Genomic DNA, 72,089 nt, shown 5'->3' on the forward strand with positions numbered 1-72,089 from the left:
TATGGTCATTATGAGTTTTTGGTTATGTCCTTTGATTTGACTAATGCCCATATGACATTTTTGGATCATATGAATTGGGTATTTAAGGGGTTCCTGGACTTGTTCATCATTATGTTCATTAATGATATTTTGGTGTATTTAAAGAGTGAGGAGGACCAGTTCAATCACCTCCATATAGTGTTGCAAGCTCTTAAGGATCAATTATTTGTATACTAAGTTATCGAAGTGTGAGTTTTAGTTTGAATGATATTACTTTTCAATGTCATGTTGTTTCTAGTGAGGGGATCTTGGTGGATCCATAGAAAGTAGCAGTGGTTAAGAAGTGGCCTAGATCCACAAATCCATCCGATAGTTGAAACTTCTTGGGTTTAATCGGGTATTATAGGAGGTTTGTGGAGAGTTTCTCTTTGATTTCTTCCCCATTGACTATGTTGACTTAGAAGAAAGTGAATTTTTTGTGGTCCGTTGCTTGTTAGAGTACTTTTGAGAAGTTAAAGGATAAGTTGACTTCCTCTCTTATTTTTATCCTACCCGAGGGCAATGATGGTTTCATTGTTTATTGTGATGCGCTCAGTATGAGACTGGGTTGTATTTTGATGCAATATGGAAAGGTTGTGGTGTATGTTTCTACGAAGATTAAGGTGCATGAGAAGAACTATCCCACTAATGATTTGGAACTTTTGGCTGTAGTTTTTGCTTTGAATCTTTGGCTCCATTACTTGTATGAAGCTTATGTTGACATATTTTCATACCATAAGATCTAGCAGTATGTGTTCACCAAGAAAGAGTTGAATCTAAGGAAAATGAGATGGCTTGAGTTGCTTAAGGACTATGAAATGAGTCTCCATTATCATCCAAGTAAAGCTAATGTGGTTGCTAATACTCTTAGAAGGTTTTCCATGGGAAGCTTGATGAGTGGTGAATTAACCATTCATTCGCACTCAACATTCATGCACATTACTATGTTTTGAATGAATAAGTGAGACATATTTGTTATTAAATGCACTAATATCCTCTTTTAGCAAGAATATAGGTAATGAGATGAAAATATATGGATAGGAGCTGAAAAACATCAAAGGAAGAAAAAGAGTGTAATTTGAAGACCTGGAGAAGAACACAACCTGAGTTACCGCAATCGTTGTCAGTCAAGAAGGTCAACATACCACAATCGCGTGGTCTGACCACGTTTGCAGTAGCCGCGATCGTGGACAAATTCCCACAATCGTAGCCTAGAGAAAAAATAGCCCAAGGAAAAATTTGTAAATGCACACAGTTGAATATCAAAGTCCCTTAAGAGGCTAAAACACTATCCAATATGGGAGATTCGACTTTTGTGGAATTTTTCCATCATCTAGTTTCTAATTTTGAGAAGAAAATAATTGTATTAATTTTAGGTGTAGAATAAATTGGAGTAACTTCCAAGTGAATGATTAGAAAACTCCCATTGAAGATTTTTTGAAGTCCAAAGTTTTTAGTAACATTCACTTAGTCTTTTATAAATCAAGATAATGGTAATTTTAGGTATATCCTTGCCTATTTATCTTATGATTAGCTAGTTCTTTCTTTTGGGTTTGTTAGAATAAGGTGAAAGTGTGTGTGGGTTGTATTTGTTAGCTTTAATTATTAGCTCATATTGATGGGTTTTACAAATGCTTGATTGTACCATGGAATTTTTTTATGAAAGCCTCAAATCTCCTAATACCCACATTATCCTTGACAAAGGGATGTGGGTAACGTTGATCCTTCAACTATTCTTGAAAGAGGAGTTGTAGGTGACATGAGCCTTTGTGAACAATAACTTAGATACTAGCTAGTCTCTCTTTGTTGTCTTAAAAATAAGCATAGGTAGTAGAATTGCTAGGTCTTAGGCATCATCCTATATATAGGGATGCCAAATTAAGGCTTTGTGATATTTAGTTGACCACAGCCATGAGGTATTCGAAGGAATCCGTGGGTGATAGTTTGGTACTTTGTCGAAAGTTTAGTATCGAAATCTCGAACCAAGCTTACCCTCATATGTTCAAGCTAAAAATTGAAGTTGATTGTCTTGTACCCACTTACTAGCTTGCCTTAGTAATACATAACCCTAAGATCCATGATTAATTGATTGTACTCTAATTATTCGTAGCCTCGAATTAGTTCTTTAAAAGTACATAAATAAACATTAGTATTGATACTCTCTCAAACCCCCCAATTTTTACATATTTGTATTTTAGGTTTTATTTTAGAAAGTTTCATCTATTTTGAGCTAATTCAATTTCCACTCACATTGTTCATCGTGGATTCGACCATAACTCAAAGTTGGGTAAATATATTGATGGAAATTACCTTGCACTTAAGTTAACACATAATTTGAGCATTATCAAAGCTTATCTCATGTGGATGAGGAGTAGTGAGGTTTGGTGAAGGACATACACCAGTTGGCTAATATTGGAGTTCATCTTTTGGATTCCAATGATGGAGATGTGATTGTTCAAGAGGTTGGGAAATCATATCTTGGGGCTGAGGGGAAGGAGAAACAAGTTTTAGATCCTATCTTGATGTACATTAAAGAGGATGTGGGTCAGCAGAAATTGATGGATTTAAATATTGGTGGTGATGGTATCTTAAGGTACCAAGGTAGATTGTGTGTTCTTGATGTTGATGGGTTGTGAGAAATAATTTGGGTTGAGACTTAAGAGTCGCAGTATATGATCCATCCTGGTTCGATGAAGATGTTCCATGACTTGAAGAAAATTTACTGGCAAAATAACATGAAGTGGGATATGGCCTATTTTGTGGTTAAGTGCATGGTATGTCAGTAAGTGAGGGTGGATCACTTAAGACTTGGTAGGTTTTTCTAAGAAATTGAGTTTCTTTTATGGAAATGGGAGGAGATTAATATGGATTTCATTATCGATCTTTCACAATCTCGAAATTAGCTTGACTCAATTTTAGTCATCGTGGATAAGATGACTAAGTCCACTTATTTCTTGCCTGTGAGGACTAAGTATTATAGGGCGGACTATGCAAAAAATTTTATTCAGGAGATGGAGAAGTTGTATGGCACTCTAATTTCCATTATATTTGATTCAGGTACTTAGTTCTCGTCTTATTTTTTGCATTCTTTGCAGAGAGCTTTTAGAACTAAGGATAACCTTAGCACCGCTTTCCACCCTCAAGTGGATGGACAAGCGGAGAAGACCATTTAGACATTGAAGGATATGCTAAGGTCCTGCGTGATCGACTTTGGTGGTAGTTGGGTTGATCATTTTCCTCTCATATAGTTTGCATATAATAATAGCTATCACTCTAGTATTGGGATGGCTTTTTTTAAGGCTTTGAATGGTAGATGGTGTAGGTCTCCTATTGGGTGGTTCAAAGTCAGTGAGGCTATATTTTTTTTCCCAAATTTGGTTCACCGAGAAATAGAAAAAGTGAGGGTGGTTAGGGATAGGCTTAAGACCGCCAAAGTCACAAAAAGTCCTATGTAGATGTGAGGCGAAGGGAGTTAGAGTTTAAGGTTGGTGATTGAGTGTTCTTAAAGGTATATCTTATAAACAGAGTGATGAGATTTGGAGAAAAGGGAAAGCTCAGTCCCCAGTATGTAGGCTCGTATGTAATTTTGAGGAGAGTAGGTATATGGATTATGAGTTGGATCTGCCTTCAAGTTTGGGTTCCATCCACTCGGTCTTTCATATTTCAATAATGAGAAAGTGTGTGGGTGACCCTTCCTTGATTGTCCTCTTGCAAAGTGTGGGTATTTCGGATTCCTCGTCTTATGAGGAGTCCTGGTTAAAATTTTTGATAAGAAAGTTTGTTATTTAAGGACTAGGGATGTGGCTTCGGTGAAGGTTCTATGGATGAACCAAAAGTTTGAAGAAGCTACTTGGGATGCCGAAGAGGACATGTAGTCCAAGTGTCCATTCTTGTTCCCCAACTTGTATAATCATGCTTAAAGAATGCATATTCCTTAATATCTTTGTTTTCTGTCTTTGTTAAAGGAAACTGTGGTTATGTTATGTGTTAAATCATGCTAAGGGATGCCTTGACTTATTATTCGAGGAAGAATAATCCTAAGCGGGGATAATAGAACACCTTAAATTTTAGTCCCTGAAAACTTCTTGACCTTTGATCTCACTACCAGACTACGACTCATGATACAAGTCATAGGGTGTCATTATGGGTCATAGGACCCTAATTAAAGCATGACCAGTGTGTTTGGATAAGCCTCTGTGTTGGTCACAATTGGCACCCAATGAGTCATCAAGACTCATTACGAGTCACATAGTTGTTCTTGTAGCCTAACCAGTAAAAGTATCCAATGTTTCTGTCTTGCTTACGATTTGACATAATGACTCGTAAGGTCTGAATTCAATTCATAGGGCATGACTCGTAGTTAGACCAGTGTTGGTACACATGGATACTGTCAAGCCTATGACTAAATATCATGGGACATAAGGTGACCCTATGTGTCGTAAGGTCACCCGTAATGACTAGAAAATATTTTTTCAATTTTCTATTAAGGGCAATTTGGACATTATCATCCTTCCCCACTTAGACCCCATGTCCATAAAACACCGGGGGGGGGGGTATTTTCAACACTTTAACATATCAAACACTCCTTTTATTCTCTCAAATTCCACATTCAAAGACAAGGCTAGGGTTTCAATAAATTGGTCATCTAGGCTCTAAGGGTGATTTGTTATTCGAATTTCTTGGTGATTAAGGCATGTATATCTCTACCAAAACATGTGATTTAATATTGGAATGAATTGATTTATTTTTGTACATGGTTTTGATCATGGGTTTTAAATGATGGGTTGAGGGTTTTTGGATTTAAATTGTTTAAATATTTTTCCTATGACTATTATGGATTCATTATACTTAAATTATTGATTTATATAGGCATTGGGGTGCATGGAAATGGTGAATAAAATTAGGGGTACAAGGATTCTCTAAATTTGAAAACAATGAAAATAGGGGTACACGGATTCACCCAAACTTTTGAACACTGAAACTAAGGGTATAAGGATTCCCCAAATAATTGTATTTTAGTATTGAAATTGATTAGAACCCCAACCCACTTGCATAATTGGTTTTAGAATGTGATTAATCAATTGGCTTGGTCTACTTCTTTAAAACTAATGCATTGCATAATTGGCTAATGGATAAGAATTATCTTGAAAACCTTGTGCGGTATAAGGAATCCCCTTATTTTCTTTTAATAAGAGAGTCTAGGATACAAGGATTCCCTAAGTATTAGCTTAATGACATTCTCTTGCAATTTATATTCGGTATGACGATACCACTTAATGATGCCTTAACGTTTGAATCCTTGAATTAATAGTTGGGTCATGTGCTAAATATTTTAGTTGGGATTAAAGGGGGTTGTGTAGCTAGTGGTGAAGGTAGAAGTCCCAAAGGACTAATACTAAAAACTCACATTTACTGCCATGGGGGTTGGTCTAGATGACCATGAGCTTATGTTACACTACATATATATATATGAACATGTGCCTATGTCACACTACATGTATATATTCGTATCTTGGATGGTGTAGGGTTTAAGGATTTCTCAGCCTTTTATAATATCTCTGGTTTGTCTGGTTAACATGCAATGGGGCCCAACCAAGGGGTGATATCTGGACCCATATAGCCCGTGTGTTGGTTTAAGAATGGTCAAGCTACACAATCCAAGCTAAGGTTTTAAAGCTAATTCTATATCTTGTTCCCAATCCTGGCACACGATATATATATGCATTTGCATATGATGGTTTGCATTTATTTTGAATGGTTTTGAACTGTAGATCATGGCATTATTTTACCCGTTATCCATGAGTTACACGGTAGCGCTCAACCCATTAACCTTCTCTGGATGTTGTATCCCCAAGCAATGCAAGGTATGAAGGCACTCTTAATTTTCCTACGCAGTGATAGGATTTTTGGGTTGTCAGTAGTTATCTTGAAGTGGTGAGCCTCCTTATCCTGAAAGGCCATTGCTTCTTGGTTTATCTATCATCATAGACTTTTATTTGGACTTATTTTTGGCTATCAATTGGGGCATGCCCCGGCTTAGATTGATCTGGTTTTGTTAGAGGGTTTGTGGATTACTGTTGACTGGGTATTGGTTGGTAATGTATCCTAGGCTTCTTGAGCTTATCTTTATCTATATTGTTATATGTTCAAAATTCTACCACTGTTATAGTATTGTGTGCTTTTTGACTAGGCAAAGGGCGTGGTCTCCGGTCCATGGTAGACTTGAGATACCCATCACAACTCATTCGTATTAGGTCACATTAAGAACCATTCCCCTTTATCGAACGCAAACCGGTGTTCATATCCTCAATATCTTAACCAATAGCTGGACTCGAACATATATATATATATATATATATATATATATATATATATATCATGAATGTCATAATCAAATGCCAGAATCGAACCAGTAAATTTATCATTAACATCATCATCAATAGCCGGACTTGAACCAGTATTCATATCACTAATATTATAACTACCGATTATTACCATAATTAGCATCAACTCCAAATATCAACCAATCATGACTATTGAGTATCTAGCCTCATCAAAACTCATAATAATCATCTAAAAATGTATGAAGAGCGTTTAATGGTCTACTAAAACTAGTTCAAGTTTTGGCATGTGGCGGGCTGAAGGGGGCCCACTTCTAATCCCTGAAATCCTTTATAATGAAACTTTACCCAGGACTAGGATAAGGTGTCTAAATTCACTTTTAGATGTTAAGAAAACCATAATTAGCTCTAAGGTAGAAGTCCTACTAAGTAACCAAGCAACAAAACTAACTATGCCCAAATTATGATTTTTGAATAGCCTAAATAGTCCAACTAACCCAAGTAATGTCATTAGTAACATCAATTCCTAAAACCCATCCCAAATTTAATGTAATATCATAAACATACTATGAAATAGCTCCATCTATGAAGAGGAAAAAACCTAGCCTACCTAGACGCCGAAGAAAGCTCGAAGAATCTACTAAATCATAGGTTTTCCCTTTTGTGAAGCTTCCGCAAGGTGACACGCTATCAAAATCACAATTTATTCATCAAACCAAGAATAATGATACCCATATTATAATATTGTGCTTCGGGTCCAAAATCACGCAAAATTCCCATGTGGGGCCCGTTTACAAAAATCGTATTTTTGAAACCAAGTCAACATCCCTATATGCTCAAGAAGTAATTATCCTAAAAAATGGATGAATTCCGAGCTATATTGGTGCTAAAATCAAGTCACCAAGTTTTAGAGATTTTAGAGAAGAAAAGGGGAAATCAACCATGGAAACAATGAAATCTTACCTCAAATTTTAAAGACAATCAAATAATTAATCTTTATCCAAGTTCCCAAAAGCATCCAAAATGCTATTCCAAGGCTATCCCACTCAATAGAGTTTAAGAATTTTGAGAAAAGATGAGAAATAGGAAAAAAAAGGGGGCTGAATAGGGTGTATTTATACACTTTCCAGGCATCTGGGTATCACATATGCAACCCACCAGTCTCGTTCGTGACACTCACCGATTGACCACCCTATCGCTTTTTGATACCCATCAGTTGCGTTCGTGACTATCTCATCACAGTTGAGGGTGTCACATTTGCAGCAAGGTTATCTCTTTTGTGACACTCCTTGGTGCCTACCATTGGTATACACGATCCTTGTCCTACAATCAATGGTACACCAGCATCAACTGAGACTTGGAAATTTCCAAGTTTCTGCGAACTCCTTAGGATGCATCAAAAATCCTGTACACATAAATGAGATATGCTACCCTATAAAATTTGATGTGTTGGACTCAATGGCATAGTCAAAATCTCTATTAGAGGTTGTTTCAATGAAAAGTGGGTCCCACAACCAACTTTCTATTTTCCTATCTTTCGATCAATAGGTCAAAATGTGCCTAGGTATCTCGAGACCTTAACTAAAGGTCCAAGTACAATAAAATTGACATTCCAGAGCTATTGGAACCATCAGAATCGACATACGAGGTCATTTGACTGAAGTTTTTTCCCAGTATTCAATTTGAACTAGAGAGGACTTCAAATTAGGAAATTGGCTCTTAAATCCAAAAAAACTATCCGATAACCAAACTATCAGTCCCAGCAAGTCATAAGTGACTTGGGGAAGTTATGGAAAAACTCTAATGGCGAGCATAAGTGGAAATAGGGAAAATGAACTAAAGGGTCATTACAATATCCACTACTAAAAGGATTTTTGTCCACAAAAGTAAAGGGTTAGGATGTACCTGTAGTCTCGAACATGTGAGGATACTGTATTCACATCTTGATCTTGATCTGCCAAGTAGCCTTATTCACTGGGCGGTGCCTCCATTGAACCTTAACTACAAAAATCTCCCTAGTGCGCAATCACCTAACATTACTAGGAAAAATAAGCATAAGCTCCTCCCCGAAGGTCAACCGCTCATCCAACTAGACTAATTCCCAGCAAAGAACATAAGATGGGTCAGGAATATATTGCTGCAACCCAAAAAAATGGAAAACTAGATCGACCATGGAAAAACCTAAGGGTAAGGCTAACGCATAAGCTAACTCCCCTAATGTGCAAAGAGTCTCGAAAGGTCCAATATATCTGGGGATGAGCTTTCCCTTCCTACCAAACCTTATAATGCCCTTCATGGGTGATACCCGGAGAAATACTCAACCACCAACTCAAAATCTTAAAGCACGAAGCCTATAGTATGTATAAGGCTTCTGCCCACTCTGTGCCACTCTCAACTTGTCCTAAATCATTCTAACTCTAATCAATGACTCCCAAAGTAAATCAGTACCATGAGGTCTACCAACAAAAGTCTCAAACCATCCAATTGAGGAACAACATTCCTACCATACAAGGCCTTAAAAGGAACCAGCTCAATACTCGAATGATAACTGTTATTATATACAGACTTTGGCATGGCTAAATGCTACTCCCATTGACCTCCAAAATCCATAACGTAGGCTCAGAGCATATCCTCAAGAACCCAAATAATTTGTTCTGACTGGCCATAAGTCTGCGAATGAAAGGTTGTATAAAGGTCCATCTAAATACAAAAATCCTCCTGGATAAATCTCCAAAAACTACAAGTGAACACAGAACCCTAATTTGAAATGATAGATATAGGCTCACCATGTAACTGGATTATCTCATGCATATAGATATGGGCTAACCTCTCAGCATTGAAGGACATCTTAATATGGATGAAATATTCCTACTAGGTCAACCTATACACAATAACCTAAATACCATCAGAGCCATGGGAAGTGCGAGGCAAACCACTAAAAAAGTCCATGGTAATCTGCTCCTATTTCCACTCGACAATGGGTAATCTCTAAGTAAATCCACCATGTCGCTGATGCTCAGCCTACACCTACGGATAACATAGAAAACAAGATACAAAGTCCACCATATCTCTTTTTATTCTGCTCCAGCAATAATGTTGTCTTAAGTCTCTATACATGTAATGCCTCAATTTTTCTAAATCAGAATGCTACACGGTGCTTATGACCCCGAGGGACCATAAGCTAACCCATGACTGATATCTGTACTTATACACTGCGTATATAATGTAATAATATGGAAAACATAAATATGTAGGCCATAAGGTTCAACTGAATAAAGAATCTATAAAACATAATATCCATATGGGTGAAAGATACCTAAAACAACTGAAAACTGAATCAAATTTGAACATAAGTCTGAATACTGAATCTTAAAGCCTCTAAGTACTGTCCGAATAAGGATTTGAAGGACCATGTCTCCAACTAACTCCGTAAACTGATAACGGACTAAAATAATAATGAATAAATCAAATCATATTTTCCTTGAATAAAGAGGGCTCACTAAATCTCTTCGACTGGAAATGCTACTGCTACTGCTGATTTGGAGCTCATGTCTCTGAACTTATGGTGTAACATAAAAAGAAAGCACCATAGTGCAAATGCATCAGTACGAGGGAATGTACTAAGTATACGAGTGATGTAGGCTAAATATAAACAGGGTTTACATGCATGAACAGTGCTAACTGTCTGACTGATATAAACATAAGAGTAGAAAAATGCATACATAGTAACTGAAATCATGGGTACATGATAGCTAGTCCTGTATGCTAATACATAGTTTACTGATGGCTAACATGACTGATACTAAAATTCTAATAACATAGGCGTCTGTATTTGACAATCCCGAATCTGATGGAACTATTTGAGTTCCGTACTGTAATAGAGTCTGACTGTATCTGACAGTCTTGATATAATAAAATATGAAGACTTATCTAAGTTCTTTTACTGAGACTAATTCTGAAACTATGGGAGGTAGTTGTTTAATCGACATACCCTAAAAATGCATATAGCTAAGTTAGGGTCCAGTCTCTGCCCCAACTGGAAGGGTGTCAATACAGTGCCACTAGTAAGGACAGTTGTGGGTGACCCTTAGCTGGCAGGTATTTAAAAGGAGAACAGTGGGAACCTTAAACTGACAGGTTAAGCCACCTCATCAATTCTAATCTGATAGGATAAGATGTCTCAACCTACACTGGCTACGTAGTTCTGAGACACAAGAATAACTGCTAAGAATCACATCCTAAACTGATAGGTAAGTCCCCATCCTTGAGTTCACTCGGTGCTAACTTCTACTCCCATCCGAAGAGACTAAACATGATTCAACTGACTGTACATAGACAGATTAACTGACTTCCGTTGACTGATGGAGTAGTACTATTATCTGAGAGTTAACTGAGATTATGAGATTTCTAAGGTTTCCCGAGTCACATGACTGACTGAGTTCTATAGATTATAGCTTGACTGAGATTATCGTGACAACATGACATAGCTCTAGGCATACAGATATGTTTTTTGGGTACGAATACCCCCAGGAATCAATAGAAAGAACTGACACACATGACATGATTTGATCACAAGATTTGAGTCCACAATTCATAATATCATAAGTAAGGGATATCATATTTCATATAGTAATTCAACATCTTAAACATTGTAGGGAATGCATGGATATAATTCCTATACATATTGTATATCTCCATTATCTTACATGCTTCATACCACCACAATAGCAACACATGAAAAACATGGGATTCATATTGAAGTATATAGCTAACATGGACTTGTCATTTAGACATCATAGAACCATACAAACATGAATTTCTAGCATCCTAAGCATTTTATCAAATACTTTGCATGCATTCTTTAAGGCATAGGTGAGTTTCATACTTGCACCATATTAAACCACCTAAAGTTCATGGTTTTCAATTTACAAACATATATATTCCATGCAAACACCTTTAGACATCACATTGAAACGTAAACAACAATCGTCAAAATGTACATACTCATATCACCATAAAAAGTTTACAAAGTAATATTTAAAACACAGTTCTTGAGCTCTATGAACGGGTTGGATCCATAGATGAACACTGCGCATACCTTCGAAAGGAAACCTTGATGATTTGCTGGAGAGTTCTTGGATTGGAAACTTAATTCTCAATTATCTTGGAAAAAGGCTTGAATCTTGCTTTTGAGAGATGAGTTTGACGGAAACCCTAATCTTGTGGTTTAGAGAATAAGACAGGGTTTTTGAGTTGCTTAACTAAAAAAAATAGGGAAAATTACTCCTATTTAGGGTTATAAGTCATGGAAGGTGAAAAAAATGAGCAAAATACCCTTATGAAATAAATTCCCAGTTGCTGAAAATCATAGCTGACGACATTTGTGACAAGGCGTAAAAAATGTGATAGGTCGTCAAAAATGTCGTCACACAGAAGCTGGATTTTACCTCTGGCTGATGACCTTCGTGATAGGGCATCACAAGTGTGGTAAGCTACCACGAATGTGGTCACTTAGGAGCTGGTTTCTGCCTAAGGCTGACGACCTTCGTGATAGGGCGTCACAAATGTGGTAAGCTACCACGAATGTCGTCACTTAGGAGCTTGTTTCGGCCTAAGGCTGATGACCTTTGTGATAGGGCATCAAAAATATGGTAATCTACCACGAATGTCGTCACATAGGAGCTGGTTTCTGCCTAAGGCTGACGACCTTCATGATAGGGCATCACAAGTGTGGTAAGCTACCACGAATATCGTCACTTAAGAGCTGGTTTCTACCTAAGGCTGACGACCTTTGTGATAGGGAATCACAAGTGTGGTAAGCTACCATGAATGTCATCACTTAGGAGCTGGTTTCTGCCTAAGGCTAACGACCTTTGTGATAGGGTGTCACAAATGTGGTAAGCTACCGCGAATGTTGTCACACTGTTTCCAGCCTAACATGCTAGAGTAAAATAGGAATAACTCTTTGCTCCGATATCGTATTTAGGCCAAATCAGTATCGTTGGAAATCTAATTCAATTATATATCTGTTGATAGGTCATGAGCTAAAAAATTCCAAGTATAATGAGAGATATGCTTATTGCAAGTTGACTATACCAATATCCTTCTCAAGAATTCAATCGGTAAGGAATGTTTTGATTCGTCTGATAGCTGGGAGTTATTTGAAGCCTTAATATACATATAACCTACTCATAAAACTATAAAAGAAACATGATGTACTATGCATGAGCTTGGTACATGGATCTAATATTGGTTTGGATTTTTTGGGTATTACAATACATCTTAGTTGTACTCGATTGTATAAAATACCTAAAACTATAAGCCTTCTGCAAAATCAACCAAATAAAGTCATCAACCCTTATAAAAAAATGCGACTACCAAACCTTAAGACACCCTTAGAATCTATGGTAGCCCTCTTGGACTCACCACTAAACACCTGATCATAAAGGATGCAAGTCTCGTATCCTCAAACTAGTGATCCCAAATCTGCTCAAATAGTAAGGACCTCGCCTTGATGTTAGCAAGAATTCTTCTAGGGTCTAAAATATCTAGTCGCACCATAAATTTGGGTAATGATTGAATATCCTACGGCCCTCAAGAAACTAAAATACAAGCCAAGCTACCCACTCTCACTGCCTTTTGACTCAAGGCATCTGCTACCACATTTTCCTTGCCTGAATGATACGTGATAGAAATATCATAATCCTTAAGCAACTCTATCCATTTATGCTTCCTAGAATTAATCTCTTTCTGGGTCATAAGATGCTAAAATCTATGATGGTCTGTGAAAAACTCATAATACACATAATAGAGATAATTTCTCTAAATCCTAAGCACAAAAACTACCGCCGCCAACTCCAAGTCATGAGTAGGGTATTTGTACACATGCACCTTAAGCTGCCCAAAATCATAAGCAATAAAATAAACCTCCTACATCAATACATAACCCAAACCAACACCAGAAGCATCACAATACATGGTGAATCCCTCACCCTTACAGGAAAAGCCAAATTAGGAGCTAAAGTAAGGAACTCCTTGAGCTTCTTGAAGCTTGACTCATACTTCTCAGACCATTAAAAAAGAACCACCTTCCAAATCGATCTGGTTAATTTGGTCATAGGTTCTAAAATGGTAGTAAGACCCTCAATGAAAACTAGACAAGCCAATAAAACTATGATCCTTAGTCGGAGATATAGGATTGGACAAATCCCGAATAGCCTCAATCATTACTGGGTATACCATAAACCATCCTTAGACACCACATGCCCAAGAAATATCAGCGACTCAAGTGAAAAATCACACTTGGAGAAATTAGCAAAAAGCACATGATCTCTAAAAGTCTGGAGAACAATCCTCAAATGCTATATACTCTTTCTTACTTCTTGAATACACAATGATATTACCAATGAACACAATTATGAAGGAATCCAAATAAGGCCTGGACACTCATTTCATCAAATTCATGAATGTGGATGGGGCATTAGTTAACCCAAAAGACATCACTAGGAACTCATAATGACTATAACGGGTCCAAAAGGATGTCTTCTAGATATCCTCAACCCAAACCCTCAACTAATGGTAACCATACCTCAAATCAATCTCAGAAAACACCACTGTACCCTAAATCTAGTCAAACAAGTCATCAATAAGCGGCAAAAGATAAGATTATTCACCGTCACCTTATTCAGCTGCTATAATCAATGTACATACTTATAGAGCCATCATTCTTCTCCACAAATAACATAGGAGCTCCTCAAGGGGACATACTTGGTCTAATAAAACCCTTTCCAAGAAGATCTTAAAATTGAAAATTTAGCTCATTAAGATCGACAGGAGCCATATGGTAAATGGCTATAGAAATAGGTCGGGTGCCAGGGTCAAGATGAATAACAAACTCAATCTAACAGGCAGGATGTATGCTAGGCAGATTGGTAGACAAAATCTCAAGAAACTCATGGACTATAGGAACAAAGTCAATTGACGAACACTCCATACTTACATCATGAATATAAGCGAGATAAGACTCACAATTCATTGAGATAAGTCTCCTAGCACAAACATAAGAAATAATCCCCATCGGCTCACGACTAATATCTTCCTACCACACGATTGAGGGTATGCTGGGCATGTCTAAGGTAATGCTCTTGGCAAAACAATCCATGACTCATGATAGTAAGATAACTAGTCCATGCCTAGAATTACATCAAAATGAACCAATTCTAATATAATGAGATCAGCATAAGTGTCAACATCTCTAACAGTCACAACACATGATGTAAAAACCTGATCCACTACTAAAGAATCACCCACAGGAGTAGACACACATAAAGGAACAAATAAAAAATCCCAAGATAACTCTAACTAAGGGGAATAATAAGTAGACACATAAAAGAACGTGGATCCAGAATCAAATAAAGCAAATTTTAATTGATGGTACACCAAAATAGTACTTGTGCTTATAGCATTCAAAGACTCAGCCTAGGGACTAATAGGTATTGCATACAACTGAGCTCACCTGCTACCTAGCTGGACTCCTGACTGATCTCCTACCCTATCTACCTGAGAACCTCTATGAGCACCCTTGGGATCTTTCTTACAACTATGCATACCACCTCTAGCTGAGGGATAAACTACTCTAATAAGGGAATACGCAGACCTGTAGACTAAAACACTCTCTTGAGTAATGACTGAAAACTCCATAAACATAATATACCTCATAAGCTGAACCAGAACAAGAAGATCTGACTAACCCAAAATAACCACCATAACTTTAATAACCATAAGATGAACCCCTTAAAGAATGACCGCCACCCTAACTATGGTGATCACTAATAGAAGACTGACTTCTATCAACAATCTGGAGCGCTAATAGAATGGGTCTACTCGGCTGACTCTAAAGCTGATACTGCGGCCACAGAGGGTATCTACCATGAGTACTGCAACCTCTGACTTGGGAGCTACTATGCTCTCACTATAACTGCCCTGATACTAAGGTCTCTTATATCTTCCCTCTTGGTCCTCACAATGTGTCTCCTTCATTACCTGAGCATGGTTAAATACCTCAAGAAAAGACCTACCTTTAATAACCAAACTCTAAGTGGACATGTAAAGAGAAAGTTTCATTCCTCGAACAAAGAAACAGACCCTCTCATACTCAATAGTTAAAATACAAGTAGTATGCCTAGCCAACTAATGCAAATAATCCTCATACTCCACAATATCATATAGACCTTCTCCAACCTCAAGAATTAATCCATAAGATAAACCTTAAGACTGTGAGACATGTACTTCTCCAAAAAAATCTAGGAGAACTAAGTCCATGTCAAAGAAAAAGATCTAGCTGCCTTTGAATCAAAATGATCTCTCCACTAATGTCGAGCTGCTAAATCCAACTGAAAAGTAGTATATTACACACCACCAGTCTCAACTGTTCCTAAATTATAGAGCCTATCTTCAAAAGCAATTAGAAACTCATATGCATCCTCACCCAATGCAGTAGAAAACCTAGGCAGACCTAATCTTAAGAATTTTCCCAACATCTTTTACTTCTTAACTAATATACCAGGATGAGCAACCACTAGCCGAGCAACTACTAGCTAAGTAACGACTGACACAAAATGGACCACAACTCTGAGAGCTGCAGCTACAGGCTATACCCTAACTTTCATACTACTCTGATCTATAGACCGCGTACTATCAGACATCGCATTGCCAATAAATCCTAAAATTTGAACCAAAGCATCCCTAAGAACTAAAGAAGAAATAAATCCAAATAGATCCTAGGCAGGTCCCTATCCTACCACTAGCTAGGGAGAAATAATATCTAGATCAGGAGCAGGAATAGGGTCTAGAGAAAGCCCCTTATCTTGGACCTTAGCTGGGGATGTATCTCAAGACTTTCCATGACCTCTAGGTCATCCACGAACAATTATAGGATCCCTAGGATCGATCTTAAGACCCTCATCTGATATAGCGGTAGCACATGTCCTAGCCATGTACAAAAATGGGAAACCTAGGAAATGCTTTAGAAGCCAACTTAGACATTTAGCATAAAATGAGTGAAAGAAGCAAAGAACTTATAAGAATGTCCTATATCCTCCCAACTATAAGAAACAGATATCATCATTTCAATCTATGAGACTTTATTAGACACTTGCTCTAATACACACAATATCAGTGAAACCGAGGCTCTGATACAAATTTGACAGGACTTGATATATGCGTCATGGTGGCTCCTACTAAAATACGCTAGTAGGTAAGACAAACTATATTCTACAGCTAATTGCAATGGGATCACTTAGTGGAAAATATCCCAAAAGAATGACGTAGACAATAAAACTCAAAAATAAGCAAGGAAATAGAAAAGACTGAAAGATATACATAATATAAAAGGCCATCCCATGACCTTTTAGAGTTATTACAATAGTTACTGCAGATACACCAAAAGTTCTACAAAGTCAGTACAAACTGTCTTGATACAAAAAACTAGACATATATAAATAGAAGAAAAGAATGGTAACTCCGACTCTAAGAGCTCACCCTACCTCTAAAATCTACCACAATTTGATGCCCAAATCAATGATAGCAATAAGTACTCAAATATTCACCAAAATGGTAAACAATTATAGTATGAGTACCAAAACCACGAGTGTATAGTAGGCATTATCGGCCGACTAAGCTAAATCGTGATATAAATACAATAAGATATAAGATAACATAACTATGTCAAGAAAAAGGCAAATCTAGAAGTAACTCCAATATCACCGTACAAAATTAAATAGATAAACTAGAATAGTGACCTAATAAACATGCAATTATAACTAAAAGATTGGACCCCATAAACTAATAAGTGCAGAAAAGTAAATAACCCAATGCAGACCCCCATAAGCCTGGATGGTATAATAAGGATACTATAACCGAACAACCATTACTTACTAAACTTCATTCTATCATTTATAAGTCATCCTTATTATGTCATACCTCATACATATTATGTCACATTAAGAACCACTCCCTTTTACTAGACTCGAACTGGTGTAAATATCCTCACTATCATTACCAATAACTGGACTCAAATTGGTATATGTATTTATATCATTAATATCATAATCAATTGATAGACTTAAACCGATACATTTATATTTAATATCAACATCAATAGCTAAACTTGAATTGGTATTCATATCATCAATATCATAACTATCAGGTTTTACCATAATTAGCATCAACACCCAATATCAACCCATTATGACTATTGAGTATCTAGCCTCATCATACCTTGTAATAAGCATCTTAAAAGTATACAAACAGAGAATAAAGGTCTATCAAAAGTAGTTCAAGTCTTGTCCTAAGACGGGCAGAAGGAGGCCTACTTCTAATCCTCAAAATCCATTATGAGGCAACTCTACCCCAAATTAGGATAAGGTATCTAAATCTAATTTTAGATGTTAAAAACCCTTAATTATCCCAAATATATAAATCCTACTAGAATAAATAAAATAAATTACCTCTTGCCAGAATATATCCACCTCATTTGAATTAGGCCTCCAAGATATGCCTCTTCTACAAGGGGCATTGGAAGATGCTCCATCACCATAAAAAATCCACATGGAAAGTCTTCTCTTACTTAATAGTGATGATAGGAATATTCTGATCTATTCTATCCAAGCTACTTTCCAATAACTTTTCCAAACATAAATATTTATAGAACAAACTTATCTTTATGATTAGTTTCCATATTATCTCATAAAGGTGGATAAATGCAATAGAAATCAAGGTTTCCATGAGAACGTGACAATCATGGATTTTCATACCAATCAACTTTTATTCTTCCATATCTTGTCCTTTTTCAAAATTTGAAGCATAGCCCTTGGGCATCTATAAATTCTTAACCCACACACATATTTCCCATTTCTCATCTAATGTGAAGAAAAAATTGGCCTTGGTCTTAAACAATTTACTATTTTCTTTTTCATTCAACAATAATTCCTTTCTCTTGCAATATTCCTTTATGTCCATTCTAACTTTTGAATTGTCTTTTGTATTACCCTTAACATCCATGATTGTGTTGAATAAATTATCAAAACAATTTATTTACAATTTCCATTGAATCAAGATTATGTCTTAGTTTATTTCCCCCAATATGGCAACTCTCAAAATATGCTTTATTTGGTCCAATTATGTTCAGCTCCATATCGGAGATGTCTAGAAGGTGGATCATCTATAACTTTAGGAAAATTACATACTCTCTTCCAAATATGATGTCCTGATAGTAATGGAGGTGGTGGATCATTCTCAATCTTTTTCTTTTCAAATGCATTTTTCATCCTTCTAAACTTGTAGTCAATTGGTAAGAATCGGTAGTGACAATCAAACCAATAATTTTTTTCGGCCATGATTTAAAGTGGATGCTTTACTATTTTTCATGCATCATGCTATAATGGTAGTAACTTATCTATCAATGGATGGACATATATATCAATCAAACTTCTTAGATTATGGGATATGGAATAATACAACTTTGAAATATGTAGGGACTTGTCATGCACATTGCAGGCGAAAGATTATATGGAGTAATAAATACGACTAACAAGAATAAGGTGTACCAAAATTAGAGAATTGTGTGAAACCATATACACATAACCCCAAACTAAAATTTCTTGGTTCATTTGTAAAATCAGGATAAGTTCTATCGAAATGCTTTAAATCTTCTCCATTTGATGGATGAGACAAGACACTTGTGGTCTTTTATTTTTCAGGGTGCCATTTTATGTGTGGGGAAAAACTCATCAAAGCATACAACCTATTTAGCCTATGTATAATAGGTAAATAATACATCGTTGTAATCAAAACCATCTTTCCATCGAGAGTTCGCTTGCAACAGGTATGTCCATAAAACTTACAGTTTTCTAATTCAACATCATTCTTATAGAACACTATACAACTATTTATACAACAATGGATTCTATTGTATGTCAATCCAAACTTAGAAACCAATTTATTTGCTTGATAAAAAATTTGTGATATGTTCAACTCCGAATTTACTAGTTCACCCAAAACACCAACCGTAGAGTCCATAGCAACTTGAGCAATATACTAGTAGGATTTAATACTTATTATTCTAACTGCAATAGATAAAGTAGAATACAAACTCCCCTCACAAGATAGGTGAGTAGCCTCTTCTAATTGTTGATAGAAAGGTCTTGCTTCTTCATTGGGAAAATCTTCTAAATTTGTTTCAGGTTCCATTCTGTCCCCAATTTCAAAGGCATCATTGATCATTTCATGAAACCTATCATGTTGAAATCTAGCATGTTGAATCCTAGCATGTCGACCATGTACAAACATGTCATATTCATCCATAATAAGTAAATTATAAAATATACCACTCAAACTAGATCTTTCTTTGTAGTCGACCCACATAAAGTATCTCGGTTTAAATCTATTATGACAGAGATGAGTCGTAACTATATCTAGTTGAAATAACTTCAAGCACCTACATGAAATATAAGGACACCTAACCACTCAACTTTTTGAAATATGTATAGTGTCATTGTATGATCGATAAAACCTACAACACCATTAAGATATTGGAGTTTTAAACCACTAGCATTTTCATAATACATATCATAAATCCACAAACAATGATCCATCTACAAAAATATAGATATTCAATGATAAATTAGTTACCACTAGTTCATAATTTAATAATAAATGTCAAAAAACTAGTTAACATTTTCCAGTAACTACTTAAGATTTTCCACAATCACTAGGACACAAATTTAATTCTCTAAACACTTCACTATTATCACAAAACCTATGGATTTCAAAGACTTCTATATCAAATAATCACACCATAACACCATATTTAAAGACTTTAATATAAGAAAATCAAGTCGCTGGTTCATAATTCTTAACACTTCACTGAATTAGAATCATGCTGGTTTATCTTATAGAACTATGGCATCACATATCCCTCTCACATCATATAATCATCACAGAACCTATGGCTTTTAAAGCCTTATACAAAAAATAATTCCACCATTACACTACATTTAAAGACTTCGACACAAGTCTAAAATTTGAAGTAATTATACTTAACCATTTTCAAGTGATTAGTTCACATTTTAAGTGACTACACTTAAGTATTTTCTAGTCACAAGTACATATTTCAAGTGACTACACTTAACCATTTTAAGTCATTAGTACATATTTCAAGTGACTACACTTAATCATTTTGAAGTCACGAGTACACATTTCATGCCACTACACTTAGCCATTTTCAGATAACTAATTAACATTTCAAGTCATTATACTTTACTATTTTCAAGTAAATAATTCACATTTCAAGTATCTACACTTAATCATTTTCAAGTCACTAGTACACATTTCAAGTCACTACACATAACCATTTTCAAATCAATAGTACACATTTCAAGTCACTAGCTACACTTAACAATTTTCAAGTCATAAGTTTAGAATTTTAAGTCACCACATTTAACCATTTTCTGATTGCAAGTTAACATTCTCAATTGTAATATAAGTCAAATAACTCAATAAATTTAATAAAGAAAATAAGTAGAGATGTTTCATGTCCCTCTCACACCATATAATCATCATAAAATCTATGACTTTCAAAGCTTTCTACAATAAATAATCCCACCATTTCACTACATTCAAAGACTTTATTATAAAAAAATAGAGAAAAATCAACTTACCTTTGCTTGGCGTAAGTTGAAGAGAAAGAGACAAGAGACGACGAAAAATAGCAAAGCAACCCTTTCTCTCAAGTTTAGTTTTTTCTTTTTCAAAAAGCAACACCAAATCACTTACTACTTCACATCAAACAATAACACCAACCTCTTCAGAAAAGCAAGTAACTACAATTAACTTTAACTATTAATAAAGTAAAATTTTACTTCATATGTAATTTTCCAATGTAAAGCACTTTAGAATATTTTATTTATTTAGAAAGATATTGAAACATCCTTTTTTGTCGAATATTATATTTAGAATAGGTCACTTATAATTTTTTAAAATATTATATTATTTTTTCAAAAATCTTCATTTTACACATAATGAATCAAGAGAACATTTTATTTTATTTATTTCATAAATGACCCATAAATATTAATTCCTCCTATAATTTTATATTTCTTACCAATTATTAATGAACTTCATTAAAATACTATTTGGAAATCAAGGTTTTCATCTTCAATTAAAATTATTAATTATCTTTACTAAAATACTATTTGCAAATTCACCTTCGAGCATTCACCAAAACAATAATCAAAGAATTGCACATTCTCTAAAGAGCAGAGACAAGATCTTGCTAAATTTCATCTTCTCTATGTAATTCCAACATTCTTTGAAAGGGAAAAAGAAGCTAAAACGAAAGCACAATAGAAAATACAAAAATAAAAAATTTAGTTTATTTTCTATGCTCTAACTCTAAGAGGTTGTATTACCTATTAGTTGGATAAAAGACCACTAGAATACTAAGTATTTATTTTGAACTTATTTGGTAGATTAGATAGATACAAAGTTTTAGAGACTAGATAGATATAAAGTATTAGAGACTAGAGAATTGAGACACTATTTAAGACCATTACTCACATGTATGAATTTTTGACTGAAAAATTCAAGTAATCTCAACCCTATGCATTAGTTATACCACATGTGAAATATCAAATCATTAATATCACAAGGAAGGTATGATTAGATCTCATCAATTTCTTAGATCTCATATAATTTCACCCTCTGGATGCAACACTAAGAAATGCACTCTAAGAGGTTGTATTACCTATAAGAAAGAGAAAGCACAACCAAACCTTTGAACAAAGTTTGACCGAATGAGAAATTAAAAATGGCACAACAGCAGAAAGAGATATAATTGTGTAGGAACGAGAGTAGAGCAACGACGACGGTGAGAGGAGAGAGCAACGACAGTGGGAAGAGAAAGAAATAGAGAGAGAGGAACAACACAAAGAGAAAAGAGGAGAAATGAAAAAAGAAAATTGGGGTGGTTCTTTAATAAGGTATGTGAATAAAAAAGCAACGGATAAAATCGATGTTGTTCGTCACTTTTTTTAAAATTTATAAATACAATATAATATTTTAAAATATAAAAATTATTTATTTGTTAATAAATTAAAAACATCAAATATCAATAGACAATGTCCTTTTTGTAAAATTAATTTTTATTTATTTTAACAAAACCAACACTAGTTGTCTCTTTTAGGAAAAAATTAAAAATAATTAAAAATTATGATGGACAGCGTTTCTTTTATAAAATTAATTTTTTTCTTAAAAACAAAATTATAGGGACATTGTCCATTGATTTTAATAAAAATAAATAAAAATTAAATTAAAAAAGAAATGGACAACGTTGTTTTTTTTAAAATTAATATTTATTTTTAAAATATAGCGACAAAGTTTGTTGCATTTATTAAAAAGAATTTGATAAATTATTTATTAGTAAGTTGGCATAATAATCTACAGAACAAGCGACAGACGTTAAGACACTGTCTATCGATTTAAATAAACAATAAATATAAATTAAAAATAAATTTAAAAAGCGATAGATAGTGTCACTTTTCCATCGATTTTTAGGAGTGCGACGTTGTCCATTTCTTTTTTATCAGACCTTTCTTTTAACTTTTTTTAGTAGTGAGAGTTGGTAATTTGGTTATATTGCTTGATTCTAAGTTTGAGATTCTATGACTGATCTTCTGATTTGCTGAGATTTTTGCATTATTATCCTTCTCTATAGCTCATTTATGAGGTTGATAAATATGAGACTTGTTATTCTAATTTGGCTAGTTCATTGCCCAATAATATTCTTGATGTTGATGTTAGAAGGTCTATGGCTTGCCTTTCTGGTTGTTGGGTTCATTTTTGGTAATAACTTCGATCTTGGTATTGGGGTGGAGTTAGATACTCCATTCTCTTCATGATGTAGTTCTTCGTTTAGTCAAGTTAAAGTTGGTGTAATTGGATGATCCTTTCCTATAACCACTCCTTAAGATGGGTAAATGGGAATTCATTATCTTGATCTGCCTATTTTATTTTCTGATAGTGGTCTTTACCTTTGCATTGATATTGATATTAATACTCTATTCTTCGGTGAAGCTTTATGTTTTAATTGTGTTATGGTTGTTTTACATTGGTGAATTTATGAAATCCTAATTACGGTATTTGATTCATTCTAATAATACATGGTGGATTTATTCTCCTTTGTGATATGTGCCAATGGGTACTCGTTGCTAAGATGGAGTATTGGATTGACCAATTTTAGGCTAAGGTTGCATTTCTCCAAGTTGCTAGAGTTTTGGCTATCACATGTACTATTTGTAGACTTGGTGAGTTCTTAGGTATGCTTTAATGATTTATATCCTCCAACAAATATAGAGTTTATTGCTTATGCTTTCAGCCTATGTTTATCCTCCGTTGTGATTTTGTTATGCTGCTATATTTTGATTTTCACTCTAGCAAGAACCAGTGGGGATATACCTGATTTCTTTTAGTGAGGGTGAGTAGGGTATTTACCCTTTGTTTAGACTTGTTGTCTCTAGTTTGGAATCTTGACTCTTTTGAATGGCCAATTGAGGGTTATGATAGATTTAGAATTTAGATGCTTACTCGTCTATAGGATTGGTTGAGATAGTTGAAATCGAGTGGTCCAGCTTTAGTGTTGTGGGATTAGCTTTGAGTTGTAGAGCTTGGTTGCAGCCTCCATTTCAAGATTTATTCCAGTTAAGCATTTTTTATAGGCTGGCTAAGCCTATTTTTTATCTTCTGATGTAACCCAAATTACACCTCTTAAGAAGTATAACAACGGTCTCTTATGGAATATACAACCTAACAAAGGTTGGGGTGGAATCCACATGGAATAGGATGAATCTCTATCAAGAACTTGTCGATGCAGTCAGAAAGTTCAGAAAGTAAATGGGGGTTTAGTAAGAAGAGTAGTAGTAACAAATCTCAGAAAATTTAGGTTGTTTTCAATATAAGATGATAACTAGAATTGTGTTCCCCCTAACTAACTAACTCTGCACACTTATCGTTCTCATCAAACTATCTAGGTGTCTTGCATATAGAATCTAACAAGTTATATATCACCAACAATATCTCGACCCTCTTTGGTGAATTTCACTCATCTTCTCTCGGTCTCAAAGTGTCACTTTACTAATCCTTGTCCTGGATTCCAGGTTAACTATCTCCTTTCAGTCTTAAGTTAATTAGATGAAGGTTGGTGCTTTAAATTACTGTTATGATCATTTTTCCTAATCTCAACCATTCTCTCTAGTTAGAATCGAACTCAACCATTCTCTCTAGTTAGAATCGAATACATAAAGGTTCTTAATGTCTGTAGTCGTCAAAATAAATCAATGCGAAGAAAACCACAATACATTCAAGAACACCAATCATGAAAGACTTTCTACTTCCTCTACTTTGTTATTCCATTCGGGTTACCACAACCCTAGTTATGGGGTTAAGCTACTCATGATTGCAAGAACACATATAGAATTCATAATTGAAAGCATATGAATAATCTCACAAATAATTAAGAATAAAAACTAAAATATCAAATTAATATCAAACCATAAAATTTAAGAACAAGAATTCCAAGATCAAAAATGAATCTTAAAACTCTATATAATATTATATGTATGAAAATAAGGTCGGCATCTACATACAAACCTACTTATGGGCCGTAAGTACTACCTACAGGTCCTAGGTGGGTTCATAGGTCTGAGAGAAGTGAGCATCTTTTAGAACCCCAACCTACGAGGGGTACCTAAGGGGTTGTAGGTAGCACCTACGCCTTATAGGTTGTCCTTCGTAGGTCTCAGACCAAAAATCAAATTTGAAAATCTCACATCTGCAACATACGGACCCAACCTATGGGATCGTATGTGCTAACTATGTCCCATAAGTGTGTCTCGTAGGTATCTTCCATCTACACTTCATTATTTTTCTCCTTCTCTGCTCCAAACCCTATTTTCCTATAAAATCAACATAAAAATACATCACATCTAACAAAAAGACCTAAGTACTTTCATAGTTTCCTTGTTTTAAGCATCGAAAGTGCCATGAAACCATGGAACATCAATAACCTCAACTTAGAAAGTTTGAATGTCCTTAGGAAAATAACACTTAACAACAAAACACGATGCTTAACTAAGTGAAACCTAAGGCATCTATGACAGTTAACTTAATTCAGCTCAAAGATCTGTAAATCCTCGTATTTATGACTTTCAAAACCACTATATGGATCCATGAATCACCACACTATTACATAAATAAATCAAGTAATGACATTATGTTAACAACAAATAATTAAGAGTATATGCAATTTACACTACCCAAACAAATAATCAGTTTATAATACAACCCATGTACTGTCATAACAAAGAAGTCCCAACTCTTATGGTAGAATAATGCATGTTAATGTAAGGAAGTGTATCAAGACACTCACACTCAGAAAAGCAGTTCTAATCAATGTGCAAAAAATACCATATGCTTGCTCTTATTTTCCATACCTTAGTTTTTCGGATAGTTGGGCTAGGATCACTATAGGACTTTACTCGGCTTGTAATATAGGCTAGAGGGCAGGTATGGTACATTTGGGATATAGTGACTCACCCTTCTCACACTATATTTATACTTTAGGCTCCACTTCTCAACCATTTTTATTTTATTTCTCTATTTTTCTCCTTTATTATTTTTTGGATTGGGTGTGGTTTTCATTTGTTCACATCTCTATCTTTTTCTTTTCCACTTTTTCATTTTTCTCTTTTTGTTTTTTCTTCTTTTTTATTTCTACCAGACCCAACCTTACTTTATTTTTCTTTTACATTAAACACCCTTCTATATACACATTTTAACTGTGTACACCTATGATAGCCACCCACAGCTTGCCTGAGTTGAGGTGCATAGTGTCCAAGGAGGGACCAAGTCTAAAACAGGTTTATAGTAATCAATTAGAAAGGTAAAAACAAGAAAATAGGCCAATGTATGCTCAAATCACGGAGCAAGGGATACTTATTAACATTTAGACGATCATCTAGGCTAAGTGGACTTATTCAAGAATATTCTATGATCTTTTCCAAACCAACTATCCTACAACCTAGGAAAGACTAACTAGGCATGTTCTAGATCAAATACACAAATATAACTAGGTAAATGCATCACACACAAAAGGTACAAGGTTATATCACCAACTACTACCTATCAGATTTATATAATGCTAAGCTTTGATTAGATTATCCCCAATAATAATGTGATAACATGATTCAAACAATGGTTACACATATATTTACATCACTCAGTTTACAAAAATTTTGGAGGGGTATTATTTTTCCAAACACTTAAAACACAAAATATGTTAATTGCGCTTAGGTTCCTTGTTTTTTTCCTAATTAACTACAAACAAAACATAACACATAAAAAAACACAAACCTAAATATGTCGGTTCTACTAAGATAATGCAGCCAATAAGAAAAGAAACTTGACAACAAAAAACCTTGGTTGTGGTACACCTCTACCTCCAACTGAATGTTGATGCACTGTCCCCAGGGCATGCTAGAAAACAAACAAAATGGGGGTATAGTGATATACTTGGGACACTCTAGGTATTTAAAGATTATTCTCTAATGATTGGTAATTTTACCACTCATACTCACGCAATATTCGTGCACATTATCATATTTTGGATTAATAAATGAGACATAATTCTGATTAAACGTACTAATATCCATATTTCATAGGAACATAGTTGATGGGATAGAAAGATATGTAATGGAGCTTAAAATAATCAAAACTAGGAAAGAAAGTGCAGTTGAAGACCTGGTGCAGAACTAGCCTTAGTCATCACGGTCGCAATTTGAGAACCCCAATCGCGGTTAAGTCAAAAAGGTCATTTTACCATTGTCGCATGAGTTAATTGCGGTCGCAGCCAGACCTGTACGATTTCTGCATAATGGAGAATTTCAGCCTAAGGGCAGAATTATAAATGAACGTGGCTGATCCTAAATTTGAAAAAAGAGGACTCAAACCCTACGCATCTCATATATTCATAATATTCCATCTTCCCTAATAGTGAGTTATTTTTGGTTTCGGAGTTCATAGTCTCTAATCTTGGAGAAGACAATATTGTATAAATTTTGGGTGAAGAATACATTAGAGACCTTCCATGTGGAGGAATAACTCACTTCCATTGGAGATATGTGAGAGTCCAACGTTTGAAGTAGCATTCACTTAAGCTTCAATAAATCATTTCAATGGATATTATGGGTATATATTTGCTTATTTATCTAATGTGTAGGAAGATCTCCCTCTTGGGGTTATGTGTGAATAGGGATTAAAGTGTGTGTGCTTTGTTATTGCTAGCTTATATTTGGTAGTTTATGTTGATGGGTTTTATCATTGCTTGACCAATTTAGTTGGGATTTATAGTTGAAAGCCCCAAATACTTATATGAGTTTTATGGGTGAAAACTCGAAACTCTAGAAAGTTCAAACCCATCTTCGAAAGAAGGGTTTTGGGTAAACTTTAGGAATCCATAATATCCCTGAAAAACGGTGTAGAGACCACAATGGTAGACAATTCTATGTGTAGTTTGCTAATCTATCACTATCTTAGACATAAAAGAGGTTGTGAAGTTGACTATGTCATGGGTATTATCCTAGAAGTATGGATGCCTAAATTAAGGTTTGGTTACCAATTGTTGAACACACCCATTAGGTATTCGAAAGAATAAATGGGTGAAAGTTTGGTGTTTTGTTGAAAGACTAGCATCAAAACCTAAAATCGAACCAACCCGCACTTGATATACTAATATTGAAGTTAATCATTATCATCTACATATCACTTCCCTTAGTAATACGTAATCCCAAGATTCGTGCTTAATTGTTTGAATACTCTAATTATTCATAGCCCAAAATTTATACTAGAAAAACCCAAAATGAAACATTAGTGTAGACTCATATCTCCCCTATTTTTATTTGTTTGTATAAGTTTTTGGAATTTAACTTATATCTATTATTTTTAATTAACTTGATTGCCACTTACATTGTTCCTTGTGGATTAGACCCCGACTCCAAAGTTGGGTAAATCTATTAAGAGTTACCACCTTACACTTAGATTTATATGTAAATTGAGCATTATTACTCTCTTCTATCTCGCATATCACATGGCTCATCTAGAGAAGGAGGTGGTAGGGCGTGATTATAAGAGGTACTGCCTACCGTCTAGGAATGCCTATCCTCATCCACCACAGGTTAAACTCTTTACTCTATGGAGTCCCTTTTCAAGGCCTACTGATAACCTATCCTAGGGTCCTGTAACTCCTTCTCATGTCCTTTTTTGGACCCAATAATCAAGGCCTTATCAACATCCACAAATAAGTCAAAAACCATTGGTGATGGCCTGGGCAGTGGTTTTGTGAAAGTAGGAATAACCATAGGGACAACAAAATACGGCTCTTAGGTAATGATCGCACCTTTGATCGTAATATGGACATCTCCTCGCATATGACAAGTAAATCAGGAAACTGGACCTCGTAAAGTCATACACCTATCTGGGTCTCAAAACTATTTATGAGGACCTGATGCTCTCTTGTGAAACCCTTCATGGACATCACCATCTTTCCCTCAACACTATCTTCAAAAGCCTCTAATATTGTTTTGACCCATGGTCAGATTTTACCAAATAGTATTGCCAAATAGTTCTGTATTCAGGTGACGCGATTAGTCAAATCATGTTTTCACTTAACCATCTACTACAAAAACTATTAAGGCACACTTACAAAACTAGGAATTATCGGGAAAGGGGGCAAAGTGGAGGCCGCAACTGGTGCTAAAGTAGAAGCTAATGCTGTGCTGATGGGCCCGTGGCGCCACTTACTACCTGTAGTAGTAGTGGAATCATATCGTTGACTACCCATATCAATGTTAACGCTAGCACTTAACCTCTCAATAATCTCAATCAAAATAGAAGGACCATCAAAATAGTTTGTACCAAAAGAAACAGGTGTTTGTGCTCGATGTAGCACAATCAGTTTGGCAGCATTCTTAATCATTCCAATATTTGCCAGGTAGGCCACCTAAATCCTCTGATACATTTCTAAAATAGGCAGCACTCCAGCCACATCATGTAAATTTTGCACCAAACTGGAAAGATAAGTGTGGTTAACTAGTTAAACTCTCTCTCGTGGATGTCAATCCAGATCCACCTAGAGAAATTTATATCATAACTAGCTATCAAGATGGAAATCAAAACTGCTCTATACCAAGTGAGAATGTTATTTTTAGATGTCAAACTCAAATAATATCTCACTACTGTCCACTTGAACTTTTCTGTAATGTGTAGCGATGCCTTCTTAATCATGCCCTTCCCCCAATCCAAGGGGCATCAGTACCTAGATCTGCAATCTGCTTGGCAACCCATCTATCCAATTCTACCCTCTGCTCTTTATTCTCTACTTCCATTGTCATTCTCCTACACCACACTAGTCTCATACAATATCCAAACTTAGCTGTGGTGGCTGAACCCACATACTCTGTCCCAAACAAAACCCACCTAACTATCTCCTCATATATGTCGACTCTAGCCTCTCTGAGTAGTGTATAGATTAGTTGGGGACTCTTAACTCCTCTACCCTTAACTAGGGTAACCAAGTAAATAGATGATAGATAGGAATCATAGAACTCTTAAACAATTATTAGGTTGTACAAACCTGAAGGTTTGGTGATCCACTCAAGTCGATATATCTAAAATGCAGCCTGCAAGTTTGGAGCTCCTATCAAACCAGATAAATCAATCTTGGTCTCCCCTACAATATCGTATCTCGATCAACCCTGCTAAGTAATAAAGCTATCTCTTTCATAAATCTATTGCATGCCCTCCACAGACCATTTTTGATTAACTTGAGCTAATAGAACTGCGGAGACATGTGTGGAGTCTGATTCCTGAGGAATGGGTGCTAAAGTGTAGCCTGAGTACCCTGAGCTGAAAATAAAGAAATATTATATGGAACATAAGCTATATGTAACGCCCCAAAATTGGGTCCCGATACGTCACACGGTGCTTAGGGTCACAAGTGACCCCAAGCTAACCCTTCTATTAGCATAACTCATTAGCAACTAGATAAAATGCTTAAATTTGTATAAAATAAGTGAGAACATAAAAATTTTCTGAACTTGATCAATACAAATCTGAACTTTACAAGATTACAACTCTGCTTTTACCAAAATAAAACTAAAACTGAATACATTAACTCTACTAACTGTCTATGAAGCCTTTACTAGTACTAACTTTAGATAGCCGGGTCATGACTCCCAACTATCCTAACTCAATACGACTGAAATAGAAAAATAAAGAACTGCTCAAACTGTCCATTTGGCTCAAACCCTTGAATTAAAAAGATTTATCACTTGCTGACTAAAAGCTGGGAGATGATTAAATCTGAATGTGCATACTAAGTGTTGTACCTATATTATGAGACAATGTAGCACATATACATATATGTGGATCAACACTTTGGGAATGTACTGAGTATATAGGGGTGCAATGCAATAAGTAAACAGCATTTCAATGACCTTAATTTGATGTTCTTGGGAACTTTCTTGAACTTCTTGGATTAGAAATCTTAGATTCTTACTTATCTTGAAGAAGGAGTAATGGAGTTTTGAATTTCTTAGAAGATGATCTTAAGATCAAACCCTAATATTGTACTTGTGAATAAAGAGGATTAAGGGTTTTTTAAACTGATTTATGATGATTAAGTATGTAATTTTGATTATTTAGGTCATGGGAGGTGAAGGAAAAGTCCAAAATACCCCTACTAAACCGCTTCCCAATTGCTGAAAATCTCGGCTGACGACATTTGTGATAAGTCATCAGATTTGTGATAAGTCATCACAAATGTCATCACTTGGGAGTTGGATTTTATGGGTTTCTGACTAAGCCTGGCGACATTTTATGATAAACCGTCAGACTTGTGATAATGTCACAAATGTTGTCACTTGGGGCTGGAATTTATGAATTTTTGCCTAAGGTTGACGATATTTTATGATAAGCCATCACAAACGTGATAAGTTATCAGAAATGTCATCACTCAGTTTCCCAGGCTGACATGCTGGAGTAAAATGGGCATAACTTTTTGCTCTGATATTGGATTTAGGCAAAATTGATATCATTGGAAAGATAATTCTAAGAGCTTTATTTGATATATAGTAGGCCACCCAGTTCTTCATATACATGGAGATATGGTTGATTGAAGTTGACTCAAGTTTCGACGCTCACTAAAAGTCGAATGATAGGAAAGCTTTCAACTTGACCTTGAGTTAGGGGATCTCTATGATCTTAATTCATACTCAAATAGGTTACCACACTAAACAATTGATTAACATACCAAATTTTCATAGGATTTATGGCTTTTGGAACATCTACACGTAGAAAAGATGGTTTTTGTTCTAGCCCAAAATACGGGGTGTTATATTATCTCTCCCTTGGGATCATTCGTCCTCGAATGTTGCTCTTTTGGTTAAGAATATAGAGAAAACTAAGGATACATAGTCGAAATAACTTCTTAAATTGAATCTATATCTTTCTAAAGTTTGGCATACTTCGATGAATGCATGTACTCATGATAATATCTAACTGAATCTTTGATTAGAGAGGGGTTGAATGATGGAAGGTTGTTACCTTTGTCTGAATCTGAGTTAACTTACCCTTTTTACTTATTTTTGAAGAGCTGACTCATGCTGAGGGTTTAGAATTTGCTTGATGTGTTCATGGCGCGATCGTTCTTATAAATTGTGAGGTGATAGTTTATGCAGGCACAAATCATGAGAAAATAAGGATAAGATCACACAATGGGTATCACAGTGTCTGAGTTGGAATACTTGTAAAAGAAAGATCGTTCGGTGAATATTTATGAACTGAATCATGACTAGATATCTGAATTCTGAAACTGATGCCTGATACATATACTAAGCTGAATTCGCAATTGCAAAACTATTCGGAATTACCGTACTTATGAAACTTTAGGTAGTAAAACTAGGCTGGTTTGAAAAAATAAAAATCCATAGAAATCTATGTGATTGATTGTCAAACAGAACTGCTGTCTATCCAAACTGAATTATACTAGATACTCATGCTCAAGTGGAGGGTTTCTTCAATACCCCTAGGGAGTTCTAACAATTTGAAGGAGCCAAGAATCTTGGTCAAGATCTTAATAAGACATCTGAATAAGGGATTAAAATATTGCTACAATTCCATAGCTTGGAATCATAGACCTTTGAATCGTAGATGGTGGTAGAATTTAATAGGATTTAGGCAATGCAACACCTTACTTAAAACTTAGATACACTTCTAAAATATTCTGTCAACTAATCCTTTACATTCAAAACCATACTTATTGATTCATTTTCTAATTCTAACAAGGCCATTGATATTTCCTTCTACTCATGTCTAAACTGAACTAAATTCCCTTACCATCTTCCAATCTAACCCATAATCATAGGGTACACCACATAACACTATACTACTAGTCTGAACCATAATTCAACACACCCTGCACTTCATAAATTCTCATCTCATGAAAATCCTCATTACTACTCCAACAACCACATTCAACCTCGTACTAGACATTTTACTAATGTACAATGCATTCATCTAAATATACAAACATGATTTTCAAGCCTGACTGCTATAACCATATATGCACTTCTAAACACACTCCCCTAAAATACCTTTGTCACAACTTACAAACCTCTATCAAGAACAACTTCCATGCACTACTCCTAAGAAAACATACATAAGATTTCAAATACCCAAACATCTCATATAAAACTTCGACTAACCATGACGGTTATGAAAGACTTGGCTTCAATCTTACTTCACACTTTACTGCCATAGCTAAAATAAGCATACAATAATCTTTTAGTAATAAAAAATGTTTACTCTCTCTCCTATCCAGACAACTGATTATCATTACTATCTTTACTGAAGGAAAGAAAATAGAAGGTTAGAACATGAGGGCACAAAATATGAGGGGATACTATGAATAACTTGACACTCAACTGAGGCTTGAGGAATAGAATATATAGCATCATGAACTTATCAAAGAAGTATGATCTGAGGACATGGAAGATATAAATCCGAATTTTGCTGATCATTAAAATTATTGCTTGAGTACTTGGACTGAACATACTATAAAGCTTGAGTACATGAGTCATGAGCTGCATGACCTGAATTTGAAGTTCATAACTTATGGAATGTGATTCCTACTGCTGAAAGAACTGGAACTTCTCATTTTTGGAAATTAGGAGAGTACATAATTCTCCATCATATGCTTGAATATGAATTAAGATCATGAAACTGAACATAATGAATGAGTAGGTATTGGAACAACTTAAAATATTGAAATAAGATTGGGTCAAGCATTAATCTTTCTCACAGCTATTCTACAACTTACTGGTACATCTGCTAGAATCTGAAGGCTTGACTTGGTTACTTGTTCTATCATCTCCCCCTTAGATGTAAGCCATCACTCTAAGGCTGTGAACCACTATATAAACTCTAGTCTAACTATAATCACTTTACTCTGGGTCTGGGATATAGCAACGCACATGAACAAAAGAACTTAACTCGAATGACTATACCTGAAAGTGTAAAACCAACTTCTAATACTCACTTCTGAGCTACACCCTATCTTTTTATAGCCTCAATAGTCATCATATAACCCTTGAACACTTACTAACTTTGAATCTGCATTAGCATCCCCATAGTTGGAGTGCAAACCATCTAGTGCTTCAACTCTTATTCCTATTAGCTAAATCTTCAAAATTTCAACCTTAGATTCTAATGCTTAACAAGGGTATCTCCAAACCTTTAATGGACCATAAAACTTCTATCATAGTCTACGAATATCACGCTTGTAAACTTATGTTTCTAAACCATGAGAATCACATTTATACTTAAAAGGCTCAACATCTTCGATCAAACTCCTTAACTTAGCTATCAAGAACATTACTCATTATCTAACTAGTCTTTCTCCACCTAACATTTCAACAGTACTACCGACCCCACAACATAAAATAATCCTCAAAAAAATAATACATACCCATAGAACCTTGGGTGTACTTTTGCATTATAGATACAATGTCAAACTTGATTACGAATCAAGTAAACTTATGCTCTTGCATACACTGTTCAAGTCTATTATATTACTTCCCTATAATTAGTATTATTAACCAAGAAATCATCACATCCGCCTTCATGACCACTGATAACGCTTAAATTACACTCTTAAATAGGTGTAAGCGATCGTTGTCAAAATAAAACCCAACTAGGTTGGGTTCAAATCCCATAGGGAATATGGTGTGAACTCAAGTTGTTTTTAATTTAATCTGCTGATGTTTCCTGAAATGGGGGGGGGGGGGTTAGGTTGAACAAGTTGTTGTTTGTCACTTTACTTTTGGTGTTTGTAAATCAAGAGTTTATGAAATAATTAGAATTCTGTTCACTAGGGCTTCTGGTACAAGACAGATGCTAAAAATGATTCAAGATTCTCACGATAGGTCGGATAGCAAGCAATCTCTATCGATGTTATGCTGAAATGTATCTCGACCTACTTAAGCATTTAATTCCCTAATCCTCTCGGACCTAGGGAATTTCTATTTACTGCCCAGATTTTACCTCAGGTTAACCAACCTTGTTATAGCACTGATTATTAAATAAAGTATTTTCGAGTCCCTATTGATAAGTCACTTCTTACTATATTTGATTTATTTCTCAAGCAAATCAAAGAAGGTGTTTCTACTGTTTGCAACCAACAGACATTAGTTAAAACTTTAGAATTATCAAGAAATCCTACCACCTTTTGAATCTTGAATACTTAATACCTCATCAAGAGCTAACCCTAGATCTCATCACTCAGGTTAATAGAGTTTAGCCACTCATGATGTAACAAACGAAACACATAATTGAATTCATACTTTGAAAGATAAACTTACAGAGATGAATAATAACTAGTGAATCACAGATTAGATCACAAGGGAAAAATCCCAACATACTGATAATAATCTCTCAAAAATAGTTGTGTTGTTAAAGTCAAGAATTAAAGAGATAAAATATCAAAATATGTTGTCCAAAACTCAAGGTGTCGACCTTATTCGGAATAATACTAATAATTATGATAATGATGATGTCTAGAAAACCCTAAAATAAAGCTTTAAATAGTTTACCCTAAATAAGGAAACAAAATAAAGGTTACAAATTTTTTTTGGAATAGACGACGACTGTTGGTGATGCCTTATCAGGATCCTGATGACTTATCAAGAATATCGTTAGATCTTCTTCAAATCTACACTAGTCCTGTCTTAGGTTGACGGTAACTTCTGACGGCTTATTAGGACTGTGATGACTTATCAGAAATGTCGTCATACTTTTGCTCCAATACTCATGTCCTTCCTAAGTCTGACGACATTCCTGATGACTTATCACCACTATGATGGCCTATCACAAAATTTCATTGATTCTACCAGATGGAACTTTTTCCTGTTTAAGGTTGATGATAAACTTGATAACTTATCAGACCCTTGATGGCTTATCACAAAATGCCATCACAACTTCCACTTTAGGCCAATTCTCTGTCTACTTATGACGACCAACCTGATAGCTTATCACAGGGCTGATGACTTATCACAAATGTCGTCAGCCATACTTTTCATCAAATTCCTTCAAATTTCAAATTCTTTGTTTCATTTCATGTTGGTTCTTATCATATAAGCTTAAACTACAAAATCAAACATAAACTAATCAAAAATAACTAAAGTTGCTCAAGACCTTGCAATTATTTAGAGTTAAAAGCCTTAAATTTATTAGCATATGCTAACACATCAACACCCTCAACTTAAAATAATTGCTTGTCCTCAAGTAACCAAAACAAAACTAAGAGAATACAAAGTACAATTTGTCAGCTAACTACTTATATTAGTTCAGAATAATTTCAACATCTCCAAGGTCAATCAATTTAAAAATCACTGTTGATGATTTAAAGAACAACCATGCAACTCACAAGCATCAAGATACGACAAAAATTCGGCAATAACAATCATGCCATACTAAGATCATACTATCTGAACAAGTCAGTGACTTAGCAACATACCCAATGTGCCCTTATAACAGAGAAATCCCTTTTTCACTCATATTAGAATTCACATACATAAACATAGGGATAATCACAAGTCTCACTCTTAGAATAAAGTTCCAAACACTATATGTCAAATACAATAGGCTTGCCCTTATAGTCAGTACCCAAATCTTCAGGTAGGTCAGTTAGGATCACTTTAGGGATTTTCTTAGGCTTGTAATGTAGGCTAGGGGCTGGTATGATATTCATGGATATTTTAGAGTGACTATGCCTCCTTGACACTACACTAAACTCTTAGGGTTTCACTTCTCAACCTTCTTTTCATCTTTTTCTTTTATTGATCACATATTCTCAAGATGGATGCAGTCTTTTCAATCATCATATTATTTTTTTATTTATTTAAATATTTTTAGCATATCTTTCTCTTTTCTTATTCCTTTTTCACGGCACCCAATGTTTTATTATTTTCTCTTATTTTACCTCTCTTTGTGCTCATTTTATATCATGCACCCCTATGATAGCCACCCTCAACTTAGGTTGTTTGTCTAAGTTAAGATACACAGTGTCCAAGGAGGACCAGGGCCAAAATATGTTCATTATGAGGTAAACGGGAAGCTGAGAGGTTTCACAGAAAGAAACATGCATATAGTCTCAAATCAGGGATCAAGGGATATTATTCATATTGGGAAGGTCATTTAGGTTGAAAGTGGGTTACAATCAAAAATGGCCTATGATCTTTTCCTAACCCTTATCCTACAACCTAGGCATGACTAACACGGCAAGTTCTAGATTCGGCGCACATCAGGAGCTGAGTAAGGCCTCACACACATATGGCATACAAGTACATTGCATATCACTACTTATTCGATTCATGTAATTTGTTTTGCAAAAATCATCAAGTCATCGTACTAATGCCACAAATAGATACATTGTAGTCACAGATGAAAACAATTCACATAGTTATAAACTCAAATCAATAGAGAGGTGCTCAAAAGTCACAAAACAAGCTAACTGCCTCAAGTACCTTTATTGCTCCTAATTATCTACCAAAAATTATTACAAAAACATCCTACCGTACACCCTCAGGTTAAAATTGAAAATAAAGATAAACTAAGGGTTAGAGTATACCTGGAATGGATTAATCCCGAGGTTCATGAGTTTCTAACCCTACTGCTGCATCATCTGCTACCTTCTCTCCATCGGGAACTTCTAGCTTTGTAGTTGTAGAGGATCTGCTAGATGAGGCACCTGCAGCCCTGGCTTTCAAAGCCTCCTCTCATCTCTCATTATTTGCTAGGGACTCCATTCTTGCTTTCTTCAACTCCTCTTTTTTGGCCTTTTTTGCCTTTTTTTTAACTTTTCTTTCTTTCTCACTGTCAGGGTCTTCTCTCTTATCTTTGCCCTTCCGCTTTGCCTTCTTCTTTTTTTCTTTGGTGAATCTCCAATAAGGTCAAGCATTGGAATTTCTTCCTCAGATTCATGCATAGTTGGATCTGTTGGCACCATAAATTGGTGCTACTACAACACCCCAACATCTACCTTTACCTTGTTCAAGGCTGCTTTGAATTTAGCAAGATCAGTTTTTGACATTTCTTTTGCCCGTGCATCAAATTGGTTCTCCAAATATGCAACCCGTCTAGGCAAAGTCATAAAAAGCTCAAGGGAATCCTTGATTCTCTTATCTACTGCAGCGGCAAACATTTTGGCAAAAGCATGTAGCTGTGGCTCACACTATTTGGCTTGTTTGGCCACTTTTTTTATATCAATCGGAGGAAATAAAAATTCTGCTGATGCTGTAGGAGCTGAGGGATTGGGTTCATTCTTAGGCAGTGAACCTAATTATGCTGAAAAAGTTAGTTGTGCAGTCTCAGAATATTGCACTTCCATATTAGGTGTTGAACCGACATCTGTAACTGAACGGTCTGCTGCTACCTCCACACCTCTATCAAATCTTAGTCCTGGCTGATTTTCATCATACCATATGGGATTGTGGGTCTTTTGGGCAAGAATGGCATCATCAACCCCTCTAATCTATGACACATTAGCATCTTGGAATAACTCTATGATAAGACACAAAAATGATAAGCAGTGTCGGTTCTTAACATTCTAATCTTTATCTCATCAGCAATGATTTCCCCAAAATTAAGGAGAAGCTATTGTACTATGCTTGCTAGTAGGATAGCTCAGTCGTCACCCAGAATGTTGTCTCCATCAGTGGGTATCAGCCAAATATGCACTATACCCCATCAAAACTTTGCCTCTTGAGTCAAAGAGGACTTATAGATTCTCTTATTTGGGTTGGTCACCCATGCTAGTTCCCCTTCGGCTATGATGTTGGCCAACCACGAACGTTGATTTGGCCAATTTTTAATCCAAGCAAAGACTGATGGTGAAGTGTCCTGAGGAGTAAAGTTGGAGCCATGCAAGAACCTATTGATGGTTTTGATTGAGATATCAACCGTTACACTCCTTACCTGAACTCTCTCCAATAGGGGCTGGTCTGCAACTCTTTCTCCTAATCTACACATGTTTTCCAACTAAGCCTGGTAGTTCGCATAAAACTCTCGAACCAGTGTAGGGCAAAACAAGATTCCCCCTTTTGTAGTCTGTCCCAAGCCATACTCTTGGAACTTTTGTTCCACATCATGATACCTATGCAGAACTTTAGGGATAATCCTTTTTTCTTCTTGAATTGGCATTTTATTCCTTCGTCTATCAGTTTTGTAGAGCTCAGCAGTGAAGATACCCTATGCCTTGGGAATTTTCTATCTAGCATTGTCTTGAACTTTGGGGCTCTTACATTTGATGTGTTCCCCAATTAGAGACTCCTCATTATCTAGTTGTTAAGTAGAAGGGGATTCAGATGTTGTTCCCTCATACTCAGGCTCCTTAGACTCTTCATGTTCTTCCTCGTCGGATTCAGCATGTTAAGACTCATGCTGCTCATGTTTAGAAAGCTCAGATGCCTCCTAATCAGAAGCAGTTGTTATTTTAGTGTCCTCACTATCGTCCACCTCAACTAGTGGGGCTGGTAGAGGCTGGTTAGAACTTTGCTTCTTCTTTTACTTCTTGAGCATAGATTCTTCCTCTTCATAATCAGAATCCTCATCGATGAGCTTCCAGCATACACTTTTCTATTGTTCTTTCTTTGTAAACATGGGGCTCTTTTCTTTGGGTGCCATTAAAGAATTACTATAGTAATAGAAAAACCATTAGTCAAACCTCAAGAGCCTAAACATAAACACATTAATCATTTAAACTTCACATTCTTTGAAAAGGCTCATTCATGCTTCAGGTTCCAGGTGTGACGACATTTCTTGATAAGCCATCACGACTGTGATAGCTTATCACAATTATCATTATCCTTAGACAGAACCTGTAAAACTTTATCAACTTCTAATGACATTTTTGATAAGCCGTCACAAATGTGATAGCTTATCATAAATTTCGTCAGCTCTAAATAGAACTCACTTTAGTTTTAGTAGCCTTTGATGATATTTCTTATAAGCCATCATAGTTGTGATAGATTATCATGAATGTCTTCAGCTCTTATCAGAAGCCTACTTTTGATTTTAACTCAATTTTTGGTCCTATTATTTCTTAAAATCCACTCGAGTTCTGATTTGTGAGCTGAATTTTAAGCTTTAGGCTTGCACAGCAAACCCTAGTTTTGAATTTCAGCCCTTTTTCCAGTTGAACTTGGTTCAAGTCTCTTGGTAACTTGGGTTTTCATCAATCTATCCCTTACCACCTGAGAAGAAAAATCAAATTTAGAGCATACCTGATGGGAGCCTTCAATATGATTACACGTACAAGAGGAAGTAGGAAGAAATTTTTGTTTTTAATTACAAACCCACACACAAGGAAACTTTCTTTTTGTTTTACTTGGAAAAAAGTTTTGAATAAGGAAATAAAATACTATAAATATTGAAGGGAATTAACTTAAAAGGAAGTAAAAACAAGTAGGAAGGTGGAAAGGTTCGACTGGGCCCGGGTCAGATCTTTATAATTGGCCCAGATTTGGTTGTTAAGTTACTTTCTGATGACATCTTATGACGTCTTGTCATAGGTGTGATGAACTATCATGGATGTCGTCATCCTTAATAGAATTTCAATTCAAAATTGTCCTCTCTGACAACAATTCTGATAGATTATCACAGTTTTTACGGCTTATCATGAATGCCGTCAGGACTTTTTCTGCTGATTTCATCAGTTTTCCACCTTCTGTGAACTAAATACTAACTACAAAAATAAACACTTTACTAGAATATAAAATTTTGGGTTGCCTCCCAATAGCGGCTGATTTCTTGTCGTGGCACGACTTGGTTATCTTGACTACTCAGACTTCACAAAGAAAACCTGTTGATACCCCTTTATCATCTTCATAGAATACATCAACGATTGAGAAAACACCATTCTCTTTTTGCTGAGTCATGGATGAGTGTATCTCGAAGTGTGCTTCTTTATCATTTAGCCTGAACTTCAGCTCATTCAGCTCCATGACACAATTACTCTCCCAATTGCAAGGAATGGTCTATCCAAGATGATGGGCACTTCAAAGTGCACCTCTCAATATAGGACTAAGAAATCAGTAGGCAGAATAAAATCAATTACCTTTACTAAAACATCATGTAATATGCCTACAACTGCTTAACAGATCTACCTGCCATCACCAAACGCATATTTGTTGGGGTAGGATTCCCCAAACCCAGTTTCTTGTACACAACAATTGGAATTAGGTTTATACTAGCTCCCAGATCGCATAATACTTTGGTGAATTTTAGGGAACCAATTGTACACTGAATGGTAAATGCTCTCAGGTCTGCCTTTTTCTGCACTAAAGACCTTGTAGAGATAGCTCCATAATTGAGAAGATTGTCCTCCGACTCATGGCTAACCTTCCATTTATTGTTCATAAGGTACTTTATGAACTTTGCATATCCTGGCATTTGCTCAAGTCCCTCAACCAAAGGTAAATTCATTTCCAATTGCTTGAGCATTGCCAAGAATTTGCTTAATTTTGCATCCTCAGCCTTTTTCTTCAATCGTTGAGGAAAGGGAGGTAGTGCTCTTGGGATAGTTTTCAACACCACTTCCTCTTCCTTCTTTCTTTCCTTCTCCAAAGAATTGATAGAACTATCCAGCTTCTTAGACTCTATAGGATTACTTTCTTTGGATTCATCAACAACTACCTCACCATTTACAAATTTTCCCACAGAAGGGCCAGGTAATATCTTACCGCTCCTAGTGGTAATCGCCATACATGAGCCATAATTTTGTGGATTTTGACCCATATAACTTGGTAATATTCTGCTCTTTCTCTTGTTTTATGCAGCAAAAAGTTGGCTTATCCACTGCTCTAACTATTTGATAGCAGTGGAGTATGTGTTCACCAACTGATTGATGGATGTCAGATCAGTCTTCATGGTGGTTATACCAGAGTTGGTGGCCTCAACTCCCTTCAAAAATTTCTCCATCATATCCTCCATGGATATTTTTCTAGAGCTAGTTGCAGCAGCTTCCCAATTTATAGGAGGAACATATAAACCACTCTTGTCATTATTGCTTCTTTAGTTTCCTTGATCCCTGTCTTTGTAACCAGGCTTGTCATAAATGTTCCGACCTTGATTCCCTTTGCTATTGCCTTGGAAACCCCCCTGATTATTAATATAATTTGCCTCTTCTTTAGGTTCCATATCCACTCGGTCTTGAGACATTATAGCTTTTACTTTCTCAGTCTTCCCTAATAATAAGTGCTTGGTGAGCAAGTCCATCTGAGTCTTTAGATGGAATATGTCTTGATCCTGCTCCTCATCTCTCCTGCATTGTTTAGCAGGCATACCAATAGAAATAGTGGGTCTTACTACCATAGACTCCCTGGTATGCCAAGCCCGACTCTATTTGGTCATCCTATTTAGTATATCTGAGGCATTTTAAAAATATAGATCAACAAACAAACCACCAATAACATTATCTACAATCGGCTTTGTTACAGAGTTGAGGGCCCTATATAAAGTCTCCATCAAGTGTAGGTCTGTTATATTATAGTTCGAACACTGTGTTAGCTTCTTCTTGAATCTCACCCAAGTCTCATGCAAAGCTTCAATAGGAAGTTTTCTAAAATTACTGATCTTATCCATCAATTGTACCCTCATGGAGGGTGGAAAAAATTATTCTAGGAACGCTTATTTCAATTGCCTCCAGTGGGTGATGGAATAAGGCGTAAACTCATTCAGCCACAATGTTACCTCCCCAGATAGACACAACGAGACCAACCTCAACCAGATAGCATTCTGTCCTACTCCTGGGTTATCAAAAGATTTACAAATGGTGACAAAATTCACCAGATGCAGGTTCGGATCATCCCCAGGAAGGCCACCAAACAACCCCTTCAAATTGATGAGTTGGATCATAGTACTCATAATGTTCAACTTTGCTCTAGGTGCCAATGGTGGAGGAATAATTGTACCCGTTGCACCTGCCCCATCTATGCCATCATCATCATTATTCAAATCATGTTGGACCGGCTAGTACTCTTGGCTTCTTTGGAATGGATGGTTCCAGTTAACATTACGTGGCACTTGTACAGCTATTTGTTCTGCACACCTTGGGTTACCAGGGTTCAATAACTCCTCGTTCCCCAAATCTTCATCCTCAGGGTTTGGAAGTCGTGCATGTTGCCCGACGTTTTGCGCATTCACATGAACTCTTGCTAAGGCTACCAGTTTGTCAGCCTCTTGCTGTTCTACCATTCTTCCTATTTATTGTGGTTTCGGATTTAGTGGTAATAATGTTTCTCCAGAACTTTTGGTGCTTGGCATACACTATAAAATCCTGCAAATAAACAAAAGCAACAAATAAATGTAAATCTAGGAAAATTAACTAACAGTTAATTAGCGCATACAAACTTCAGCTTACAACTATATTCCCCGGCAATGGTGCTATTTTTGATAATGCTTAAATTACACTCTTGAATGGGTGTAAGCGATCGTTGTCAATATAAAACCCAACTAGGTTGGGGTCGAATCCCACAGGGAATATGGTGTGAACTCAAGTTATTTGTGATTTAATCCACTTATAGTTTAATGTTTCCTGAAATGGGAGGTTTAGATTAAAAAAGTTGTTGTTTGTCACTTTACTTTCTATGTTTGTAAATCAAGAGTTTATGAAATAACCATGATTATGTTCACGAGTACTTTCGGTACATGATAGATGCTCAAAGTGATTCAAGATTCTCACAGTGGGTCGGATAACAAGCTATCTCTATCGATGTTATGCTTAATGTCTCTTAACCTACTTAAGCGTTTAATTCCCTAATCCTCTCGGACTTAGGGAATTTCTATTTACTATACAGATTTTACCTCAAGTTAACCAACCTTGTTACAACGCTGATTATTAAATGAAGTATTTTTGAGTCCCTATTAATAATTTACTTCCTACTATATTTGATTTCTTTCTCAAGCAAATCAAAGCAGGTGTGTCTACTATTTGCAACCAACAGAAGTTAGTTAAAACTTCAGAATTATCAAGAAATCCTACCACCTTTTGAATCTTGAATACTTAACACCTCATCAAAACATAACCTTAGATCCCATAACTCAGGTTAATGGAGTTTAGCCACTTATGATGTAACGAACGAAACACATAATTGAATTCATAATTTTAAATATAAACTTATCAGAGATAAATAATAACTAGAAAATCACAGATTGGATCACAAAGGAAAAATCCCAAAATGCTGATAATAATCTCTCAAAAATAGTTGTGTTGTTAAAGTCAAGAAGTAAAGAGAGAAAATATCAAAATATATTGTCCAAAACTACAGGTGTCGACCTTTTTTGGAATAATAATGATAATTACAATAATGATGATGTCTAGAAAGCCCTAAAACAAAGTTTTAAATAGTTTACCCTAAATAAGGAAACAAAATCAAGGTTACAACTCTTTATCGAAATAGACGATGACTATTTGTGACGTCTTATCAGGATCCTGACAACTTATCAAGAATGTTATCAGGTCTTCTTCAAATCTGCCCTAGTCCTGTCTTAGGTTGACGAAAACTTCTGACGGCTTATCAGGACTATGACGACTTATTAGAAATGTTGTCACACTTTTGCTCCAATTCTCATGTCCTGCTTAAGTCTGACGACATTCCTGATGAATTATCGCCATTATGATGGCCTATCAAAAAATGTCATTGATTCTACCAACTGGAACTCATTCCCTATTTAAGCATGATGACAAACTTGATAACTTATTAGACCCTTGATGGCTTATCACAAAATGTCATTACAATTTTCACTTTTGGCTAATTCTCTGTCTATTGATGACGACCAAACTGATAACTTATCACAGGGCTGGCGACTTATCACAAATGTCGTCAGCCATACTTGTCTTCAGATTTCTTTAAATTTTAACTTGTTTACTTGATTTCATGTTGGTTCTCTGTCATATCAGCTTAAACTGCAAAATCAAACATAAACTAATCAAAAATCACTAAAGTTGCTCAAGACCTTGCAATTATTTAGAGTTAAAAGCCTTAAATATGTTAGCATATGCTCACACATCAACCACCAATCATTCAAACTTAATACATAGTGTTGTTCTCACTTAGAATCTATAGAATAAAACAAATCAAGAATAACTAGCCCACTTGAACCTCATAATAACGATAATCGATCATAAACATATGGCCTATCTTATTTACAATCCATTACCACATCCTCCTTCTAGAAATCATTACTATCCACCTATCTATGCACCTAAACTTCTTTCGTAGCTCTATAAGTTTCAACCAACACAAAAATAACAAGATACACAACAAGTTGCTAGTGAATCAAATAGACCTCACACGGCTTCACTAGACTTTGATTTTTCAACAAAACAATGATAACAAGGTTAAAAGAGATAGAAACTTGACACAATGATCTAAGAATACACTTCTTATTCTGTCTTGCTTGCCTGACTCATAAGAGTGAGGACATAACTCTGATCTTGAGAGACTTATAACATATTATAGTGCTACTCTTAAAGCGGCTTTATGTGACTCAGCTTCTTGCTATACAATCTGAGAGCATTATCTAGGGAGGAAATGGAACTTACTAATCATGCTATATCAAGAATAATACATAGACAGGGAAGTATAGCTTTACATTATAGATTCTAAGGAGGAATCTGGAAGTATATATAACTTGGGCTAAGTGCACGACTTTTATGAATCATGAATAGAGTACTTCAAACATCGGAACTCAAAAGAACTGAAGGTATACTTCTAGCTCACTTACAATCAGATAACTATCTGTGGAGACTATCTGAGAAAGCACTATCTGTAAAGATTTAAGCTTGACTATTTCTGATACCTTAAAAATAAGGCAGAGATGGCTCGAATAGAGTAAGATGAGAATTTGTATAAGTTTCTTAAAGAAAATTTCTATAGCAAGATCTGAGACTTGAAAGAATGGAGACATTTCCTAAGTGCCTTGTATCCTCTCGAAGAAGAGTACATACATCTCCATGTCGTTCCGTAAGAATCTACTAGATATGACTTCACAGACACCGTAGGACACTTGAACTCTGTACTCTGATACCAAGTTTGTAATGCCCTAAAATTGGGTCCCGAGATGTCACACGATGCTTAGGGTCACAAGTGACCCCAAGCTAACCATTCTACTGGCATAACTCATAAGCAATTGAATTAAATGGTTAAATCTGTATAAAATCAGCAAGAACATAAAATTTTTCTAAACTTGATCAATACAAATCTGAACTTTACAAGATTACAACTCTGCTTTTACCAAAATAAAATTAAAACTGAATACATTAACTCTACTGACTGTCTATGAAGCCTCTACTAGTACTGACTTTAGATAGCCGGGTCATGACTCCCAACTATCCCAACTCAATATGACTGCAATAGGAAAATAAAGAACTGCTCAAACTGTCTATCTAGCTCAAACCTTTAAATTAAACGGATTCATCACCTGCTGACTGGAAGCTGCGAGCTGACTGAATCTGAATATGCATACTAAGTCTTATACCTATATTATGAGATAGTGTAGAACATAGACGTATATGTAGATTAACATTTTGGGAATGTACTGAGTATATGGGGGTGCAATGCAATAAGTAAACAATATCTCAATATCACCATAGCTTATAAAATTATGCATGCTGACATAAATTACTCACATAGCTTGAATAATATCTGAAATATAAATTTTGTAAATCATGAATAATAAAATTTGTATAAATCTCATGAGTCATTTAACTTGCTTCTAAAATTTGTATTCTCCACTTATTCTTTAAACTTGCAAGCTAGATGAAATCTGAAACTCATTCTGTATAGTAAACTCTTTATCTCAATACTTTAAATGAATAAAACTATTTCAAGAGTGGGGGACATCTTTGGGATTTTCTTCTAACCGACATAAACAATGTGAGCTACATGGAGTCCAACGTCTTACCCATATTGGTGAGAGTTGTTCTATCCTTGCCATCGGATAGAATCTTAAATTTAGTGATCACTATCTTAACCTACTTGGGGTATATCAAAAACCTATGGGGGCACGCAGTTCTAGGGCATGAGACCTCAGAATCAAGCCCAACTCGGTGCTAAATACTACTCTCTTACTTAGCTCAGAACTTTAGAAAATCCACCTTAAAATATTTCAATAATATGCAATGGGAGCCAAAACGCATCCCCTTTATCTCAAAATCAAGAATATAGATTTCCTTCTTAACTTAGGATCAAAACTCACTTCTTTCTTGAAATCTTGATAGACTTATCATTAAAGCTTTAAAGATCTCCTAATAATGGAAATATGAACATACTTCTTGCAATTCTTTAAAAGTCATCAATAACTCATTCTCAAAACTCATAATTCAACAATAAGGCTCAACTCATAACAACAAGTCTTGGGAATACTTGAAAATATGAAATCAATATAGGAATGTGCAATTTATATCATGAACTCTCAGTTTATATCATAATTAAACAAGATAATCATGCAATTCAAGACTTGAACAATTTCATAATCTCATAAACTTGAAATATAGTAAAATAATATGAATTCATCTTGAAAATACGAAATTCTTTAAGAAAAACTAAAACTTTTGGGCATAAGAATGAAAGGGTGTTCTTGTTCAAAACCCACATACCTTAATAGATTTGATTTGATGTAGAGAACTTGACCTTGAAACCCTAGGAGATGATCTTAAAAGCTTTCTTGAGATTCTTGGATTGTGATGCTAAACTATTGGTTTCCTTCTTGAAGAGGATGACCTTAATTTGATATTCTTGGGAACTTTCTTGAACTTTTTGGATTAGAAATCTTAGATTCTTGCTTATCTTGAAGAAGGAGTAACGGTGTTTTGAATTTCTTGGAAGATGATCTTAAGAGGAAACCCTAATATTGTTCTTGTGAATAAAGAGGATTAAGGGTTGTTTAAAACTATTTATGATGATTAAGTACGTGATTTTGATTATTTAGGTCATAGGAGGTGAAGGAAAACTCCAAAATACCCTTACTAAACCGCTTCCCAATTACTGAAAATCTCGGCTGATGAAATTTGTGATAAGCCATCAGACTTTTGATAAGTCATAACAAATGTCATCACTTGGGGATGGAATTTATGGATTTCTGCCTAAGGCTGACAACATTTTGTGATAAGCCGTCACAGACGTTATAAGTTATCAAAAATATCGTTAGTCAGTTTTCCAGGCTGACATGCTGGAGTAAAATGGGCATAACATTTTGCTCCGATATCGAATTTAGGAGAAATTGATATCGTTGGAAAGATTTTGAAGAGATTTCATTTGATATATAGTAGGCCACCTATTTATTCATATACAAGGAGTTATGATTGATTGAAGTCAACTCAAGTTTCGACGCTCACTAAAACTTAAACGATAGGAAAACTTTCAACTTGACCTTGAGTTAAGGGATCTCTATGATCTCAATTCATGCTCAAATAGGTTCCCACACTACATAATTGATTAACATACCAAATTTGCATACGATTTATGGCTTTTGGACCATCTACACATAGAAAAGATGGTTTTCATTCTAGCTCAAAATGCGGGGAGTTACACTACATCATCACCCTCATCAGAGTGGGTGCAGCTAAGCTAGAAGTAGACTTACTCAAAACTAAACCAAATGTAAACTCTGATCGCTCGTCAAAATATGAGATAACTACTTCCTCCTTCTCACTATAATGTTTACCTAACCCAACCTCCTCATCAGAACTAGAAACTGACCCATCCTCTCCCTCATAAGACTGGGGAGAGTGCGATGGTGAATTCGTGGATGACTTCATTTGAGGGCCAATTCAGACAAAGTGTGCTGGTGTAGTCTATGGCCTGCCTGTGGTGGTGCAGACTAAAAAGTTGACTTAATTTCATATGCTATTGATGGAGTGCCTCACTGAACAACTACTGAAGATATAGCCTACCTCTATGCCCAGCCCAAGTCTGGCGTGGGACTAGGGGTGTACTGTTCAAACTCACTAGATACTCCTTAGTTGATCTACTCCACTCAGTAGACTCATCGTGTAACTTGGACTATAGTCCCTTCTTCTGAGCAGCTTTGGGTGCTATCGTACCTAATAAAGGAGTTGTTAGTGATTGAAACACAATACCAAAACAAGAACTGCTAAGAAAATTTACAACCTAAGTCCAAGGCTACCTACAACCCTTGCTTATGGGCCATAGGTAGTACCTACGGGGCCATAGGTATGTATCATAGGTACTAGATAAATCCCTAAAACTTCATAGTTTCAAGTCTAATACTTGATAGGCCATCAATAGGTTTGTAGGTACCATTTACGAGCTTGTAAGTAGCTTTCATAAGTACCAATCTGAGAGTAAGTCAGATCTTCCCCAAAATTCCCATCCAGCACCGTTATAATTTCAACTTATAGATCAATTTCGAACACTACAACAAGTAACAAGTCAATTTCCATGAGTATTTCAGGGTTTTTTCTTATAATTCAACTTCTACTTCTAATTTTTATTTTGATCACAGGTTACACAAACCACAAATCATGCAAAACTTAGATTTTACAATTGTTAGTCTCCAACTATATCAAAAAATTATGAGAATTGCACAAGTTCAAGTTAGTTGCATGGGAAATCTCAATTTTAAAGTGCAAGAACAGATTTTCAACAAGTTGGAGCAAAGAAACCCTTACCTTGAAGTGTAGAATGTAGAAGCAGAACATAAAAAATTTATTTGGCCTTAACCTCTTCGAATATTATATGCAAAAGGGGTAAGAAAGAGTGGGGTTTGCCTTTTATAGTGTGGGATGGAAGTTGGAGAGTTTAATTTGCAGGGGGAGTTCTAAATTTGAAAATGTGGGGAGTCAAAGGGTCAGTTTCTTAGGGTTAAATAGTATGGGGTGTTGAATCGGGTCGAGTCATATGGGCTCGACCCAAATTTAAAAAAAAACTTTGACCCAATATTTTGACCTACCTACGAGCCCTACTTATAGGTTGTAGGTAGTACTTATGGCCTCGTAAGTAGTCATCGTAAGTTGGTCCTGCACTCAGATTTTCTCTAATTTCTAAGACCCCCAACCTACAGGGTCTAGGTTGTACCTATGAGGCCATGGGTTATACCTACAGGACCGTAGGTAGGGTTCATAAGTGCAACATTAGAGACCCTAAAATTCTTCTAATTCCCACGACATGAACTCACATGTCGTAGATTGGACCTATGACCCCGTAAGTAGGGTATTAGGTCCACTTACCTAGAATTTAATGAAATTTATCAATTTTTGCCATTTTCTAGGTCTTTCTCCATGCTTTTAACCTATAAAATAGAAAAAAGTGACCACTAACACCTTAGGTTTCCTCCCAAGGAATAATTGATTTAACATCACGGTACGACGTGTCTATGTTGAATACTCAAACTTCCCCAACAAGCCTATGGGTTTCCTTCATGCAGTGCCTGATTTAATGTTACGGCACAACTCGATTGTCTTGGATAATCAGACTTAGCCAAGGCTTATATCCTCAAAAACCTTCAACGCCTCCATACGTCCCATATAATGCTTAAGACGATGCCCGTTCACTTTGAATAGGGCATCTCCAATTCATTTTAGCTCAATTGAACCATGTGGAAATACTCTAACAACGGTGAATGGTCCCAACCACCTAGACTTGAACTTGCTAGGAAATAAGTGAAGTCTTGAATTATACAACAAAACCATATCAGTGGGCTAGAAAATCCTTTTCTCAATCTTCTTATCATGGTGAAACTTCATATTTTCCCTATATAAAGATGATCTCTCATGCGCACAGAGGCAAAATTCATCTAACTCATTCATTTTGCCCAACCTCAAGTATGCAACATTGCTTCACTCAAAATTCAGCTTCTTCAAATCCATAGTTCTTTATGCTTAAATTCAATCGACACATGGCATGATTTGTCATACACAAGCTGATAAGAAGAAGCACCTATGGGAGTTTTATAAGTTGTTTGATAGGTCTAAAGTGCATTATCCAAAATTCTCGACTAATAAGACCGATTGTCCTTCACTGCCTTCACCAAAATGGACTTGATCTCATGATTAGAGACCTCAACCCACCCACTAATCTGCAGATGGTAAGGTGTTTCCACCTTATGTTTCACACTATATTTCTTAAGTAGGACCTTAAATAGACGATTGTTGAATCAGGACCCACCATTACAAATGATAACACATGCAGTACCAAAGTGAGATAATATGTTCTTCCTAAAAGATTTGAAACTGCAACTTCCATTATTGGAAAGCACAACTGCTTCCACCCAATTAGAAACATAGTCGACTACTATCAAAATGTACTTCATACCAGATAACTCATAAATGGACCCATGAAATCAAAATACCACTCATCAAACAACTCAAGCTCAAGAATGGGTGTCATTGTAAGCTCATGTTTCCATGAGATATTTCCTTATCGCAGGCATTGGTCACAAGCCCGAGCATAATCATGTGCATCCTTATAAATTATCCGCCAATAATAACCACACTGCAGAATTTTATGGGTTGTATGTTTACCTCCATGGTGATGCCCAACTAGAAATGAATGATAGACCTCAAGAATGCTCATCATCTTAACTTCGGCAATACACATCCAAATCACACCATCTGCACAGACCCAAAATAAATAAGGCCTATTGAAGAAAAAATTTTATACCTCATGCATAAATCTCTTTCTCTATTGAAACAACATGTCTTTCGGGATGAGATCACTTACCAAATAATTGGCAAGATCGACAAACCAGGGGTTTAAGTCTTATGATTCTGCCAAGACCTGCTCATCTGAAAAAGTATCATTAATATCAAGCTCATCCCTTAATTTAAGTATCACCTCCTCTTCTAGGTGGGATAGATGGTATGCAACCTGGTTTTCTATGCCCTTCCTATTCTTCACCTCAAAGTCAAACTCTTTCTGCAGTAGTACCCATCGAATCACCTAGACTTCATATCTTTCTTCGACATAATGTATCTAAGGGCTAAATGATCAATATGAATAATGAACTTGGTCCCAATCAAATAATATTGTAACTTCTCAAATGAAAACACCACCACAAGCAAATTTTGTCTAATTACCATATAATTTTTCTGTGTGGGGTTGAGTGCTTTAAAGGCATAATAGATGGGATAAAGTATTTTCTCGTGTCTTTGTCTTAGGAAATCTTCTAGGGCCATACCATTAGTGTCACACACACCTTAAATGGAAGAGTCCAAATCGGAGACATAATGATAGAAGTAGAAACCAACTTCTCTTTTAGAACTCAAAGTCCCTGAGACAAGTATCATCAAACACAAACTTCAACTCCTTCTCCAATAACATGCATTAAAGATTTGTAATTTTAGAGAAGTCCTTTAGGTTAAGGGTTGATACCTAAAAAGGATTAACCCACTAGAGAAAATCATTTAACATATCAATACATTCTTTATGTTTGAAAGAATTAAAGGTCAATCATATATTAAGGTTGGGAAATAAATAGATGAAATTTAGAGTTTAATAATTCTTGCAATTGGAGTTGGTTACATAGGAATTTGGGATAACTCACAATCTTGAATACCATAACATCTTAGTGAACCTAATCCTAGTTTACTCATTCTCATTGAATCAAAACTTGCAAGCATACTCATTAGTTGGAACATGATTTGCTACTAGCATACTTTAACTATTAACAAACAAACCACCTTTATTCAGAAACCTTTGATTAATAGTCAATTAATAAGCATAACACTTAGTTTGCATAGTATTCCCTATGGGATTCGACCCTAACCTAGTTGGGTTCTATATTTTACAGCGGCCACTTGAACTTTGTAACAAGAGTTATAATTTAGGCGTACCAAATTTTGGTGTCGTTGTCGTGGAGTACGATTGTCAATTAAGTTTATTAGTATTAATTGACATTTGGTCAAGTTTCCTAATTTTACTTTTATTTATTATTTTTGTTTGTTATAGGATCTTTATTTTACATGCGACATACGAGGAGGTCAGGAGAACCATTATTACCATTTCATCTGGAACCTTAATTAATTGGCAAAATGGAATATCAGCAAGAAGCCAAGAGATTAGCCACCTTGGCTAGAGCTTAAGTGAATCAAAAATGAAATTCCAGGTAAAGATCCTAACATAGATAATGAGGATCTGGGAGATAGTGATTTGATCAATTAGGCTGATGGAAGACATGCAAAAAGTATAGCTGCACCTGTGAATAAAAAATGTCCATTCAGAGAGAGACCAGACCATTAAGCAGTGCAGTTTAATCTTAATAATAAGGATTATATGAATGGAGTAGGGGCTATCGGGGCTATTATTTCTCCACCTTTGGCACCTAAAGCTAAGTTCAACATTATGAGCCCCATGATTTAACTGTTTCATCTTAAAGGTTAGTTTGGTGGACTTCTAAGTGATGATGCAAGTATGCATCTACTGAACTTCATCATTATTTGCATTTCTTTCATAATTTGGGAGTAGGGAAAAATGTAATCCGTCTACAACTACTTCCTTTGTCTCTATCTGGGAAGGCAACACTGTGATTTAATGGGTTGACTCCTGATTCTATAAAAAACTGGAGGCTATTGAAAGAAGATTTCCTAGAAAATTTCTTTACCCCATCAAGAATGTTACAGTTGAGGGATGAGATAATTAATCTCAGGCAGCTTCCAAGTGAAGCCCTTCATGAGATGTAGGAGAGATTCAAGAAAAATTTGATGCAATTCCCTAATTACAAAATGACTAATATATATCTGATAGAGACTTTGTACAGAGCCTTGAATTCTATGACAAAACCGATGGTGGATAATGCTGAAGGTGGAGCATTTATGGACCTTACTTTTATTAAAGCTTCGGAAATTCTTGATAGAATGACTAAATAAAATAGAGCTTGGCATACCAGGGATTCTGAGGTAGCAAGCTCTACTGTGTCTAGTGGTATGACTACTGAAAAATATAGGAGAGAGAAAGAGCAAGATCAAGACATATCCCATATGAATACTCAAATGAACTTACTCACCAAGCATTTTCTTTTTAGGAAGACAGAGAAGGTGAAGGTCATAGGGTTATAAAGTAGGGAAACCAATTCAAATTCTGAGGAGGAGGCTAACTATCTGAATAACCAGGGGGTTTTCGAGGCAATAGCTAGGGTAATCAAGGTTGAAAATACTATGATAAATCTGGTTATAGAGATTGTGACTAAGAGAACTGGAAAATAAGAATGACAGGAGTGGGTTGTAACCTTTTAGAAATCATGATAATGTTGCTACTAGTTTGAGAAAAATTCTTATGGAGGACATGATGGAGAAGTTGCTGAAAGAGGTTGTGATAACTAACACCAGTGTGACGGAAATAAAGAGTGACTTATCATCTATGAGTCAGTTAGTCGACTCATATTCAACTTCCATCAAGCAACTAGAATAGCATATAAACCAGTTATCTATGGCATTTAATTAGAGAAAGAGTGGTACATTACCGAGTGACACTATGCAAAACCCTTAGAATGATGGTTTCTGCATAGTGATTACCACCCGTAATGGTAAAGTACTATCGATTCGATCAATAGGAAAACTTGTAATTGATGATGTGGTGGATTTAATATGGAAGCTGAATAGGAAAGAGAGACAGTAGTTAGTAGAATTCCAAAAATACCTCTTCCATGCCCCCATATATTATAGAAAAAGGCAGCTGATAAAAGTTTAGCAAGTTCATGGCAATGTTAAAGCAGTTGACCGTAAATACATCTTTGGTGAAGGAACTTGAACAAATGTCTGGCTATGCTAAATTTAAGAAGGATTTTGTTATAAAGAAATGAAATGTGATCTACGAACTAGTGGACAATCTTCACCATTGTAGTGCTATTTCTACAAGATCCTTAGTACAAAAGAAAGTAGATTCGGGATCATTCACTGTCCCATGTACTATTGGATCTCTTAGTTTTGCTAAGGCCCTGTGTGATCTTAGGCTAAGTATTAACCTGATACCACTGTCATATTTCAAGAAGCTATCTTTGGGAGATCCTACACCCACCAATATGCGGATTTTGATGGTAGATCGATTAGTGAAGAGACCGCTTGGCATATTGTATAATGTTCTTGTTAAGGTGGCAAGTTCTATTTTCCCAGCCGACTTCATAATCCTGGACTATGAGGTGGATTTTAAGGTACCCATAATCTTGGGTAGACCTTTCCTCGCAATCGGAAGTGTGTTTATTGACTTACAAACTAATAAGCTGAAATTTAGGCTCAATGATAAAGTGGTCATTTTTGATGTTTTGGCAATCAATGAAAAAGCAAAAGTAAATGAGAGTCTTCTTAATCATTGATGTGTATTATGAAGATAAGCAAGATGTGGAGGTTGAGGAGAGATTAAGTGTAGAAACATTAGTTGCAGTGTTGATAAACTTCGATAGTGATGGTATCAAAGAATATGATAAGACCGTGTGTGCGCTAACTAGAATTGGTTCATATTCCTATGCCCCTAAAAAGGTGGATTTGGACCTAAAAAATTATCCAACACCACCGGCTAAGCCATCTATTGAATAGCCCCCTTTGTTTGAGCAGAAGGAGCTGAAAGTGTTGTCGGGCTATCTATGCTATGTGTTTCTAGGTAGTAGAAACACCTTACCTATGATCATTGTAGTAGATTTAGGTGAGCAATAAGTGGAATCCCTTATCTCTGTGCTTAAGATATACAAGCCCACCGATGCAAGAAGTAGTTAAAAATAAGATTATTAAATGGCTCGATGCAGGGGTAGTGAACCCTATCTCCAATAGCAAGTGGGTGAGCCTCATGCAATATGTTCCCAAGAAAGGGGGCATTACTGTAGTTGATAATGAGAAGAACAAGTTGCTTCTACTTTGACCAATGACTAGGTGGCGAGTGTGTATGGAATATCGGAAGTTGAACTCATAGACATAGAAGGATCACTTCCTAATGCCCTTCATGGATTAGATCGGGATACAATCAAATCTCGATTACCCTAGAAGATTAGGAAAAAACAATATTTGCATGCCTAAATGGAACATTTACATTCAAGTTAACGTCGTTCGGTTTATGTAATGCACCCACCATATTCCAATGGTGCATGATGTTTATTTTCTCCGACATAGTAGAGGACATACTTGATGTGTTCATGGATAATTTCTCTCTAGTGGGTGACTCATTTGAATTATGCTTGGTAAACTTGATTAGAGAACTATAGAGATGTGAGGAGTTTAATCTAGTGCTTAACTGGGAGAAATGCCATTTCATATTAAAAGAGGGCATTATGCTTGGACATTAGATTTCAGTGAAAGGGATTGAAGTTGACCGGGCCAACGTGGAAGTTATAGAGAAATTAACCCCTCCTATCTCAGTGAAGGGAGTTCTTAGTTTCCTTGTCCATGTTGGATTCTACCACCGGTTCATTAAAGACTTCTCAGAGATTGCAAACCTACTATGTAAATTCTTAGAGAAGGAGGGTAGGTTTGTACTTGATGATGACTGCAATAAGGCATTTAAATGCCTTAAAGAGAAGCTGGTGGATTTTTCGGTTATTGTTGCTCCAAATTGGTCTAGGCCATTTGAAATTATGTATGACACGAGTGGAGTGGCACTAGGGGATGTTCTTGGTCAAAAGAAAGATAAGATTTTTCACCCCATTTATTATGCTAGCAAGGTATTGAATGGGGCTCAAAAGAATTATCCTATCACCGAGCAGGAACTTTTAGCTATTGCTTATACATTTGAGAAGTTTCTAGCATATCTATTGGGAACCAAGACAAGTAAATCCTTGCTGCTGCACTTGAATGGTCTCCTTGGTATGCAGACTTTGAAAATTTTGTGGTAAGTGATCTATTATGGAAAATCTTTCCTTTCATTAGAAAAAGAAATTCCTCCATGATACCACAAGGTAATTCTGAGATAAGCCATATACATTTAGGCATTGTAATGACAATATCATTAGAAGATGTATCCCTGAAGTTGTCATGATAAATATTTTGGAAGCCTGCCATACTTCTCCAGTTGGGGGACACCATGCAGGTGATTATACTGCAAGAAAAGTGCTGCAAAGGGAATATTATTGGCCAACATTGTTTAAGGATGCATATGAGTTTGTGAGGAGATGTGATCAGTGTCAAAGACAAGGCTCAATCTCAAAGCACCATGAAAGGCCTATGACAAAAATACTGGAGGTTGAATTATTCGACGTCTGGGGTATTGATTTCATTAGCCCCTTCGTGAGTTCCTATGGCTTGAAGTACATCTTGGTTGTTGTATATTATGTGTGTAAATAGGTTAAGTTTGTTTCTATGGCTGACAACGAAGGTAAGAGAGTGGTTGCTTTTCTCAAAATGAACATTTTCTCTCACTTTGGAGTACACATACTATCATAAGTGACAGGGGATCCCATTCCTACAACAAGATATTCCGTGCTGCCATGGAAAAATATAGTATGAAGCAACATTAGGTAGAAACTTCATATCACCCACAAACTATTGGGCAAGTGGAGATCTCAAATCGGGAGATAAAGGTAATTATAGCAAAAATGGTGAACGCTAGTCGAAAGGATTGGTCTTGAAAGCTTGATGATTCCTTGTGGGAATATCGAACAGCTTTCAAGACACCTATTGGGATGTCACCATAACATCTTGTGTATGGAAAAGCATGACACTTGAAAATTAAGTTGGAGCATAAAGTGTTGTGGGCGCTTAAGAGGTTAAATCTAAATTGGAAAAAAGCAGCAAAGCTAAGACACGGGCAGCTGAATAAGATGGATGAATTCTATCTCGGGTCTTATGAGAGAGTGGACCCATACAAAGAAAGAATGAATAAATACCATGATTAGAGGATCAAAAAGTTGGATTTTCAAATTGGTGATTGGGTGTTACTCTTTAACTCCAGACTAAAGCACTTCCCAGGTAAACTCAGGTCTAAGTGGTCTAGCCCATTTAAAGATACATAGGTCTACTCATCTAGAGTAGTAGAACTATAAAATAAAGATGGAAACATCTTCAAAGTAAACAGGCAGCGAGTCAAGCAATACATTGGTCCAACAGATCCAGTGAAATGCTTAGGAATAGTTTATCTCAATGAAGTTTGAGTAATTGAGTTAACTGAGTCGTGTTGCAACAATAAATCAGGCGCTAGTAGGAGGCAACCCATAATGTGTTTCTTAATTATAGTTAGAAGTATTTATTTTTATGGTATAGTTTGATGTGTTTGTTGAAGTGTGAAGGGATAAAAATGCAGGAAAACAGGATTTGAACAAGTTAAGGGGGTTGACGGAAATGTTGATGGGCCATCGAGTAAGCCATCAACATGAATCTAGAAACCTGAGGTATTGGAAAGAGACTGACGGACATCTTGATGGACCATCAAAACCTTGATGGGCCATCACACTAACCATTAACTTGAGGCAGAGGGTTGATTCTCTAGTAAGGCCTAACAGACATATCAACAGACTGTCAGTCACCTGACGACCATCAGGTTTCTCATCAGATAAACCCTAATTTTTAAAAGAGTGGGTTGGGTTATCAAAGGTCTATTCAGTTATTTTGATCCAACCCAAAACGTATTAAATGGATAAAGAGAGACAGTTACACATACGTTCCCACTTCTTTAACTCCTAAAATTGTTTAAATTCATGTGCATTCATTGTGGGGATCATATACATCTCATCTTAGGACTCTTCACCTCCTTTCTTCTCCTATTTAAACTACCATCTCATTTGGATATTTTCATCAAAATTAAAGTTAAATCTCTCACTTATAAAACTAAATAGTGTAATTTTTTCTAAGTTTTACAAGTTCAGACTAATGAAGAATACTTCAAAGATAAGGTATAATCGAAAATCTCTTTTTCTTGTTAGAATGATGAGCGTGAATAGTGTGAGTTTTATAATGTTGGAAAGAACTTCTACTTTTTGTTGTTTTTGTACTTCTGATTAAATCAAACTCTGGTAAATACTATTTTGGGAGAAGTCTGAGTAACCCATGGCCTAAAAATAGTGAAACAAGTGTTTAAATGTTGAATTGATGGCATGATTATTTTACCTAGAAAATCCATGCATACCATATGTTTGACCATTTTCCAAAAAGAAGGTTGAAGTTGAAAAAGATGGTTGACGGCCATATTAGATAGACCATCAGACCTCTAACGCACCATCAACTTAGCCATCACCAGGCATCTAAATTAATGCTACTCTAGTTCAGCCATGACAAACTTTTTGATGGACCGTCAGACCTCTGACGGACCATCAACTTGACCATCACCAGGCCTATGAATAAAGGCTTCTCTAATTCATCCGTGATGGACTTTTTGCAGACCATCAACTTAATTGTCACTAAGCCAATGAATAAATACTTATCTGGTTAAGCTGTGATAGACACCTTGATGGACCATCAGACCATCCGTCAACTCAAATTTGTGCTTTATTTTATTCTAATTCTATTAAGAAATTGATGGTTTGTTCCCTGTTCAAGAAAAATAGCAAGGAAACTACCCCTTCACCGAGGCGGTAAAAAATATCAGCAGGTAAAGGTAGAGGTGAACCGACATGTAGTGAAGAAGCACCTACCTTCAACACTCATCATCATAATAGAGCTGGTACTCTCACAATTTGAGAAGGAGAGCGAGAGCAATAGCAGTACTACTTTTAGCCCCAATGAGAAAGGGGTTAAAACTTCAAACCCCAACCTAGTTGAGGTATCAGAGATAGAGGACGCTAATGTAATTAATAGTAAGGACCCTTAGGTGCAATAATATACTCGATAGAAGATTGAGGGGTATAAAAGCATTTTATTGATGGGCTTGAACAAACAGCTAACAGAGCAATCAAGTAGCCCATCTCAGAAAAATATCAGCTTGTGACCTCTAAGCTTCACGAATATTCGGAGCTTAAAACAAGATTTAATGAATATGAATTATCTTGGTTAAGCAAGCCACCTAGTACGTACTATCCTAATATTGTTTGGGAGTTTTTTTGCTAACTATTTAGCTTTGCTAGAGAAGAAATGTCCCAAAGTTATAAAGATGAATAACATGGGGAACTATATCGAAGTTCATGTGCATGGGGTGAACATCTACATTTCAAAACACTCTTAATAGAGTACTTTTTGGTCTTAAGTATGAGGCACCTGCTATAATTCTAGAGCTGGAGCATTGCATGTTCACAACAGTAGAACAAAGGCCCTAACTGGCCTGACTTTTGATAGATGATGGCAATCCATATTAGCTGCACAACCCCAAGGAACGTATAGATAAATCATCCCTAAGTTTTAGGGCAAAGTTTTGGTGGGTGATAGTGAAGCTGAGGTTGAAGCCGACTGGCGGAGATGCAAATTGTGAGATTCAGAGAGCAGTATTAGTTGCCAGCTTAGTTAAAGGGCTGAAGATTGACTTCGTCCATATTATTGCTAACGAATTGTTTTTCCGCACACACAAGAAAACAAGTAATTTACCATTCTCGTACCTGATCATGGACTTATACAGGCTGGCAAATATACCTTTACTCAGAGAGGTTGATAATGAGTTACATGTGAGTCACAGGTAGGATATCGAGAGCATGAAGGATGACTTAAAATATGAAATGGGAGTCAACAAGCCTCTTGCATACCAGACACAGTCGGCTCCATCCTATGGGACTTTTGAGATCACCATAGGTATGCCATTACCTATTACTACTTATGAGCCGCCAAACTATGTGCCACCCAGTACTTTTATAGGATCAATATCAATACCTATAATGGGGGAACTTCAGACACTACAACTGTCCTACCTCAGTATTCTTAATACCGACTGACACAATAAAATTTTGCCAAGTCTGTAAGAGCTCAAAAAAAGTTTGAGAAGCAATTGAATGCTTGGTCTAAGAAATTCAAGCCCTTTGTTGACCACATTGTTCCTGAAGTACTCAAGCCATATCAAAATATTTAGGATAGAATGGACCACATGGAGGAGCATGTACACATGGTTGGATGAGCTATCTATCCCAAATTTCGTATGATTCATGGCAGAGTTTAACAAGCACAGAATGACATAGCTAAGCTAAAAAGGCAACCATCACAGCCCACCTTTGATCCCGCATTAATAATCATTGATAAAGATGAGGGCCTCATTGATCTTATGGGTAGGCCGCTTAAAGATAAAGGCAAGCAGATTGATGAAAGTTTTAATGAAAAGGCTTCAAGAAGGAGGAAGCATGAAGATATGACACCCAAGGAAAGAGAGGTAAGTGACATGAGAAAAGTTGCTAATAGATCAAAAAAATATGAACAAAAAAGATGAAGATGAAGCAATTGGAGTCTCAACTAGTTCAGCCCTAGAAAAGGGGGCCATACCTGATCCAATCCCATTCGATATACCTCCAATTCAGGAGGAACCTATTGTGAGAACCCTTATTACCATTGGGGTCACTGATATTGCACCTAAGTCTAAATAAGCCTCACCATATTCGACCAACTCACTAACCTAAAAGGCTTTGCAAGTATTTCACACCCTTGTACTTTATTATTCATGTATTTGAGAAGAAAGCATTATTATATAGTGGGGGTGGGGTACTTGTTGTGTTGTTGGTCCCCACGAGGGTTTTAATTTCCTGAGTTCTTTTCCCTCATACACTATCAAGTAGAACTGGTATGTTTAGGTTGTTGTTTATGTTTCTTTTATTGTGCATCGTGATGTAAATATCGTTTGGTGATTATATTTTAGATATTTCATGTTCTTTTCTTTTAGCATATTTTGTATGTATGGATGGATGATGAATTGTGGTAGAATACTGTAAATATTCTTGTGTATGAGAAAACTTTCTTCTCACTTAATGTATGTTGATCAACCATTTTGAATTTGTGATTGGAATTAGGATGCAAAGATAAAGTAAACATGATCATGTGATGTGAACCCAAGAGTTTGTAGGATAAGTATGAGCTCATTTCCTCTGTGTGTAAGTATTTTGATATAGTTCTTGCATAATGTGTACAACTAGAACTTTCCCAGTTCATTTGTGTTACTTTGTGGTTGAATTAATAGGATAAGATAGCAGGCCCCCTTCAATTATTAGTCTGCTTAGCCATAAAGACCCAACTAAAAAGATTTCTCCCTTTGAACCCTTTGAACCCATTAAGATGTTAGCACCTACCTTTGGCCCTGGTCTAGTATTGGATATCGTGCACCTTAACTTAGAAAAAATGCCTAAGTGGAGGGTGGCTACTATTGGGAAGTTAATACTCTGATGTAGGTGGTTTAGAGTTGATATAAAGTATCCTATTCGGCCCTAATCTAGTTAGATTATGCTATGCTTACTTGAAAAATCCTACTTATACACAAGATGTATGATAACCATGTACTTCATGAAATTCCCTAAGTTATGATATTATGGATTGTTGATGTTGGTCATGTATTCAAGAAATTCATGTGTGTCAGTTTCCTTCTATCAAGTCCTTAGGGTACTCATACCCAAAAAATATAGTTATGTGCCTAGAGCCATGTCATGTTATCATAATACTCTCAGTCAAGCCATGATCTATAGAATTCAGTCAGTCATGTGACTCTGGAAAACTCAAAAATCTCAGCAGTCTCAGTAGTTCGGTAATCTTAGTAATCTCCATAACAGCAGTATTCCTAGTGATGTCTGCAATTTCAGTACTCTCAGTCGTCCTCAGAACTCAGTACGTTCCATCAGTCAAAGGAACTTAGTAAATTTAGTTTAGCTCCACTAAATAATACCACTAGTATCAATTCTATTAACTCATTCCAGTCTAGTTCAGCTAATCAGTTCAGTTTAGTCAATCAATTCAACTCAGTTAATTAGTTCAGAGTCTTTAAGTTGGGAGTTAAAACTATCACCGAGCGAGTATGGGGATGGCTGCTTCATCGTTAGACAGGTAGAGTCATTATCATCAATCCATATACTCCAGAACTGCATAGCCATCACAGGACCAGGAGTTACCCATCATATTAAGGCTAGACTTGACTATTAAATTGCCTTAGGCTTGACTTTCTGTTCAGGGTCACCCATCAGAGAAGCTTGACAATAGAAGAGGTATCTACTTGTGGCATGGTATTGACACCCTTCCAGCTGAGGTTATAACTTGGACCCCAATAGTTCAGATTCGGGGCATGTCGGTTAAGTGAGAACTCCTATAGTTACAGTTTCAGTATCAGTCTTCCGAGTAGAAATTAGAAATCAAGACTGTTAGATACAGTCATCAATCTCAGTAAGGAACTCAGATAGTTCCACAGATTCATAGACCACCCACTAGATAGGCTTAGTCTCACATCAGTATTAGTACTTACAGAGATCACCCGTTAGTTAGGCCTGATCTTAAGCTTAGTCACTCTTAATCATTATTAAAAGATTTAGACTGTCAAATACAGTCACTTGTTATCAGTTATATCGGTTAGGTCAATCATCAGATTCATACCAGTTATATCAGTCGTCATAACTCACGTTATCAATATTCAGTTTCAAGACTATTAGACATAGTCAATCAGACCCGTTCTTTATAATTTGAACTATCAAAATTAGTCATTTAGTTATTTAGTACCTCCATATCAACAAAGTTATGTCATCAATGTTCAGACTCAGAGGTCAGTATCACCACGAGTTCAGTTATAGTTGCTTATTCTTGTATGTATTCTCACATTCATAATAGTCAACGTTGTCCATACATATGACCCTTTGCATTTAGCCTACCTCACTCGTATACTCAGTACATTTAAACGTACTAATGCATTTGTGCTATCGTGATTTCTCTTATGTTACACCATAAGTTCTAAGGCACGAGCTCTAGATCAACAGTAGATTCCAGTATCAACAGTCAGAGTTAGAAGTAAGTCCTCATCTTTAGAGGATACGATGATTTTGTTACTATTTCATCTTTCATTTTATTTCAGTAGTTGGAGTTAGTTGGAAATATGTCCCATCAACTCCTTATTCAGATAGTCTAGAGGCTTTCCAGACTATATCATGTCAGACAGTTATTTCAAATTTGTTTTGGTATTGTTATACCATTTTTTGACATTATGTCATCAAATGTTTTATTCAGTTTAAACTATAAGGGTTTCACTGTATGTTTCTGCATCTTTTATGAAATATTATGCAGTATATAGGTACAAATATAAGTCATGGGTTAGCTTGTGGTCCTTCGGGGTCATAAGCACCATGTAGCATTTCGGTTTAGCAAATCGGGGTATTATAAACTTCGTATCAGAGCCTTAGGTTCAATAGAGTCCTAGGAAGTCTGAAAGCCATATCTAGTAGAGTTTTGTACATTTGTGTGTTGTGCACCACACTTATATGCAAGAGGCTATAAGATGTTCCAGGAATAGTTTTCCTTCTTTCAGTATTCATATCGTGCCAGTGAATATAATCTCAATCTAATCCATTTGTCACTTTCTTCTACAGAATATGACTCCTAAAAGAAGAAATGGGAATCAATCAGCCCCTCAGCCCGAAAACCCTATGGGAGATAGAGGTGATTGAGATGCTACCATTGTCAGTGTCAGTTAGAGGCAGACGAAGTTTTTTAGGTTATGTAGGTTTTTATAGAAGATTCATTTAGGACTTCTCTAAAATTGCAAGTTCTCTATGCAAACTTTTAGAGAAGAAGGTGAAATTTCTATTCGATAATGATTTCTCAAGGATTTCAAATGACTAAAGGAGTGGTTGATTTTAGCACCCATCATTGTGTCTCTTGATTGGTCTGAACCTTTTGAGGTAATGTGTGATACAAGCGAAGTGTCCTTGGGAGATGCTCTAGGCCAAATAAGAGAATATAATGCACCTTGTCTACTATGCCAGCAAATCTTTAAACCCCACACAAAAAATTACACAGTTATAGAGCAGGAGCTACTTGCGATAGTTTTTACTTTTGAAAAATTTTGGTCCTATTTGATTAGAACTAAGGTTATAGTACACACTGAACATGTATCCGTAAGGTACTAGATGGCAAATAAAGATGGAAAACCCAGATTGATCCGTTGGGTACTTTTTCTATAAGAGTTTGATTTTAAAGTCAAGGACAAAAAAGAGAAAGAAAATCAGGTTGCAGACCACTTATCCAGACTTGAAGAGAAGACCATACAGAAATTAGGGGATAATGTTGAGATATATAATGTTTTCCTGATGAGAGAGCGTTGGAAGTATCTCATAATTTGATTCCCTAGTTTGCTAATTTTGCCAACTTTTTGGCTAGTGATCTTATCCTAGAAGATCTATCCTTCCAACAGCGATGGAAATTTATGCACGTGGTAAGCTTGTTATTCCAGAGGTGGAGATGATGAGTATTTTGGAAGCTTGTCATTCTTCACCAGTTGGGGGTCACCACAGTGGCATAGAAAGCTTATAAAATTCTGCAATGTGGGTTTTATTGGCTTTTAATTTACAAGGATGCTCGCAAAATCATATGACCAATGTCAGCATCAAGGTAACATTTCATGGTGCCAAGAACTCCCCATGACACCCATTCTAGAATTAGAGTTATTTGATGTGTGGGGGATTGATTTCATGGATCCATTTGTAAGCTCCTATAGCATAGGTACATTATGGTAGTGGTTGACTACGTATCAAAGTGGGTGGAGATAGTTCCTCTTCCAAACAATGAAGTTAGGAGTGCCACCATATTTTTGAAGAGGAACATGTTTTCCCAATTCGGCACTCTACGTGCAATTATTAGTGAAGATGGGTCATACTTCTATAACCACTTATTCAAAGCACTGCTTGATAGATATGGGGTGAGGCATACGGTGAAAACACCTTACCATCCTCAAATAAGTGGGAAAGTGGAAGTCTCTAGTAGAGAAATAAAGTCCATATTGGTGAAGATTGTGAATGCCAACAGGACTGGCTAGTATAGAAAGATAGATGATATATTATGGGCCTACCAGACAGCCTATAATACCCCCATAGGTGCCTCTCCATATTAGCTTATGTATGGAAAAGCATGCCACTTGCCGCTTTATCTTGAGAATAAGACACTATAGGCATTAAAAGGACTAAATTTTGAGTGGTGTGCTGCAGCAAACTTGAGGTTGAGCTAGGTGAATGAGTTTGATAAATTTTGACTCTGGCTTATAAGAGCTCAGACATATACAAAGAAAGAATAAAGTTGTACCATAATAATAAGATCGAGAAGATAATATTCAAACTCGGTGATTTTGTCTTGTTGTATAATTCAAGACAACATTTGTTTCCTTGCAAGTTGAAATCAAGATGGATTAGACCATTCACTATGGTTATGGTGTTCCTATATAGTTCTATTGATATAAAGTGTGATGGTGATATTCCATTTCAAATGAATAGGCAGCGAGTGAAACACTACATGTGAAACCTAGAAGAAATTAGATTTTGTGTTGAAATAGACCTTAGTGAAGTCTGAGTAGCCAAGGGAACTGAGTCATGCCACGATAGTAAATTAGGCACTTCTTAGAAGGCAACCCAAGGTATTTTGTTATTGTATTTGTGTTTGTGATTGATGTCAAATCTCCGCATCTATGGTACCACATGTATGTTCTTCACTCTCTTATTTTTTAGACGTTTGATGCATTGGGGATAATGTATAATTTTAAGTTGGGGGAGCTGTTTGTGGGTCTTTATCCTCTTGGGGTTTTTGTTGTCATGCCTCTTTTCCCCAGTCTTATACCTAGTGAAACTGGCATGTTTAAGAGTATTGTGTTTTGTTTTATATTATGTTTTTGTTTAGTTAGGAGATTTTTAAGCATTTCAACTAGTAGTCATGATAGATTTTTTATGCCCCTCCAAAATTTGTGTTTTAGAACTATGTGACATATGTGTAAACTTTGTGGATATTGTTATGATATTAGGATTAGGAACATGATAATTACTTTGACAATTGCATGAACTGGATAGGTAGTAGTTGGTAATATTGACTCTATGCTATGCGCGAGTGAGATACTACCTAGTTCCCTTTGTGTGTTGAATTCAGAACTTGCTTGGTTAGTTTTGCGTAGATTGAAGGATAGTTGGTCAGGAAAGGATCATAGGCCATTACTTAATTCAATCCACTATTAGCCTAAATGACCTTCTATCTGTGAATTATATTCCTTGATCCCTATTTTGAGACTTGTAATCTATTTTTCCTGTTTCACCATTCACCTTCCCATTTATATTACAATGAACCTATTTTGGCCTTGTTCCTCCTTGGACGTTGTGCACCTTAACTCAGGCAAAATTCTTAAGTTGAGATGTCTATCATAGGGGTATGTAGTGTAAAATAGGTATGAAGAAGGGTAAAATAAAAGAAAAAACTAGTAGGGATGGATATGGTAGAAAAAGAAAAAAAAGAAAAATTGTGAAAAAGAGAAAAATAAAACATAAAGGAACCACATCCAGCCTGAATGTGCATAAAAGAATAAAAAGGAAGAAACGAGGGTACAATAGAAAGAAAATTGGCTAGTAAGTGAAACCCCAAGGTTAGTGTAGTTCCATAGAGGCTTAGTCAATTTAAAAGTACATATGTACCATACCAGCTCCAAAGCCTACATTACAAATCGAGAAAAGTCCTATAATGATACTAACTTGACTATCTTAAAGCTAAGGTAAAGAAAATAAGGGAAATCTTGTGGTATTTGACATGCATTGATTGAAACTTCTTTTTTTAGTGTGAGTATCTCTTGACTGTACCTACATTGACATGCATGATTTCATATGAGTGAGTGGGACATCCTTGTTGTGAGGGAACTTGAGTCATATTGCTAGCTATTTGCTTGTTTCTGGTAGTTAAATTGAATATATGAGTGGTTTTGTATTGGTAATGTAATTTCCATACCTTGATCCCATTATGTCACATTTTTATGCTTCATGTTCATACACAGTTGGTTTTGAAAAATAAGATTGGAGAGGGATGTTGTGTTTTTAGTTTAAGTGACTAACTGACTGCCTTGAATAGCATAGTTTCTCCTAGTTAAACATCATTTTTGTTTTTGTTATGTTTTGTTTCCTGAGGACATACAAACGTTATAAGTTGGGGGTGTTGATATTTTATAGAAATATAGAACTTTCGACTCTTAAAACAAGGAAAAGATGCAAGATTCTAAGGCTATTTTGTTAGATATTATGCTTTTGCATATGTTTTGCAGGAAATCATGTTTTGGATGAAAAATTCATGAAAAAGCTGAAAAGAGGTATTTTGGGTATTTTGGAGAAATTATGGATATTTTGAATGTTTTACAGCTTATTCATAATCAAAGCATGTTTGGTAATCAAAGAAGAGCTAAAAAATGACTTCCGGCACCTACTAAATCAACATGTGGCCGCATGTAGGACCTACGCACCGCATGTAGGCAAAGCTAGTACCAGAAGTCCAAAATCCTGAGAGCTGAACTTGCAGGAATTTTTGCTCCCAGTACCTGTGGTTTGTACCTACACCTAGGGCCAGGACTGTAAGTACTACCAGCGCCCGATGCCAGACTGCGGGTATAGACCACATGTGGCCACCGACCCTATATTCTCTGATTTCGTTCAGGGTTTGGTTTTAGGGCTCCTCTTATACTATAAATACCCTTTTATGTGTTTTGAGTAGGAGGTACACCCTTTTGATATTTACAAACATATTTTGATTTCAAGATCCTATTTTGATCTTAGGATTATCTTGTATTGACTTTAGTTGATTAATTCCACAACAGTTGTGGGTTTTACAATTCTTATCATTATGGTTTCATCTATCCTTTCAACTATGAATGATATTGGTTTCTTTACAAATATGAGCAACTAAAAGCCGTAGCTAAAGTTATGGAAACCTAGGAGGATTGACGAAGTAGGGAAAGTGTGATTGTTGAATTGAACTGATACCCATGGCATGCGTTGCATTATCTTTATTATAATAGATTTCTTAGCAGTGGCCAACATTTAGATCTTGTCTAGATTATTTCTAATTACTACAAAAGAGGAGTAGTGACTAGGAAAAGATAATGACAACGGTAATTTAGACTTTAACGGTCGATCCACGCTACTAGGTATTATCTTGTTAAGATCATCAACTATCATCTAATAACTAGAGACTGAAAGGTAGTAGTTATCTAGGATAAAGATAAGGGATATTAAGGCAACATCTTGAGACTACAAAGGTAAAGGGTGAAATCCTTCTGCTCATCCAAATAAGTGCATAAGGTAGATAACTTATCGATTCTACAAGAAAGGTATCGGATTTGTTCAACATATCACGATAAGCCTAAGGAGTTAAGAAGCCGGTGGGAATACAATCCTAGTGTTCACCAATACCAATTACAATTGAAGTTGATAGTTGATCTTTATTCAATATTTCCATTCAAAACCCCCATTTACTTTCCTATTCTTTCCCATCAATTACAGCATCTGAAGTCCATGAGTCCATGTATTCCCTTGGGATTTGACCCCAACCTTTGTTGGGTTACGATATTTTGACGACAACCATATCATCATCTAATAGGAGGTTTTTTTTGGACGTCATCAGGCATACCAATTTGTTCCTCACAGAAGTTGGAGATTTGAGAAAACAATGTCATATGTGATAGTCTATTTCAAGTAGAGTAAAGAAAAAAGTTGCATCTGTTTGAGGTTGGTGTATGTCCAAGTTGTGAGAGATAGAGGTGGATCTATTCGCTAAGAATGTATTACCGCCATGTTCCAAGGCTTGGAATTGGCTTAATTAATTTTTTTTATTTGGGGGTATTTTGGTAATTTCACTTTAAACTTTTGGAGTTCATGCTTTTGAGGTAATATAATATAATATAAGGGTAATATAGATAGATAACTCCCACAATTCATTTCACTATTATATTAAAGAAAAAGAAGTCAAAATGCAAGAATGAGAATCTGAATGAACAATATAGAAAAGAGGAATATATACATATAATTAGCATATGCAATAATATACGGAATACTAAACTACAATATACAACAAATTTTCAGAATATTAATATTCAACTAAAAAATTGAAAAACATAGTAGTGTAAAGGCATGAGTATCAAAGTTCAATTATTAAAAGTGTTCAAATATGGCAAAACCAAATAAGTAACACATAATATAGACTATGTCAACAAACTAACTTAATAAGGAGTGTCAGAAGAGTGTAATGACCTAAACTTTACTATATAAATCTTATATAAAGTGACTTAAGGTATGAATTCCAGGATAGAGGATTAAGTTAATATCTAGCTGAGCTTTAATAGTGGAATTAGATAGAAGGAATAGAGGTAGTGAAAGAAATCTAGATAGAAAAAAAAATCACAATAGTAGAAACTGTTTAAAGTAGATGAGCTATAGAAATTCCTTGAAATATTGGTGTTTGAGAAGCTATACGACATATTTATTTGTTTAACGGTGAATAGGGAAGATTATTGGGGCATTGTAGTGGTGTTTCTGTTTTTCAAATAAACTTACAACTCATCTATAGAGGAGAATAATATTGTCGAAATCAAATATGTAATCATGAGTAGCAAGTGAATCAACACTGATAATGATAGGTGGTTTTGGAAGCTTCAAGAGTAGAGCATATGGGCGAACCCTTTTCATATGTAAAGATGAATGGAAATTGCTATTAAAAGAAAATTTTATTATGTTGTATTTATGTACAGCTTTGAATGTAAATCATTTAGATAGAATGTTCAATGATTACCACACGATCGTTACGGGAGAAGCAGTAAGTGCCTATTTTAAAAAGATGGGAAAAGGAAATAGAATAGATAAAGTGCACCTGATCAGAAGACAGAAAGAAGGAAATTCGATAGATACGTGAATTTAAACTTACAATTCCCTATGGAGGTAGTTATCATTATTTATGGAGTCCTATTGGTATAGGCGGAGGGCATTGGCACATTCAGAAGTATAATATATGGGCTAAGTGTTGGAATAAATAAAGTTGAATAGGAATCACAATTCGACCGGACTCTAAAAAGTGAAGATGGCCTTTTCTTAAGCCTTCCCCTTTCTCTATAAATTGTTGGCCAGTCTGCTTATCAAAATATTTATGTTGAGAAATGTCACCTCAGTGGGGTTGTTAAGACCTTGGTAAACATGAGGTTTCTTTTATCCATATAGAAAATTACTTTCTAATTATTAAATTAAATTTAAGACTCCTAATCAAGCTTGTGAAAATCTATTTCCCCTATGAACTTGATGCTACCATACCAGCGGAACATGTTAGAGATTTGGCGTCCAAAAAAGAATGCCATGATTAATAGTGAAGAACATGTTTTGATTCAAAAGTGAGCAAGTTTGGTTAAGGAGGAGTAACAGGGTGTACCTATATAGACTATCACTTCCTGATTGTTAAATTAAATTAAAGACTCCAGATCAAGCCTGTAAACATTTGTTTCCCCCATGAACTTGAAGCTACCAAACCAATGGAACATGTTGGAGATTTGGCGTCCAAAGGAGAATTTGAAAATTAACAGCGAAGAACATGTTCTGATTCAAAATTATCAAGGCATACTTTTTGGTGTACGTCCAGATTGTGAGAGTTAGAGGAACGACTCTTCCCTAGCGTAATGTCATAGGGCTGGAAACTTTCTTGTTATGGTTTAAATTGGCATCCCAGTAGTTTGTGATTGTTGGAGGTAAATCTTCTCATATAGGCTTTAGGTTGTAGCATATGCCTATTTTGTTTTATTTTTATTTAATATATAAAGTTGGGTTTTTAACTTGGGGGTAGTTTAGTAATTTCACTTTAAGTTTTCTGAGTTGGTGCTTTTAAGGTATATATATGTGTGTGTGTGTGTGTGTATACATACATATATATATATATATATATAAGATACATTAAATAAAATCCTCATATGACCTAGTAAGGTTCATATTATAGCCATTACAACAAAAGAAGAGTACTCGAAAGTATCCAAACTATACATGTGTACACCAGTCTCGGAATGCAAGAGACTATAACTGAAACAAAAAGAGGAGGGTCAGATTTGAACTCTAGAAAGCTTACCCTATCTTCAAATCAATAGCAAGGCCCAAAGATAACATCAACAGTGGTGGATCATACTCGGATCAGATGCAGCAGTGCAATATAGGTAACAAAGTAATGGGTACTTAATAGGCATCATCGGCTGACTGAGCTCAATATAGTAAAAGAACAAATATAAT

This window comes from Capsicum annuum, chromosome 10, assembly GCF_002878395.1.
Source record: "Capsicum annuum cultivar UCD-10X-F1 chromosome 10, UCD10Xv1.1, whole genome shotgun sequence".
Taxonomy (NCBI): Eukaryota; Viridiplantae; Streptophyta; class Magnoliopsida; order Solanales; family Solanaceae; genus Capsicum; species Capsicum annuum.